The sequence below is a fragment of the Amphibalanus amphitrite genome, unplaced genomic scaffold (genome assembly GCF_019059575.1).
Source record: "Amphibalanus amphitrite isolate SeventyFive unplaced genomic scaffold, NRLGWU_Aamphi_draft 001358F_arrow, whole genome shotgun sequence".
Classification (NCBI taxonomy): domain Eukaryota; kingdom Metazoa; phylum Arthropoda; class Thecostraca; order Balanomorpha; family Balanidae; genus Amphibalanus; species Amphibalanus amphitrite.
In genome coordinates this window covers 122220-176747 of record NW_024882851.1, presented here as the reverse complement: position 1 = coordinate 176747, position 54528 = coordinate 122220, and the positions used below count along the sequence as shown (strand labels likewise).

The window sequence follows — 54528 nt, the reverse complement described above, 5'->3', positions numbered from 1 at the left end:
TTTTTGCGTTTACACGCCAATAACTCAAAAAGTTACCGGCTGATTTTCTTTTTTTTCTTTCGCTATACGAAAGAACATACTTTCGTGAGTATGTATGGTGAATTTCTAGTTAATCCAACAATAAATATGGCAGTTACAAACCTGCTAAGGGTAAGATGTCGCCGGCTGAAGCGGGATCGGCCGACGCGGGAAACTCGGCAATCACAATTTTGCGTTTACGCACTCATAACTCAAGTTGTTACCGGCCGATTTTCAAAATTCTTTGACCATATGATTGTCTGTACATTTCTCAGTCTTCTCGCAAAATTTGACGCGAATCGAATATAATCAGCGGTAAGGAGCGCGGTGTAAAGACGGAACCATCCCGCCCCAGCACAGTCTACAATTCAGGCGGCGCGTAACGGCTAGCGCCGGCCGCCGCCAGTGGCGGATCCAGGGGGGGGGGGGGGCAAAATGGGCATTTGCCCCCCCCAAACGGCATGATTTTAACATTACGCCTATGGACGATGCATGGAAAGAATCGATAAATTGTTATGGTTTGCCCCCCCCCCCCCCCCCAAACCTCTGAGCTGGATCCGCCTCTGGCCGCCGCGACGCCGCGGCGGCAGGATGTTTGACTTTACACCGCTATTAGGTACTCGAAAATTTGTGAACTGACTTTCTTATTTTTTTTGCACGAGAAGAAGATTTGCAATTTAATTCTAGACCGGTAGCCAAAATTTCACATTAATATTATGCTTGCGGCGCGAGTTATTGGCGAAAGACAGGAGGGGTGGGCGAAATCCGCCCCCCCCCCTTCCACTGCGCGTGTTGAAGGAAATTTTATAGGTAAGCACACAATAGGTATAAATACACGCAGCTCAATGAGTTCTTTAAGATGGCCATCCCGTATTTCCTTGGTATTTCCCATATAAATGCGTTTTCACACCTAAAACTGAAAAACTCTTGTTTTGGAAAACATTTAGGTACTAATATAAAAAAATGAAGATTTTCCAAAAAACCGGGACATATATTATAGAGCTCTCATATTAGAACATTAGATGTTCCAAATTTCAACTTTCTATCTTGATTGTTGACCCCCAAATTGTAAAAAAAAAATAGCTCCAACATGGCAGCATTCGATTCCTGGGACAAAGCTCGTCTAGAAAAATCCATTTTTAAGTCAAAAATTAAAAATTGAAAAAATGACTTTTTTATTAGCCCTGACTTGGTGATCTGTAATATAAACAATTTTTATGCTTTCAATACACACCAGGACCAGGACAGTGACTGGGTCACATATAACTTTGACCATCGGATTCGGCGTGAAAAAAAAACATACGTGTGTCGTATGCCCACGTAGCAGAAAGTGACTTACTGTGACCTTTCGTGCCCTGACCTGACCTTGACCCGTGCTTAGTATGAAATGAAGTTACGCAAGGTCAACGATGCAAAAGTGAAACATTGGACCCTGCAAAGTGTGCCTGACATCACGATTTCATGTGCTTGAGGCAGATTCAGAGAACAGCGGCGCCAAAATAACGGATTCCATATTTCCCCGGTGACTTGTAACGGTGAGGTCACGTGACCGACCTGACCTCAGGTGATCCGTAGGAAAAACCTGAGACTAAGTTGTGAAAACTCTGAAGGATAATGTGTCATGCAAATTCATCTCCCTTAGAAAGCTCCTATGGCACAGAAGACACTAGCCGTTTTCATGACGGTCTATCCGGTGAGTGCACCTAATTTGACCAAATCTGCACCTAATCTAAATCTCTTTTACAGCAAATATCTTTATTTTATGCATTTATTTCAGTGTTTTAATCGATGATGCTCTCTGATAATATGGCAAAGCAGGCATATAAGCAATTAGTGCAACCCTAGCTGATAGCTACTATGAGACACACTGAACCTAATTTGACCAAATCTGCACCTAATCTGCACCAAACGTGCACCAGATGTGTACCAGATGGCCGTCGGGAAAACGGCTATTCTAGACTTGCGCGACATTTTAGGACCGTGCAGAGGCTCACTTGTGGCTTGTGAGGTCACAGGCTAGTGATGACCTGACATGACCTGAAAATGTGATTGTTGTCATAGGATTAAGCTTAAATCAAAGGCCAACGCAGGCATACCAAATGCTAAAAGAAAAGTGTATTTCGATAGTTTTCAAACCTTCTGACCTCTGAAACGATTGAATGACGCACAACTTCGTCATACGCAAACAAGTGCCCACCTGTTCACTTGATTACCCTAAGCGCGATTATACTAACACATAAAGTCTGTACAGTCTTAAAGTGCTTAAAAGTGTCTTAAAAGTACCGCGCAAAGTGACGGTGGATGCATCAAGCCTGAGTCCCTGACTGAGGTATGGGCCTGCTATGATTTGAAAGTCACCGAACCAATTGATCTAGGGAATGGACGAGGGTGTGAATTGCTTCGGTGACTCAAATTTAGTAGGCCCTTCCTCGGTCAGGCTTGATGGATCCACCATCACTTTGCGCGGTACTTTTAAGACAGACTGTACAGTGTACACTGTGACACTAACTAAGCCCCAAGCTGATCACTTTTCAAACAATCGAATGACATTGTATATGACAGTCGCTTGGTCAGTCAATCAAAAATACATTCAAGCCTATGCAACCTATATCGATTATTTACGTATAGGTATGGCCACAATTCTACAACAGCTACGAAAAGCCAGGACATGTTTCCAATTATGTACAACGACAGTCTGTCGCCCCGGATTTCTCTCTCGCACATTTTTTGTTTTTCGGCTTGCTCACTGCGGAGTGGCCAGATGAGTTTCATCGCTACGACTTACTCCCGCCATCCACGAGTCCTCTGCATCAGTGGTGTCCTTCTCATGCTGAAGCGCCCTCAGCAGCCCAAGTACGACACAGAGCAGGTCTCCTCCTCTATCCTCGCCTCCCTGGAGCGACTGGAAGGCCAGTCTCATGGACCGGAACAGCAGCGAGAAGCAGAAGCCGAACGGCATCGGCATAGAACCGGGGCTCACGGCCGACGTCACCATACTGTGCAGGAACCCCCACCAGTCCGCGCGACCCTGCAGCGTCTGCTGCACGAAGGTGTCCATCAGCAGACTCTCTGCCATCCGCTCAGTGTGCGACATGGGCACAGGGCTGAAGAGAAGACGCTCGGCAACGAGGGACACCTCCCCACGAAGCCAGTGGGTGACGATTGCCAGGGAGCAGCTCAGGAGATGAACCTTCAGCTGGTGCATGTCGTCGGAGATCTCCGACAGCTCGGCGTCACTGCGCGTGGCCAGGATGTTCATGTCTGGCCAGAAGTAGCAGGGCATGCTCCTCCGGCTGATGGCGTCCTCTAAGTACCTGATGATTTCCATGACAGATTGTTGTGTCCCTTCACGGGACCACAGGGATCTTGGACGCGTTTCACAAAGCCACATCAGCGCCGTCTTCAGGTGGTAGCTCTTGAGGCCGTGAAGACCGAGGATCGCCTTACACGTCTTCAGCAGCGTCAGACAAGCGCGCTGTGACTCAAGCATGCTCCTCAGCAGGATGTACTCGTGTTTGGAGAAGGACACACGCCACTCGTCCCGCTGCGTGGGGCTTCCTGGAAATCCCACAGGCACCAGAAAGATGGGTAGCTGGGACAGCTGGAGGACCAGCTCTGGAGACGGCTGGCCAGAGCGACGAGCACGGGAGACGAACGCTGCGCCCGGCCACACGCCCGTGGCTGTCAGGCATGGAACCAGGTCGGTGCTCTTCGTGTGCTGAATGAAATCAGACACCTGGGTGTTCAGCGCGGGACCCTCTCTCCGCGACTCTCCGGTGGCGTCCAGCCGTGCTCGATAGCCGTCTAGCAGGCTGACGGCATAGTCTGCTCCGAAAGTCAGCTCTTCTTGATGATGGCAGCTCTCTCTTCTCGGGTGCTTCAGACGTACGTAGCCCAGGTTTGATGTTGCTTCAACTCGAAGCTCACAGCTTCCTGGTGATGCTTGACGACCAGCAGCGGCCTTTCCTTCTTCTGGAGGCGTGTCGAGCACAGTGGTGCAATCCAGATGGAACATCGCATCGACGTCCGAGCCGACCTCACTCCACACGCGCACATGCGTACCCTCCCTGACACTGCCGGATAAGTAGATATGCTCGACTTTGATGTCATCTAAACTGGCACACGCACATGGACTCTCCTTCTTCGGTAGCCGGTAAGGCAGTGTCGGCTGAGACTCAGAGGCAAAGGTCAGCTCCAGCAGCTGCTCGTTCTTGGAAACATGTCTGCTGTGTTGTGGGAATCCGGCAATGTACGGTGTGCTCATAAGCACAATAAACAGGTTGGAGGCATCCAGCCCTTCTCCGCGAGAAGTCAACAGGGCACGAGCTTCCTCCTCTTGTTGACGCAGGATCAGCACAGGGTCTTTGTTGCGATCCCATCGGAGTTTTTGGAGGTTGAGGAAATTCTCCATATCGTGTAGTTACAGACGGTTGTCGGCAACGTCAAACAGCCTCGATGGCAAGCGGTGATCCATGACACAAGTCTCAAAGTCTCTTGTTCGTATCACTGCTAACAGCAAAATTACGTAATGATAACATGAGCTAAGCACAGTCCCTTTCGTCTCACTTTACCGGTATGTGGTGACCACGACCGACTGTGCCTGCCTGCAGGACAGCACTGCCGAAACATTTCGTTATCACAACGAGAATGACGTCACACACACTGCAGTCTGCGCAGGCGCTGAATACACAACCAGTGGTGGTGGAAGGGGGGAGGGGTCACAGAGTGTGCAGGTTTGTCCCACACAAACCCGCGCCGGATCAGGGTTCGACATCCCAGTACGGTTTTTCGTAAAAATGTAAAAAAAAAATCGGTGGGCGTTTTCGGCACATCTGTTCATGCACCTTTTCCGCAAAATTTGTGAAAATTTCATACCCATGGATCGTTTAAGCTCAGGTTAGGTCAAAAGTGCCTCAAAGCTTCGTCTGAGCGTCAAAATAATGGTCGCAATCGATTCCTCGGGTCAATATTTAACCTCAGTCGAAGGTTCCAGACCTGTGGCTTCTATACAGGGTGTCCCGAAAGTTTTGCAACATCCGTTTTACCATATGTTTTGTCTCTACCGCTAATATCAACGTTCCACTGGCAACCTTCCGCTTGTCCCGGGTAGACGGCGCGACTGCCCACCCGACCCAGCGGCGGTTATTGCCGCGGGGCACGGCTGACCCGTCTGGGGCGGCCGCCGTCTGACCTTAGGTCAGTCGCAGACATGAAGGTGGCCGGACGGGTAACGCGCAGAGAGGCGGTGCGCTCCCGCGCGATCGGGTTGCTGGAAGGTGGCGTGGCGCAGGGGGTTGTCGCAGAGAAGCTGGGCGTCGATCGGACCACTGTCTACCGGTGGTGGAAACGTTTTCGCGAGGGCAAACCGTTAGCCGACAAGAAACGTTCAGGCCGGCCGCGTGCCGTGTCCAACGTCGCCAGAATCGTCTGTGCCAAAGCTGCTGGCAAGCGTGGCCAAAGCGTCAGGAAATTGGCCACGCGGCTGACGCGAAAGGGTTACCCGGTGTCAAAGTCGGGTGTCCATCGGTTCATGACCCAGTCGAAGCATTTCCGGTCGTACAAAAGATCAAAACAGCCGAAAATGACAAGAAAACAAAAGCTTGCAAGATTGGAATTTTGCAAGAGGGTAAAAAATTGGGGCTTCGATGAGTTCAAGAACGTCATCTGGTCCGACGAGTCCATCTTCGAAATCCAGCACACGCCAAATCGGCAAAACGATCGAGTCTGGGCGAAATCTCGCGACGAAGTGCCCCCGGTTGAAACCATCAAGCACCCCGCGAAACTCATGGTGTGGGGCGGAATGACCGCACAGGGCCTGACTGAACTTCACGTGGTGCTAAAAAACCAGACTGTCAACACCGCATACTACGTGTCCGAGATTCTGGAGGGCTCACTTCTGCCGGCGGTCAACCGTAAGAGCAGCAATGGCGGTGTCACGGAGAAGAAAATCGTCGACCGGAGGTCAGAAGGAATTTTTATGCAAGATGGCGCACCAGCACACACCGCAAAGCGGACACAAGAATGGTGTGCGGAACACCTCCCAGGGTTTTGGGGTAAAGGGGAGTGGCCTGACAACTCCCCCGACCTAAACCCGATAGAGAATGTGTGGGCAATCATGAAGGAGAGCCTCGACCAGCAGGAGCCCGCCACCAACCTGGGTCAGCTCGAGCGCCGGCTGAAGAAGGCCTGGAGAGACATCTCCGCGGACACACTGCGCCGCCTGGTGGCCAGCATGCCATCACGTGTCCAGAAGTGTGCCCGGCTTCGCGGTGACTATGTTGGTTGTTAAATAAAGCGGAAAGGACAACTCTGAAGTGTTTAATTTACAACGTTAAGGATGTTGCAAAACTTTCGGGACACCCTGTAGGTCTGGAACCTTCGGCTGAGGTTAGATATTGAGTATTGACCCAAGGAATCTATTGCGACCATTATTTTGGCGATCGGACGAAGCATTGAGGCTTTTTTGACGCGCCCCGTCCTTTAAGGGACGATTAAGGGATGAAGGAGGGGAGCTAGGGCAAAATAAATGTCATATTCGTGCTCCCCGTCCCCTAATTGACCTAACACCGAGTTATTAAAGCAATATTGAATCCGATGCTGTATTCGTTGCTCTTGCTGGCGCTAACTTCACGGACATCCTTGTCACCCGGAGCAAGGGTCCCCGCCCATCCCGATAGTGTCTGAGCACCGAGCCCCGTCGTGACCCCAGACGTACTTACATAACGTGGTGCACTCCAGAAGTTTTGAGACTTTTTCAGTAGAGGCAGTTGTCTGTTTCAGAGAAGCATGAAACTTCTATGACTCTCGAAATGGAACCTTCCGAGTCCAATGCACCTGCTTTAGCGCTCCTGTCACTGCCTGAAGGCCTGTTGATAGGCCTTCAAAGTGAAGGTGCCCAGGACCTCTGTCACAGCCTCACTGATCTCCTTCACATCCTCCGAAAGACGGCCTCTGAGCTTCCTTGTCAGTCTGGGGAACATCCAGAAGCCAGGGGGCCAGATCAGGACTGTGGGAAGGGTTACGGACGGTTTTGACGCACATCTGTGTCAGATAGTTCGCCTCCATGGTGGACTTGTGGGTGTGCGCTGTCCTGGTGCAGGAACCCCTGGCCACAGTTGAAGAGTTCCGGCCTCTTGCGGCGAAATCTCTTTCTGAACTCCCTCATAACCTTCACGAATCATTCCTTGTTGACTATCTGGCCGTGTAGGGGACCCAGGTTATGAAGTTTTTGCCTTTTTGTTCTAAGTAAGGGACTAATTTGAGCTTCCCAGTGGACCTGCGCTGTCTGTCTTTATTGGGTCTGAAGGAGTCAGTGTGTTTTCATTGGACCTTCTAGTTCTGTCTCTTGGTCTCGTGATGGTAAAAATACATCCAGCTTTCGTCTCAAGTCACTTGAGAGTCAATGTGCTATGTTTCTCGGGCATTTTTGCCAAGCTAATCCCAAAATTTTATTGCACAGCGACCCTCCACGTTGTCTTCACATGAACAACCTGACTGTGCTCTACACTGGTCACAGTGACAAGCCGCGTGCGACTTGCCATGTTCAGGGTGACACTGGACACAGTTGCCGTCTTTTGCAACGTAAAAAACAAAATTACGCAAGTACGTTTATAACAACTGTGGTAAGGACTTGTGAGAACAACAAGTATCTAGCACTGTTCATATGGATTTTACGAGGCCAGTCTCAAAACTTCTGGAGTGGACGACGTACAGCCCACCGCTAAAGTAATGAAGGGCTTTACCAATCTCAACGATTGGCTTTGACTTGCGATTGTTTATGTAATGCGGAGTGACCGAAAAGAAGATGTCAATAGCTAAAATTGCAGCTGCAAGGGTGACGATACATATAAGCTACATTCAAAATTTCATTGTAGTCTGGCTAATCGTTCCTAACCTTCAGAAGCAGAACATACCCATGACTGAAACCCCACATTACTTCTGCTGTGGACTGTACTAGTGGTGTCAATCGGAACTTGAATCTTCGGAATTCCGATTTTGTCCAATGTCCAATTCGGAATTCGGTTGGACAATGGCAGCAGGCTTTGGACAACTTTGGACAATCGCTTGTTACACCTCAACATTTTTAAAAAGTAGTAGTGTTTAACATTGATTGGCTATTAGAAAGCTCAGCTTTCGATATGATTAACACTTTTGAGCTTGTAACGGTACATGAAAAGCAAATTAAATAACAGTGTTGAGTGTAAACTATTACGTAGGTGTCGGACATCTTTGGACAAATAGCTGGCTTGGACATTTTTGGACGGACAATCGACGTAAGCATTGGACATTGGACGGACTTTGGACATACGTTTTCTGAAATTGACACCACTAGACTGTACATACTAGTGGTGTCAATCGGAACTTGAATCTTCGGAATTCCGATTTTGTCCAATGTCCAATTCGGAATTCGGTTGGACAATGGCAGCAGGCTTTGGACAACTTCGGACAATCGCTTGCTACACCTCAACATTTTTAAAAAGTAGTAGTGTTTAACATTGATTGGCTATTAGAAAGCTCAGCTTTCGATATGATTAACACTTTTGAGCTTGTAACAGTACATGAAAAGCAAATTAAATAACAGTGTTGAGTGTAAACTATTACGTAGGTGTCGGACATCTTTGGACAAATAGCTGGCTTGAACATTTTTGGACGGACAATCGACGTAAGCATTGGACATTGGACGGACTTTGGACATACGTTTTCTGAAATTGACACCACTAGTACATACCATAGCAGACCAGCTTAGTCCTAGCCCCCTTATATACGTCACGTGGAGAACAGGCCGAACACGTGACCAGACCCACCTATTTCAGTGCCAGGCACGATCGGGCACCTGGCCCTGGTGTGCTCAGGTGCGGAGAAATGGCTGTGGCGACAGCCTGCAGACTGAGCTGCTTAGCTCAGGTCAAAGTGCAGATGGTTGACATGCGCTGTGATTTTTAACAGTCTCTCAGTTCTTTGTGCATTTGTGCAATTCTTAAGATTTTTTTCCTTCTATGAAAAGGTTTGTGTTAACCCGCGCCCCGCTGGGCTATTTAGCCATACGCGCCATGTTGGGAGGGGGGGGGGGCAGATTCTGCCCCACCCGTCCTAACTTTCGAACCGATGGTCGTAGAAAGACGGGGAAACGGCAATCGAAAGCTCTCAACAAGGCGGATCTTAAGAAACGATTTTTTTTTGTTTAAGTAGGTCAGAGGTTAGGTCAAGGTCAGGTCAATGGTACAAAATGCAACTTTCTACAGTATCGGCCTTGCACCGTAGTTGCCAAAGAATGGACTGAGACTGATTGCCCAAAACGTCTTCTTAGGCTACCAAGACAATATTCGGTGCATACAATATCATGCAAAGGTCAAGGTCAAGGTAAGGTCAGGTCAGGTCACCAAAAACGAAATATACAAAAGGGCATGTGCGACATATGTTTTATGGGTCATTTTATTCATAGAATTCAATAGGCACACTCAATAAGTGATATGGACCACATATGGATGAATTTCAGGTCAAGGCCAGGTCAAGGTCAGGTCAAGTGAGGTTAAATTTTGAAGTTGGTTGTTAAGACCTAAAAAGGTGTCTTATCCAATGCAGTTTTTCACGGCGAATCGAACGGTCTAGAACTTCAAAAAAAAAACTTTTTTTCAAAAAAAATGTGTGTGGTAACGTCATAAAAGATTGAATAACTCCAACATTTTTGAACCGATTCTTCTTAAAAATTGGTATGTAGGTGCACATAGTCACACGCCATTTTAAAGCGAAAATGGCGTGACATGACGTCAATAAAAAGTCATTTTTTAAGTGTTCGGACAGATAACGTTAGCATTTTCAGGTATCATGTCTAATTGATGCATTATAAGGTACTGCATGTTTGATGTTACTGACTTTAACCCGCGCACCGACGGGGGGAGGCACCGCGCGGTTATCCGCCCCCCTGAGGTTTTTCGTAGATAGCGGGAAAACCGCGGCGCGTAGCGCCGCGAAATTTGATACAACTATTCTCCATCAATTTTGCACATGGTGTGCAAGTTAGTACCTCTTAACTTTTAAGGTCAGGTCACCAGGTCACTTTTAATGACCCAACCTCAAATCACTTTTTTGCAACTTTGTCACCGTGCCAGAGCTATAGTAGATATCGGAGGCCTTTGAAAGTCGCAGGATGTTATAAGGTCATTAGTAGCTACAATTCATTTATCTCGGAATTTTGATATCGATGACCTAAGGTCAGGTCAATTTCTTGACCTCCCCATTATAAGTCAATGGGGAAAAATCAACTCCCAGTTTTTAGTGTTTTTACCACTAAAACGGGTCGGAATGGCCCCATATACCATACATGACTTCATATACGATCAACCTTCACTACCTTGAGGTCTGTTTTAATGTTGGGCAGTTGTAAGGTCATGTGACGTCATTAAAGGTCACTAAAGCTAAAGGTTTGTTTGCCAATAACTCCGTACAGGAACATGGTACAGCCGCGCGGATGGTCTCATTGTGTTCAGCTCTTCAAGGCGCATTGAATGATATACATGATGACCACGAGCCACGAGGTCACGTAACCTGAGGTCAACCTTTGACCTTGACCTTTCGAGGTCAACATATAGGGGGGATAGGTCAAAAACGCCCCCTTAAGCGCGAAACCTTCCGACACTCAACCCAACACAGATTACTCAAACCTTAGGGCACCATCATGTAGTTCATTCTTTTTACTACGCTTTGATACCAAGAAAAAACACCTGCGTGTGGTATTTAACCCCCCAAAAAGGTTTTCGCATACCCTTACAAAAGGGCGTTTTGCCCCACACCCTAGGTAATACGCCCACACCCATGTGCAAAGCGCCCCCACCATATCCATCAACAGAATGGCTATGGTGGGGTTCTGCCATGATGTACATGGCAGAACTTGACGTCATTCTGACGTCATTTGAATGACGTCATTTGTGGTCAACCTATCATAGCCTTTGGAATAAAATTTTGTTACAATGTGTAAAATCGATGCCCGGAGGAGTCCTGAAAGTTTTGTGACGATATCTGCAGTCGTTTAGTAAATAGTAAGTATATATATATATATATATATATATATATATATATATATATATATATATATATATATATATATATATATATATATATATATATATATATATATATATATATATATATATATATCAGCAAAAAAGGACAGGGAGAGGCCTTTTCGGCCCGACCTACATGGCGCTACCCTGCACTCTCACCATTGTGCAAACGCCACTTTCAGAAAACTGGGGGCGTCTTGCCCCATGCATTGAGTATTGTATTGTATTGTATTGTATTGAACAATCATGAGCGATCCACATCCTGAAAGTGCGTGGCGATTACTGCTCAGGCGTCTTTCCCCATCCACTCCATTTCCGGTCAACAAAATATTGACAAAAAACGTGCCACTAACGCCGCAGCATAATAAATTCAACAGAATGACAATAAAACGCAGTTTTGAGTGATGTGCACAATAGCAAGTTTTGTGATATAAAGAGGGCATCAAAATATTAGGAATCTTCTGTAAAAACAACAAAAACAACACCCAAAACCAACATCAGCACCTACCCACGCTGCTCCTCAAGACGCAGCACCGGAAATAGAAACCTACGTAAACAAGATGAATGACAGGATAAAACACCTATCCGTCGATAACAAATACGATTTTTTTAGGGGAGGCGTTTAACCCAGGGGTGCGTTTTCCCCCACAGTTACCCTATATCATTCGATGCGGATTGACGAGTGGAGTACGATGATGCCCTAGTTTGTTGCTATCTTGACTAATTCGAAAGTTATTCGAGATAAACTCTCTCCATATCTAGCGCCCCCATTTCGACTTTTTTAGACCCCTGTGACGTCATCTTTGACCTGACCTGAAAATGACCCCATTGTAAAAAATTGTAGACCTTGTCCGTGCGTACCCCATGCCGTTTACCGCTTGTCGCTATCTTGCTTCGTTCTAGAGATCTCAGGGGGAGGGGGGGGGGCGGTCATCCGCCCCCCCGGCTCTAAAGGCCTGGCTACACTATGCGTTTTCTGCGTGCGTTTTTTGCGAGTTTGCGTGATCTGCGTAATATCGTTATAGAAAGAAACGACATTACGTTTTTGTTATATGTTTTTCATATAAACTTTTAATTAATATAAAAGTTTTATTAACTTCTAAATAAATGTTAAAGAAGTTATACTAGTAATAAGTTTTTTCTAGAACGATATTACGCAAGTCACACAACTCGCAAAAAAGGCAGGCAGAAAACGCATAGTGTAGTCAGGCCTTAACCGGCAGGCGGTGGGCCTACCAGCCACCTTCCGCGCGGTGGGGGGGGGGGCACTTTTTTGCCCCCCCGTATCTCCGAAACTACTGGACGGATCCGGAAAATTCAAACGGCGTTCGATAGCCCTGTCAAATTTGACGAGGGAAACCAAATTTCAATGACCTCGGGGTCACCGATGACGTCACAGGTCAGGTCAAAGATAAAATATTTCACCTTTCACGGGGCTTCTAGGGAAAGCGCTATAACACAGAGTAAAACGCATTTTGTCGAAAATCAGCAATAAGGCGTCAGTTGTCTAGTACATATGTTGCTATTAGAAGTCACTGGTCATACCAGGTCAGGTCACAGGTCAGGTCACCAAAGGTCACCAAGGGTCACCACATGAGCCCAACTTTACTAAGGTTATGCGATGCATGTTTTATGGCCAGTTTTTCATTTCCAACTCAATGGTGTTGGTTATAAGACCAACAGGTACGGTTTAGGTCACTTTCTGGTGGTCAGGCCAAGGTCAGGTCAAAAAAGGTCAAATTTCAAAATTGATATTCTTGCATAAAATGGGTATCGATTCGATGCAGCTCGTCACGGGGAGTCTAATGGTGGTCTTTGTTTTGCGCTACGAGGTCTAGAATTGCTAAAATTTGAGTTTGAAAATTTGACGTCATCAATTTTGAACAGTTTTTTTCGCTATAACTTGGCCAAAAAAAGAGGTATCGATCTCAAATTTGGTAGGTAGATAGAAGGTGGTAGGGGCTATCACATATATTCCGGTTTTTTTCGAAATTCAAAAAACTTTTTGGATTTTTTGGCTATTATATTCAAAAAATCTATTTTTTGATTTTTGGGGGTCTAAATCCAAAAAATTCGAAACACCGAAATAGCAGTTTTGTAGCCATTTTAATTCCACACCTTTTATGTCTAAAACATTTTTCTGTATCTCTAAAGCTGTAGGCCTGACAGCTCTTCCCGCGAAACCTTTTTTGGGTCGAAAATGGCAAAAATGACGTCACTCTGACGTCATTAGCGGCCAACCTATCATAGCCTTTGGAAAAATGGTTGGTCACCATGTGCGCTAGCTGCTCCTGGGAGGGTACTGAAAGTTTGGTGACGATCGGCGCAGCGGTTCTCGAGATATATCGAAAAAACTAAAGGGGGGGGGGGCAAAAAATGCCCCCCCCCCCACCGCCTGGAAGGTTAAGTTGGCGCAGTCGGTGCGCGGGTTAAGCGTTCATAAAGTGGATGCTCAACACGGGAGATTGGCAAAGTCCCCAGCGGACCGCACTCTTTAGGATTTGAAGTTTGAGTGGATTTTGCAGATAAGCATGATGCATTCTGCGAAAGTGACAATAGACAAAAAGGTCTCCGAATAGGATGACCGAAAAGAACGTACACAAACGAAGAAGAAATAACTTATTGCAATGTTCAATATTGCTTCGGATATAGATTTGTTGAAGGGTCGTGAGAGTGGTGTCCAAAATACCCACGCTCCTCCATGGAGCACGTATTTCACAGTTTACCATATCATGGCAGCAACAGCCTTCATAACAAAGCGCCGCCAGTAGCTGCGGCAGCAGACTCCGCCTGCAGAGCCTGTAAAATCGCCGAGGTCGGGCGCCGCCGCCGGCGGGCGGTCGTGTGCCCACAAACGCCCGTGCTTGCGTCAGCGGCGCCGCACACACCCAGCTCGGTAATTGAAAGCCACGAACTGAACGGAGAGAGTCGTGCATTACGTTCGTTCATTACTCGTGCCATGCGGCCCTGTCACCACAGTCGGCGGAGCCGCGCCGCGGCCCTCAGCGGTATGAACGATCACGTGGGCAGCGCATGCAGCCGCAGCGAGGGCCGCGGATCGGGACAAATGCAGTGTTAGTCACGGTAACAGCCACATGCAGCTGTTGCGTCGGCCTGCAATTTATAGCTGTTACGGATGCAACAGACATGTGAAAATTTGACAGTGACGCGGATGCTTGATACCAATTACCAGTCATCCCCGGCCCAAAAAAGCAAACGGGTAACGAGAGAACGCAACCAAGCCGATTCAGCTTGGATAACAGACGTGACCTCGCGAATTTTTGCTGGGCGAATGTATGCATTGTGCACTGTTGGACCGGGAAAACGCTCTCTCGTCTCCCGGAGCCAGACGCCTGACGCACGGCGCCCTAACGCTTATCGCTCGCGGCGCCGGCGCGGCGGAAATCCGCCCGCAGTGAGTCAGTCACTCGCCGCTGACCTCGGGGTGACCTCGAACCGCCGCCGGGCCGACGAGGTCGGGACGCCGGCAGTGTGCAGTGCAGGCCGGGACAAGTGCAATATTTGTCATCAACACAATGTTGCAAGAGTCGCGACCGGTACTGGCACCGCCGATATGCTGCGGTTATCTCCGTAAATTGCAGACAGTCTTCGGCAGCTCCTGGGACGACTAATCCCGTGCAGTGTCTGAAGAGTCGAGACCTCAGCAGCGCGGCAGTGGCGATGACGAAATCGCGCCGCGGCGGGACGGACGCGCCCGGCCGAGGTCACGCAGCGGCGTGGGAGGAGAGCCGAGGGCGAGCCGCGGCGAGAACGGGCGAGCCGCGCTCTGCCCGGCGCGGCTGTGGGCTCTCCCCCTGTCGTGCAAGTGTTGAACGGGTGACGGCCGCCGTCCTCTCCCGCCTTCCAGATAACGATAATCTTGGGGCCTGTTCCAGCGCCTCCAGAAGAAATTCTTGACTGGAGGCTCTACCAGAGGTTTTACTGGAGGCGCTGGAACGCAATCTGGAGATTTCTGGAGATTGGCGTCATAGATACCAAAAGAATGACGATTGTTCTCTCTTGAAACGCAAAATTTGTTTTCAATTTTAGTTAAAAAGATAAATAAAATTATAGCAATGTAATTTTCTTTACATTCAAGTTGTAAAATAATCAGTCAAATGTCCTTTGTTTACATTCGTGAATGTCACATGTGCACCATAATTGTAGACCAGAGCCTCCAGAGAAATTTGGACCTCTCAACTCTCTGGAGGCTACTGGAGGTTTCTGGAGCTTTGGCGAGAGCTTTCTGGAGCTTTCTGGAGGCGCTGGAACGCTCTCTGGAGGATTCTAGAGCTTTCTGGAGCTTTCTGGAGGTTTCTGGAGGCGCTGGAACAGGCCCTTAGAGTCAGCACTAGCCGGTATTCTGAGATTATCGGAGCTGCGATAAGCGAGATAACGATCAGGCGCCGGGACCTCACGTCGTTTCAGGCCAAAATCCGCGGTGGACGGTTCTGTCTCCAGCTCGGTGGAGGCTTTAGGTGCTGCTCTGCGACAGACGAGGCGGCGGCGGGCCGCTGAAGGCTGCAGACTGTCTCGGAGGCCGGGATTAGTGCAATATACACGTCGGTATCACTACATTGCACGCATCACGACCGCCGTTCACAGCTGCGGGTGCGAGCCCGCCACCGCCAGCTCCAGCACAGACCGACTCCACCGCACCGCGCCAAGTGACGCTCGTGCACTCACCAGCGCGCGCGCGCCGGCCACGGACAAAGAGGCGTGCGCGAGCGCGCGCGCGCGGACCCCCTCCGGACGCCCCACCGCACAAAGACTGATCCCACTTTCCCGCTTCCCTTTCAAACGCTGCTGCTGGCAGTCTCTGACAGACAAGCCCCGGTCGGTCCCCGCGTCTGACAGCGGCCTCGCGCACCGACCGGAGCGCTCGGACCCGCCACCAGAGACCGTACCGTGCAAGGCTGAACCAATCAGCGCCGGCCGTAGAGGCGGCGTCAGGACGGCCGGCGTCGGACGCACAAAGAGCCAGCGAGGCGCGCCGCCTCGCGCGCCGCCAGGGGGCGCCGCGGCGCGACAAAAACACCCCCGTCCGCCAGGTGGCGCGCTGGCGAGCGCGCGCAAAAACTCCCGCCGGCACCGCCGCGGCCGAGCGAGATGCGGGAAAATTCCACGAACGGGCCCGAGCGCGCGCGAAAGGTGATTCAGCCGTGCGTCGGTGGAGCGATGGCGGCGCTGATCGGAATTCGGCCAGATCCGGTCCGGCTGATCGGCCGATTGGCGGTGGCGTGACGACCGGCCGCGCGCTGCGTGACGCCGTGCTACGGTGCATTTCGCCGCGCCGCGTTGCATCATTCGGCGCGCGCCACGGCTGCACGTCGCGCCACATTCGCCAATCAGGCGCGCCGTAGTCAGCCTTGCAGCGGAATGCTGCACACGGGAAATTGACACAGCCGACCGAGACCGACGCAAACAGGGGTGTGTTTTCTACCGGTGGTGCTATAAAAGGGCCGGTTCACACAGCTGGAACTGTGCACATTCAACACACCCTCGTTCCTGTGCAAAAAGCTAATAACCACGCACGACACACAAGTGACAAATCACACAATGCACATGCACACATTCAGGACAGCGCTATCGCATAAAGCTCTCCAGTCTCCCAAAACCCGCCAGGCCGCCAGCCGTCCCAAAACCGAATTTGAGGTCGCCAAATTTACCAACTGCGGGTCCGGTCCAACCGTGACCCATGGCGCCACTGCAAAGTATGCCTCGGAGACAGCCAGGGCCTCGTCTAAGGAATTTTCACTGGGGGGGCCAGAGCCTGAAGGAGCCAAACCTAGGGTACCCCCAAATCTTGTTTTCTCACCGGATTTAGACCACTTGTTTTTCATCACAGCCCTGACACCATGCTTTTTTTAACTAAAGGAAAAAATAATAGGGCATCCGACCCATGGTGTTGAGCGTTTTTGAGTGGCAGTGCCTTGTCTAAGGAATTTACATGCCGAGCCTTACGAGCCTTATGTCGGGGGCCCACACGCATAGACTGAGCGCTTGACTCTGAGCTCTGCCGAGTTCTGAGGGCTAACACCAGCTTCTGGACCCACGCCGGCCTCTATGGTAGCCCACACTGGCTTTATATGATCCATACCAGGCTTTAAGGATCAAGCTGAGTGGAGACAGTATTTTCCCACTAGGCCCCCCTCAGACGAGTGTAATGCGTACGTATCAACTTGGAGACTGATGGCTTCTCAGGTGGATTCTCCGTAAGTCGTAATCGCCGTGGATCTCCGACACAACCTTAAGGTTGTCAGAGGCTATAAATTAAACAAAAAATGAAGATTTCCCCGTGTAGTAGTGCAATTTGAGGCCCGTTGGGACCCTACAGGCTGGTATTTGGCTGGCATTTGCCCAACGGGACTCCACGCACGCCGACTTCTTTAGATAATCCAGCGACAGACCACCAATCTGCGCCTACGTACGACCACCACGGGATCCTGCTTCATTACGACTAGGAGCTACTCTAGCCGCACACCGGTGACCGTCCAGCCAGAAGCTGGACGCCGCATAGTGAGGACGACGATAGGCAAAAACAAGAGATTGACGCCCCGAGGACAGAAACAACAGATTGATATGTAAAGGAGAATTTTTTGTCGGTAGAGCGTTGGACTCGCGTGGTGAGGGCATGCGTCCCGGTTATAACAGTCCGGGTTCGAAGCGCGAGAGAGTCGCTTGATTTTATGAGCCTCCTGGCGAGTATGGTTGCGGTTGGTGGCAGGCTGTAACCAGTCGAAGTCAGTGAGGGGACCGGCCGTGCGCGGCTGTGTGCATACGTAAAACTTTGGGCTCTAAATTCTGCCATAGATCAGGAATTGCGCGATCGGAGGGTAGAGGGCAGGGCCAACGCAACACAAGATCTGCTTAGCGGGGGCTCTATCCTTGTGAATCCTTCCATTCAAAAGGTTCGGACTAAATTTATAAAAAAGAATATCCGAGACACGGAGTTGGGCGCCTGAAAAGACGAAATGTAACGTATTGCTGAGCGAAAAAAAATGGTTAAGGTCAGGTAAACAAAATAAACACTTGATAACAGGCCTAAGTAATCGGCTAGGTATCAATGTGCTCACATTGCATCCATGTTTCGTTTACACATTTGCTTTTATGTGCACTGACGCCTCGACCTAAAAATTCGTTTGCCTTTTGGCTATTGCCGGCCCCCCCCAGTAGTGACTTTTTGCCCTGACTGGGGGGGCCAGGCCGATGACTGCGGGGGTTTGGCCCCCCCAGTTAACATGTTAGACGAGGCCTTGGAGACAGCACACACGCAGCACGAATTGCCGGGGCGAAACAACGCAAAACACACTGAGAGCGTGGTCGCTAATCGTGCCAATTGCTAATTATGCGGGCTTTGCTTGCTGCGGGCGATGATAATTGATGGAACAAGGCCACGGAGAAGACATGTGGGGAGGAAAAGGACGGTGCCTCGAAATGCCCCGCATTGAATGAACTTTGATTCTAATGCTTTTGATTCTAATGTAGGTATACACACCCAATGCACGCAGCGTATCAGTGAATGCATTTCCTTTATTCCACAAGTATATAGGTAAAAAAGTCGATTAACACATGCAGGTATTGGAAGTGCGCGGCGCGACATGCTTTCTCAACAAATACATGTTTCAACTGCTGGTTATTGATGTATGCAAAATTAGCAAAATAAGCGGCGAGATATTTCCACCATCGCGCCACGAAACCCGTAACGGTCCGGCTGGTCGGCACTGCCGCAATAAGTAATAACTACGGAGAGATGGTCTCGGAAAGACTTCGTGGCATGACACACCGGTCTGAGTATGACGCACGGCCACGTCACGAAGGGGTCACGGATGGGTCACACAGCTAGTGAGTGAACGTACGCGTCACGAGTGATGCATCATAGGTATCACGGCGGGATGCGTGATTATACCTTTAACCTTTCTGGATTTTGAAATGCCTGTAGGCATAGCATGATATGGCATAAGTGTCAGACAACAATCACAGTTGCCTGTATATTATCGTACTTTAAATGGTGAAATGAGTGTTAAAATGTAGTAGAAGATATATAACTGTACCTCTTAAAAAAAGGCGTCCTTTCAAACTTTAAGTTATTTCATCCACGATACCTACATTTGAAAATGCGCAGCTGATGACCAATAAGCGAAAAACGCAGCTCACGACGCATTGAAACGAAACGTCGCACTTATTTCTCGTTCACACTGCACTGGGAGTAGAAACGTGATGAATCGAGTTATCATGCTTCATCTAGACATTTCTATTAATGCTATCGCGCGGCGACGAAGAACAAGTTTTGTGTCCCGCTGTATAGGTAGGCGAACTCGTTTCCCACCGTTAATCGACCCTATAAGCTCCGACAACCTTTGTCTTTTCTATAGTCACCGATATACGAGCTGAGAAAAACCAGAAAAACAACAGAACGCAGATCGGCAGGGAGAAAGAAACATTCAGTCATGGCGCTGAATGATGATGGCGTGCCGTTTCCACAATAGGTGCAACTGTGTGATAAGTGATAAGTGGAGCCAAGCCAAGCCAAGCCAGTGGTTTTCAGTCTAACAGTCAAGACATTCCACCTTGCAACTGAAGTGTCGATTAAGTAATATGTATAGTGCCGCTCTTGTCGAACCGTGTGTCACACAACGCTGTCATTATTCTGAAAATAGGCGTCGATACCAAGCATATGTCGGCCGAACAGAAAGGAAGTTTCCCATATCGCAATACGCCGTGACGGAGGTGATTGCGTCACACACGGACACACGAAGCCGACGCAGCAGTCAACCCTCGCCGCACTGCGGGACTGTGGGCTGTGACGTCACAGTAGCGCTCTATGACGTCACCAGGTGTGTGTTCCGGCGATCGGTTGATGGTCCGCCTGCGGGCCTCTCACTTGGCCGCGGGGCTAATAAGGGTGGAACAAAGGAACACGCCTCAGCGCGGCTTGAGGTCAAGGGAGCTTCGAGGGCTAGCAGAGGGGCCAGAAAGGGAGGATAAATGAAAACAGTACGTTTAAATTAAAAAGTTTTTTTGTATATTAATTATCAATGGTACCCATGATCGTTTTTTTTTTTTAATCTTAATGTATCTTCTAATAAATTTCAGAGAGAGGTAATTTCCGTTGACAAGTAACAAGTGACAAGTCCTAGATCCCAAATAAAGATGTTTTCCATTGGATCGAATCGAGCTTCTGCCAACAGACTCAATCCATCATAAAACCATTGAGCAGAGTCACCTAAGCCATCGGCCCAACATTATGAGAAGCCTCACAAAACCTTGTTTGTCCAGCTCCATGACACTCTGGGCACATTCAGTGGCGTTTCACGGCGGCGCCACGAGCTGAATCGACCCCCTCCCACACTCACGGGGTGTGCGCGTGACAGGGCACTTCTGCTGACTGCTGGCGCTTTAGAGTTCGTTCAGAGACCGTCATGTTACACTGGTGTGACAATCATCAGCAGCCTGGTGCTAACTGCTACCAGCCTGTGTGAGCATGGATTGAATAAGAAACACCTACCTATATTTCTTGTTTCCTCTTATTCCATGTTCAATGTGCCTCTGTTGCCTTGCCGGGGCCCGGGGCCCGGCCCGCCCGGCTGCTGGATAGGGCTTTACCGCTCGTTTGTATACTCGGTCTGCGTCTATGGGATCGTCCAAGCGCCGCATACGGACAAAGAGCTGAATGGGCAGTGGTAGAGGTAGGCACGGGAGCGGGGCGGGGAGGGGGAGGGAGGAGGGCACACTGGCCCAGTCGGGAACAGGGAAGGGTGCGCCAGCCGCGGGGGCCGCGGACGGACGGCCTTGTTCGTCGGTTTGGGCGGGTTCCTGGAACGACCCCTGTCATGAGGGACCCGAGGGCGGAGGGAAGGGGAGGGAGGGAGGGGTTGAAGAGGTGGCAGCTGCCGACCGGCGAGGGGACGCGGCCGACCGAACCCGACCGCCAGCTGTCGCCCCGTGGCGGCTGTGACGTCACAGAGGGACGCACGGGTTGGGGTCGGGTCCTCCAGTGTCGGATCCTCGGGTCCCGGCGTAGTTGAGAGTTCAGTGGAAATGGGCCACAGTAAGCCGCAAACCATACTCGGTCCCTTCTCATTGAGTCGAATGTTTCGAATAATATGCCATACCTGACACGTAAAACCTACCAAATTTTAGTGCTAAATTTGATTTAATGTGCTCTCTAAACCTCAGACAGAGCGAGATCGCCATCCGAGCTAACAGTAAATGCAGTCGATTCTCCAGCAGGAAAATGGCACATGAGAGATTATTTAAAACCGGTTTTCAATGGACCGTTAGCAGGCGCTTTCGCGTCTGTCTGGCCCGAGAACACCTGGCCAAAATCCCAGGGTTTATGAAGCTGTTCTCTGCGAGAAAATCATATGCCTCGGTTGGATTAGATATGCGGGATTGTAGGCAATTGAGCGATGACAGTTACAGCGGCGCAAAAGCAATTGCATGCAGGAAGCGGATGCTTGCATCACGCTAACGCATGCAAAGGAATACCAGTAGGGTTCTTTGAGCGCAACAGGACGACAATGTATCCAACGTACCCATTGACTGGATTTCACACCATTTTCCTATATCGGCAGGGCTCCCTCATTAGTATTAGAAATTAAATCCTGTTAATAATTCATATTACCAATCGCGAAGCCATTTTCAGCCGCACCGACCCAAACATCCGCATCGAATTCCGTGACACGGAGCATCGAGGCGAGCTCACCAGACTGCACACGCACCGTGCACTTTTATCGCCCGACCTGCGTCCCAATTATGCTGTTATCGGACGGATGCAGGGCAACGCCACAGCACGGAACACAGCCACTCTACGAGGCGGTTTTATGGCGGATTCGAATCAGGACATGTGCTGAAAAAGCGACAAAAAACCGGACTCAATCGTGGGCCACCCAATTCAGAGGCCTCCCCGGGTCAGGCCTGACTGACAGCGGCCCAAAAACATGGCCTGCGGATGACAGACAAATTACCTGCTCGTGCGCTCACCCCACAATCGGCCCGTCTCCCATGCTTTCTCCTTGTGATGTCGCTAAGTGCCCGCCATAGAGGCCGTGAGGTAAGCGTTGCGGCCGGCCCGCCTCGTGGACCGTAGCGCTCCAAACGCTACCTCGCCGCCTGAGGCGTAACCCGCGGCGTCGCCGCAGGGCACGAGCGAGCGACCGGCGCTCCTAGACGGTGACGTCATCCTCCCCCGCTGAGCGAGCGTGACGTCAGTGCAAGAGAGAGGGGCGCGACCGGCGCGGCGGAACGGCGGAGCCGCGCCGGAGAGAGGCGACTAGAGAGAGGGGTGGAGTGGAGAGAGGCGACTCAGAGAGGGAGGTGGAGTGGAGAGAGCCGACTCAGAGAGGGAGGTGGAGTGGAGAGAGGGAGGGTCGTCCAGCACCGTCCTCCACCCACCCAGCGGGCTCGATGGGTGTTTCAAGGTGCGCCGCGCTGTTAGAAAGTTTATGAATACGGGATGTTGAGTCGCTTCTGGTAGCTCGTGACTCATTTGAGACTGCCAGCCGAACTTTTACTCGGAAATATTACAACAGATGTCAGCGCAGAAAGCAAGCGCATACAAAATTGCAGTGTTTAATGTATATAAATTTAAAATTAAATGTCTTATAAATTACACTGTATTTGCGAATACCCCGGAGCAATCTATTTTGTCGATTGCAGAAATTGGGCAAATCCGCTCTGCTTGCTCAAAAGTCAATGGCGACAACGAACTGTCATTTGTAACTCCATGCATCTTGAGAAACCGTTCTCACCGTTCCCCAGACCGAGCAATCGCCTCTCTCGGAACGTAGTCGTTTCCTGCGGGCCGGCCGGCGCGGGCGCCCGGCCGGCGACCAGCGTTTGTCCATTGTGGTTGAATGTTACGCATGATCGCAGTCGCCCGGCCGGCCACGCATGGTTGGACTGGGTGTCGGCTTCGCTGGCTAGACTAACGATATCCGGCGCTGGAGGATGACAGTGGGGCAGGAGGGAGTATTGTATTGGTGGCACCCCTGTCCCGAACCAGGTCAGACCGCAGCTGAAGTAAGAAAGGTGGTTACGGATGACTGGCGAAGGACATAGGTCATTTCATATGCCTATGTTAGAAATTCAAACGGCCAATGGCCATGCTGATGCTTTTAAGTGCCGTTTGCAGGAGCATTTGTAGTCCTAAACCATTGACCGACCATGGTCATCATGGGTCATGTCATACTCACCGGGTCACATTCGTGAGTCACGAGACAAATAAATTTAAGACTTCGGTGCAACTTTAAATGACACTTACCTCGCGTTACTTGCAATATTTAATGGCGTTACTTACTTGCTTGCTCCCGACCACACGGCATGGTTCAGACTTCAGTCACATCCTCTCCTGAAGCCACACACTCGGTCCGACCGGCCAGAGGTCAAAGGTGAGTGTCGAAAGGTGTCGGTCACCGGTCACGTGACCGTCAGCGGCTATCTCGGCTGTTTTGCCCGTGTCGGAGAGGCACGCCGAACGACTCTGGCCACGTCACTGGCAGCTTCGCCCGATAAGTGGGAGTCGTGCCGCCGAAAACATCGAGTCATCGAGGTGCATTCGCTCGCCTCGGAACCTACATAGATGACGAAACAGCTGTGGGCGGCTGTGACGCACATAACCGTTCCGACACAGAACAGTCACACGCCAGTTCTGGGAAAGGCCGATGATGGGAACAGGTGTGAATGTTCTGCTGTGGCGATGGCGGTAATAGATGGGTGGGGTGGGCTCATTTTGTGAAAGGTAGATGATACTGAACTGTGGCGATGAAACTGAAGCTCAAAAAGGTAATTTCATCCGCACTTTCTCTGAGTCATGCTTTTATAAAGAAGCTAAATATCAGGGCATTCTTAGCTGTATAATTTAAAATTCAATGGCTATTGAGCTAATGCCTAAGCCAATAATACACGGCTTCAAAGTTCAAACCATAACTATTCACACAGGCACCCCGGCGCGGTGAGGCAAACAGACTCACTCTGAGCACCACGGGAGAGTCGGTCAGAGTCGCCAGCCATGACTCACCGAGCGCCGAGTCGATTCTGCGAGTCATCACAAACCGGAGTCTGAGTCATCGTCTGAAGACTCGCCCCGGCAACTGGTCGGTCGGATGAAGCCATGAGCTGAACAGCTGTCGCGTCGAGCAGTCATGGGTGGACAGTGGACAGCTGTTTTGCCGGGCGGTAGTCAACAGTAGACCAATCGACATCCAGATGTGTCTTATCTGCCACCAGCCAAACCATCGGCAAACTCCTGAGTTAAGACCACACGATGGAGTCTTCCAGACGTTAGCAGGGTGTGTCTCGCCGATGCCGGCGTCAGCCCACCCCCCGCCGCTTGCGATGCACTCAGCGAGTCGCCGATACTGCAGAGCGCGAATGGAGCCGGGCGGCGACCGGCCGACGGTGGTGACGTCATCAGGCACAGAGGGCTGAGTCACCGCCGACGCCCTCGCAGATGTATTGTGCGGGCGTGGGTTGGTGCTGGGGTGGTGAAGGGGGGAGGGGGGCTAAAGGTGGTACGACACTTCGACATGCTTAGGTAGTCTAGACCTAGCTTGCAGTGGCCGTCTAAAACTTTTTTCCTCAGCCTCGAAACAATCGTGTGAGGTAATAACGAGTAGGTAAGTAGGCAAATTCATTTCTAACTTATGTATTGGTATGATAATATAAACTAGAGGAGTACGAATGTCATTAGAGCAATCCTGAGTGACCATGAATAAGAGTGGCCGTGATGGGCACCTACTGCGCCCAGTCGCATCGGTCCCGCCCCTGAAAATTCGGACAGCCTAAAGGACCGGACGCAGCACTGCGGCCAGCATACCATCAGCACACTAACCAGTGAGCCGGAACCGGCCTCACCCCCCCCCCCCCTCACCTCCCGACCCCAGGTAAACCTATACCTTCCACCCGGCCGAGAACCGCGAAAACAACCCGGCCGACCGACCGACCGGCCGGCGGTTTCAAATGCTGCGTCCCCTCCCCGCTCAGGGTCCTTCCATTACCACCGGTGACCCTCCCCCTCCCCGTCCCACAGAGTGCCCGGCACACACAGTCACAGCACCTGCCGTTACCGCGGCTCCGACCGAACAAAGCCAGCCTGTGCAAATACGGCGACAGGGGCCCTGGAACGTTCCGTCAGTACCCACGTGAAGTCTGTAACTTGGTCTGTAAATGTTACGACCACTGTTTGACTGTTTTGTGGTCGGAGGCCTCTCTTCAGCTTAGTTTTGTACTGCATGACAATTGAGCATTCGAGGAGAACGGATGCCTCATCAGATTATCTAATTAGCCGTAGAGATAAGGATGGTCTCATGATTCACATTAATTATTTATAGACATTCGTATCAAGGACCACAGAGATTCATTTGGTCATTAATTTCACAACGGCCTTCAAACCATGCAGTATGCTGAATGACCCACGATTCACCATACACGCGGATCAACAGGTGACACTTTATTGACATATGAACGACGCATTTGTTTTATTCAGAAGTTACTGCACCTCCGTCTAGATCTATTTAGCTGCCTAGGCGAATCTAATTAGCTGCCATATCGTGCAATCGTAACAATAAACGTCATTAATTTCACACTTCACCGGTTCGACCCTAAAGAGCTAAATTCTGCCTTCCAAATAGTTGCGTAACAAATTCCATCGCCTCAACCAGTTCGTTAGTGTCTGTAAAAAGTCGTCTCCAAATAGGTACGCCTCGCATGCATGTGGCACTTCACAAGCTTCCAAACGCTATCTGCCGGCACGCTGGAAGAACTACTCTCAGCAGGAGACACTATACCGAACACTAGAGCACTACCAGAGACACTGTAGTGCGACGGGCGACCCCAGACGCACTAAAGAACGCCGTACTAGTGGGAACACTATTCCTATCAGACTTCTACCCAATACAGGCCGATGGAGAAAGATGATAGAACTTGATGACAGAGCTACAGCGAACACGATTACGTCAATTGTCTAAGGCGTGGTTGTTGGAACGTCGCTCATTGACAGCGAGACTCCACATGATTGAAGCAACAGCTCACATCTCTGCTTGTCACTCGGCGTCACAAAACACACATACGAGGACAAGTCTTATTGTCAATGTTACAGGCCACACAGGTCCACCATATTCCACCGCACGCTATTCCAGAAAACACTGGAACCGGGTCAGTGCACCCAAGAAGGTACTTTTTGGAGAACAAGTTGCCTTAATTGTTCGCAAAAAATGCTTTTTCTTCTTCAGTTCGTGAACGTTTATGTGATGGGAATACCTATTGATTTTGTACAATTTTCTGAGATTCTTCTCTTGGCACTATAAAATTCTAAATCGTTCTGATGCCATTCCTCAAGTTCCACCCGGCCCTCACCGCCAATGGTTCCCCGTCTGGCAGTTTTGGGGATATCTGGCGCGATGCAAGCGACAGGAAGGCAGCCTTAGAAGTATTGCAGACCCGCGGGGTGGGTCACTTTGTAATCTGATGGAAATGGAGTGACGCTAGTGATCGAGCCCAACAGGCAACAAGCGCACACACTCTTACACTCACGGTGAAATAAGGCAATTGAACACACAGACAGACATGCAACAGTTCACGATGTGAACAGAAAACTGTTCAAGTCTTACAATTAAACACATAGTGTGGGATGAAAATAAAAGTGTAACATAACGTGTAAATATGTGTGAGATAAGCAAGTGTCGCGTGCGTGCGTACAATAGATCACACTGCGGGAACGGAGGCGGTCGTACGAGCAGGACGGAAAGGTACATCACTTATCCACGCAACCGAACAGGGCGAAACGACGGAACACGCGGAAGCATTGACACCATACAAACTCAGAAATTACAGGTCAGATCCATAGCAGACCGAGCTTTAGAGGCGGTATACCGGCCGTGTGATTGAGTCCATCATCTTATAGATCGAGGCCTTGATCGACGTAATACGACTGTGCATTCTTCAGATCTCGAGCCAATCTCTCACTAATCTTACAACAGTCACTTAAAGCAAGCTTTGTTCTTTGCTTATTGTAACCACGATCGACAACACTAACCGCACCAATCAATATGCACTTCATAAAGTGTTCTTCACGCCACACTCATGCTACCACTTCTCCATTTTTCTCCAACGTCCCTCTCACTCTTCCATAAACGCAGAAGCATCAACCTTCCCAAACCAATCCCAAACGTCTCTCTCGCGAACGTAGTCCTCAGGTGACTCTTGACGAAGACCCCCTAAGCGTCCTCGAAGCGACCCTAGATGAAGAACTCCTTCATCTTCTCCACGTGGTGGCCGGTGCGTCCCTGTGTAACAGCGTCATCCGCGTCCTCGGCGCCGTCAGCACCCGAGTCCTCGCGCGTCAGGTAGTCGCCCTTGTGGCGGTTGGCGTAGCGCGCGATGAGGACACCCATGATGATCAGGGCGATCAGAACGACAGCCAGCACTCCTGTAAGAGGAAGGGGCGCGGAGGTGAGTGTTCGGGTGTGAAGACTGAAGAGTCACGGTATAATGGAAACGAAAGGCATTGTGAATTGGTGACGAGAAATGAAGTTCCCACATTGAGATTTCCAATGCAGGTGCTAAAATGATAATGATAGCAAATAAATAAACGGTTTAGTTATAACAGAATGAGATAATGTTTTTACTCTCATCTTTCAGGCTCTATAAAGTTACTCCCATACGAATGTGGAATAAACGGGATTTTCTTCAACGCATATCTACAGGGTGGGGCAGCATAATCGGGAATGCTTTTTGGGCTCTGATCATGAGTAGGCATGGCATTATTTTTATAAATTATATTATGGCAATGAAACGCCCAAAAGTTGTGCATCATCTGACATGACTACATCCATGAGCATGCAACTTCCTGGAAAAGAGCAGCAAAATAGTTCGACGGTGCTCCAAGTGCTTTGCGCGCGCCCATAGACACTAATGTTAAACAAGTAAAACAAGAACATTTTGTTTAAAACCCTGCAATTCCACGTAAAGGTTGCTGGGCAGGTCAACGTGTTATCACGGACGATAAGGATTGTGTGGGGATACTTAGGACAACAGGTTAACGTAATCGTCGTAAAATAACTCTTAGCAGAGGACATACAAGATGACTCACTTGAATATAAGGAAGAAGCACTTGAGCATATTAAAAAGAAACAATGTTCAAAACTTCAGCGACAAAAAATCTTATCACCGACTGGAATACGATAAAAAAGAATGGCATGCCATATAGGGGATTGTATCGAGAATATTCCAGCGGTCATGCAAAGTAAACATCCTGTTGGGGTGATGGACCTATGGGTGGTCTTCAAGGGAGGTGCACGTGGTGCACCCTACTTCATCGAGCCCGGATAAAATGAGCACCTCTGGTAAATACAACCGCACTCTGGCAGACTCACGTGGAGCCGTCGGAAGAGAGGATCACTGACGGTCCAAATCACGTCTTACGAGGACTCTGTCCGTGCTGGTACTGCAGTGAGGACGACATGTTATTGTGTAGGGCACCTCCACCTGAGATGAACCAAAAACTTCTGGTCCTTCAACTCCGCCGATTTAAATCCGACCAAATTCTTTACATGGAGCGTTTTTTGGTAGAAGTTTAATGAACAACTTATCATCAGTAAAAACAGTCTTCAGTGCAAGGTACGAAGCTGATGGGCGATCATGGACAAGCAGGAGGTTGCACGTGCATGCGCGTGCTTTTGGACCCGCCTTGAGAAGGTCATCGACGCCGAGGGCGGTCAAATAGGATGAGGGATAGGTAAAAGGTGACCGATTGATAGGATGTTGCTAAAATAGTGCTTGGAGCTATATTTTTAGATTCATGACCAAATAATCCCGTTTGATATTTATTCCCGATTATGCTGCCCCACCCTGTAATTCAAGACCCTCATCTCTCCGTCCCCAATCTCATCTCCCATCCCACTCCACACCTCCTTCCCTCCCCCTCTCCCCTCACCCCCGAGCACGGCGGCGTTGATGTCGTTGTAGAGCGAGCTGACGATGTCCTCGTCGACCTCAGGTGGCGGCCGGGTCTCGGTCTGTTCCTCCGGGTGACGCACCGGCTCGATACCGCAGTAATCCTCGTGGATCGTCGCTGTCGACGGGCGACGGGAGAGGGAGCGTGAGGGGGAGACAAGATGCGTGTCCTACCGCCTCGGTCAGAATTCGTGGGTCGTCGCTGTACAGGGACCCGCAGTTGCTACTGTACAGCGACCCTGAGTAAATTGTCCCAGCACCCTCACAGGGAACAACGATAAGCTGTCAGAGGGTACTCACAGGAAACCTCAGCTGCTCTTGTACAGGGACCAGCAGTCGATATCAATGTTATCGGTTGTTACTGGACAGGACAGACGGTTAGACTTGGGGTTCGTGTACAGTAGCAACTGCTGGTCCCCGTACCCATATGAGAGGGTGAGGGAGGAAGGGACGGGTGTCTAAAATCGTTGGGATTGGTGATTGTCATTGTCGATAGCGGAGGGGAAGAGCGGAGGCGGGCAGGGGGATAAACATGTGTCTAAAATCGTCGGAATTCATGACCTACCACAGCTATCGACAGGGGGAGGAGGCAGGCAGATAGGTGTCAAAGATCGCTGGATTTCGTGAATTACCACTGTCGACAGGAGAGGGTCTGTGAGGGAACGGACGGGGACGGGAGGCTGTCAGGATGCGTCGAGGTTCGACTGTCGCGGAGATTAGATGCCAAACATGTCAGGCACACGGCGGGGGTCCATACGAACTGAGCGGCAGCGGCCCTAGTGGTGAAAGATGAGACGACACAGGGGGTATACAAAGGTCCACGGAAGTCTGTTCCGCATACCGGGGGAGCCAGACCGGCGCTCGGGTGTCGGGTGGCGGTCCATGTGTGTGGTGGAGCGTTGGAATGAGGACTGAAAACTGAGGACCGAAAAATTATTTATTTATTTGTGGAAAATAAGCTATACATACTACATAGTGCAACTTTCTTTCATCTTTACTAATTACAGTGATTCCTACATTACCTGTAATAACGCGCACTGCGCATAAGCTGAGGCGACTCCTATTCCACCTTGTTAACTTTTACTTCGCGTTCCCGAATGACTCACTATTCCCACTCTCCCTTCTCCCACCCCTCCCTTCATTATCCCATTGTCCCACCTTCTCGGTCACAAGGGGTCACCTCTCACCACTCTACCTTCTCCCCATCCTCTCACCTGTGTTTCCCCACACATTAGACGGTCGATTCTCCTGGAACATGAGCTTCAACGGGTACAGATCATCGAACTCCACTCGACTGATGCAGCCAACGAAACCCTCCAGCATCGATTCGTTCTTGCCGATGTACATGTACTGAATGTTGTCGAATTGTACGTCGGCAGAGGGGTTCACGTAGAAAGTCTCGCTGTACGGTGGGTAGTCATCCACCTGGGAACGGACAGATAACACAGTCAGATGTCGGAAAAGGGAACAGAATATATAACACGAAAATCTATAATCATTGAGCAGATACTTCCTTTGTTTGATCGCGGCATCTTCAAAAAACTAGCCCGATAACCACACTTTACGGTGACGGGTCAACCATAGTTTCCAAACTGCGGGGACGAGTTGGGACAATGACCCTTCTTATCAATTATCAGCCCACGTTTGATGAATGTCAACTGCCTCTCCAAATGGGGACGCATGTTAATTCATCTTCGCTCGATCAACACATATAACAAAAACATCCACATTCCATACACAATACATTCGACATACCATAGCCTATTGGAATAGCCGCGGAGCCGCTTCCTCAACTTACATAATACATTCATTCTTTGTCTTTCACCAGAGTTCCACCGTGCTACCGCACCTCATTAGCAATCAGGGTCGTCTGTCCCACATCAGGGAAAACACTCGGCAGTGTTGACATCAGCTAATCACGACATGCTAAACAATCGATCTCCCATTCCAATGAGCCGGGCGCGATCAATATAAGCTTATGGCGGGTTCGTACGACCGGGCATAAGGTCTCTTATGTAGACCCCACACAATCGTTGGTAAATGAGCTCAGACTCGCCTGTATCTGTAGAGTTGCCCCGCCGTTGAGTCGACGGATGTGAACGTCGTGGAACTGACCCTCGTTGAAGATCTTGTCCGGGTAGACCACGTCGCGTCGTTCGAAACCAAAGTCGAACACGACTCGAATGTGACCTGGGGGAGGGTGAAGAGCAAGGGTGAATAGGTGGGAATAACACTGGTGACACGCCAGTATTGTCGGCATGTGATTTGAACAAGTGTTCTCACTGGAAGGGCAACTATCCATTGAGTTGTCTGTCCAGTGTGTATGGGATTTCGTAAGCTCAACATATCTTTTACTTCGATTTGCATTTAGGGCTTATGCAATGAACTGAATAAGGGAATGTCACGTTACGCTATAGGAAACCAATCGACAATGAAAGCATCGCATAAGCAATCGACAGTGAAAGCACCACATATGCACGAAGTTAGCACTGGACGTGTCCCAGGTCTTATGTAAGCTGCGGATCGAATTCAGACCACGCGATCGGCGCCACCCGCGGCCTGGTTGGTTGTCGCAGGGCGGGCTGGGCAAGGTGTCACATGTCCGCTATACTCAGTGTCAGTTGACACCCCGGTTCGGTGCTAAATGACATCATCGGCTGACGGTGGGCGACACGGCTCTCATAGCTCGGATGACATGCATTACGATTACTTCATAATAGCGAGTTTCATTCGTGAATGACAGGCGAAACGGAGGATAGCTTCCGCATGCGTGGTGCAAACAAATGTTTTGCAAAGTTGTATTCTGAGATTGAGCTTGAACAAACTTACCCACACAGTTATACGCTATAGCATCTGCCCCATTGATTCTTTCAGCACGAGTTTCCACGTGAAATCATCCAAGCAATGACAGCCAGTACCAACTAATAACATACAGCTTCAATGTCCCACCCCACCGCACTCCCCCCTTCCTCCCCGCCATCCGTTCCTTACCGCTGTTGGAGACCATGATGGTCATGTACTCCTTGGTGATGTTGGAAACCAGGCCGAGCAGGAAGCCCGACGGACTGGTAGTCGTGAAGCCGACGCGGATGTACTCGGCGATGGTGGACTTGTAGCTGCCCTCCAGCTCGTACTTGATCATGTAGCTGCGCGTCATACTCACGCCGATCTCTGAAAACGAGGGCCCAGGTAAGAACTGTGATATTGACAGGAATCCAATTTTCAGCGTAAGCGAAAATATTTAGTTAACAAAGAAGCCGAGCGAAGCCTCAGGCGATTCCTTGGTACACCAGGGTGGGCACTATGCCAGCAGCTGCAACACAACAAGGAAAACCGACCCTCCCTCGGTCACGTACCGTCTGCGCAGATGGGCCCCTTGAAGGCCGTCCAGCGGCAGTTGCACTCGTAGTCCGAGTAGCCCTCAATGCAGGTGCCGTTGTTCAGACACGGGGAGCTGGCGCACTTGCCCTGACAGCCCACAGAGACGCCGTACAGCGGGCCAAGGTAGATGTTTCGGTGGTGCACTGTGGACCACATTCCCCGCTCCACGAGGTACTTGAGGTTCTGCAGCTGCCCGTTGACCAGGAAGGCGCGCATGCAGCCCACGAAGCCGTTCCGGTACTGGGTGGTGGCACCTGGCAGGGTGAAGCGAGGGGAGACATCGTAAGGTAGGTTGTGACGTAGTTCCAAAGGATCAAGAAGCAGGTCTCACGGTTCTGCCACGCTTATCGGGCCGCCATCACCAACTCCCGCATGGTCTAGTGGCTAGGATACACGGCTCTCACCCGTGAGGCCCGGGTTCGATTCCCGGTGCGGGAACACATTTTCTCGCCTTAAATTTCTCTCGCCTTACAGCCCACGAACACTGGAGCGGAGCCATTAGCTAACGCACTCAACCTTCAGCGTTCAAAAAATGGCTGAGATCATAATTCAACTATTACACACCAAAGACAATTTATTGTCCCAGCAATCACCATTGCCATTGACCAATGACCAATGACCAATGACCATCCTTAGACCCCAACCGGCCATCCCCACACTCACCGACTACCAGTTTCGAAGTCAGTCTCATGGAGCGCACGGGTCCGCGTGGCTCGGACACCTCCTTCCGGAGCGAGTTGTCCACCAGGAGGCGGCCCTGTTTGCGGTTCCTCTCCACCAGCACCGAGTGCCAGGTGTCGTCATTGAGGCGGCTGCTGACCTCGACCGTGGCGCTGAGAGGTACCGAGCCGGCCCGGTACTCCAGCTGAATCGCGTTTCCTCCTGAAGCGGGAAGTTGATGGGCGTCAGAAGGGTCCATGGATGTGTGATGATTGTGTCATTTTGACCTCGGATGAGGGCTAGCAGCAAGGTATGAGAACCGCGAATGAAGGTGAGAGGCAGGAGAGGCATGTCAAATACACAAGATATTGACGTCAAACTGGCAATGTTCCGCGGACCCCAATTTCCGGCAAGATGTGCGGCAGGCCATCGTTCATCTCCCGCATGGTCTAGTGGCTAGGATACACGGCTCTCACCCGTGAGGCCCGGGTTCGATTCCCGGTGCGGGAACACCTTTTCTCCCACAGACAACCCTACACAAACATCTCGAAACGCTACCATTTAACACATATCTGACGCAATTCGCCCCCTACCCCCATACGCCACACGCCGAAAATCGCTCCCTACCTTTCATGGAGACCTTGAGGTAATCTCCGTTGTCTCCCTCGATGTGGAAGAACGTTCCCGACTCCTTGGTGGTGCGGAACTCGAAGTAGACGTCGCCGCTGTAGCCCATTTCGAAGGGAGGCAGGTCGATGGTGGCATCCGCCAGCCGGAACGTCACCGTGTTGTCGAAGATGGCTGCCGGAGGAAGAGGCGGCTTCAGATACGAGCAACTCGGAAGGGATGACACAAGCCAATCATGCGCTTTGAATCTAATGACTAAAAAAAAAACGCTCCCATGGATTAGTTTCATCATGTGAGTCTAAGGTCTTACGGCTTTCAGAGCACACGCCGTCTGAAAGTGTCGAGCGGAAGGCTTCGGTTAGGAACTTGGCTGCCCTCGGGAAGTTGCGGGAAGTTGCGCCGGGGTACGTGAATCAGCTCACATTCACCAAACACATCGAAAAAGTGACGAAAAGGATGGCACAACGCCGACGCTGCCAGACGGCGCTGGCGGGTCGCTCGTACGGCAGCGACAGGTCCACATTGAAGACGGCAAACACCGGCTACATCCGCAGGCCGCAGTGTGGCCGACCACTGAGCGGCGGTCTACTCCTCTCACGCTACACTCTCGCCGCGGGCCAGCCTCGAGGCGGAGCAGCACAAATGCGCCCGGGTGATCACCGGTTGCATCCGCCTCACGAAAGCCGACGCGCTCAGCACCGAAACTGGCCTCCCCGCTAGCGGTGAGGAAAAGAACTCGCAACCAGAGAACGGGGACGTTTCGCCCGACTTCCCCCCCCCCCCCCGACGATCCTGCCCCAAAGTCCTGGCAGAGCGACGAGCCCGACCACGGCTGAAGCACAGGGCACATGAAGTGTGGCAACAAGCCTGCACCCAATCAAGGACTCAAGCTCAGCCTCCCTCAGATGAAGCCACAGCACTGCCCTTCAAACCGCGTTTCCGGCGGGTCGGCCAGTGGTAGGCCGATGAGGCGGGCCTGACAGAACTCACTCGAGAACCGCTGGTGCCGGTTCCAGAGCGGCCGTCATGGACTTCGAAGGTTGCGCCGGCCAATGGCCGAGACTCAGCTGCACAACAGCCGTCCAAACACTTAACAGTCAAAGACCCAAAAACCATGGCCGTAACTGACTCAGAGCTGAAGCAGCCTCACTCCTTTGGCATCAGACAATGCCAGCGGTGAATGCTGATTTATCTTCGGCCGGGGTTCAATATACGAGTAGGGTGGTCACTGGTTTACACCGTGTCCAGGCGGAACGACTGCTGCATCGTTGACCTGGTCGGTAGCAGCTCGACGGCCAGTGGCGCAACAGACAGCTGTTGCCGGTATCCCGGGGCAGCACCTTGGAGGGCATCCATCATACCACACCAGGGTCTCCACCTCCGTCCCTCTTGGCCTGCCGTCCTGACAAGCCACGCCCGTGCGGCCGGGGCGCTCTTCGATACACACACAACTACAACACTTGGCAGCCCGCCGTGCGGAAGCCACCCGTCGATGATCCACTGGACAAGACGCCAGGAAGCCACTCGGGCCTTTCTCTTGCCGATCCGCAACAGATCTAGGGAACAACAGCAACAGAACCAAGAACAAGACATCCCCATTCCCCAACATATGGACCGACCGACCGACCGACTGGAGCGCGGGAGTTTCTTCCCGAAGCACCGGAGTCTCTTCCCCGGTGCATTTTCCCAAGACAAGTGCAAACCCTGGCGAGCTCAGTCTCCCCGGAACTGCGGAAGGAGGATGAGGACGGTTGGCTCAGCTTCCTCTTCGCAATCGCTGTTCTGGATGGGCCACTCATCAATTTTATCTACATTTTACTACAAGACCAGATGACTTGACGACGCTCCCTCTGTCCTGGTAACAGTCCGCATTCGGACTCTACCAACATCGCTGCCCCGAATCTTATGGTGCCCTTGTGGCTGACGCTCTGGCACGACCATCTCTTAGGAGGCGGTTCGCGTCGGCGCGGCTTAGCCATGACTAGCTACGCCTGCTACCTCTGTGCCGACCGAGGTTGACAACGTTGGCGAGGGGTGAGGCTGTTGGTTTTGCTGCGAGCCCCCTGCCCCTGCCCTGCCCATCACCGCCGTGGCAAACTTCCCTAACCGAAGCGCCACATCACACCTGCCTTGACCCTTCCCACTGGGTCACCGAACCACGGCAACTACCGTACACAGGCTCTCCACAGTGTCTGGGCACCCCAATCTGGCTTTCCTCCGCTAAGGGGCTTCAAGATCGAGTACCGGCGGTACCCTACGGTATGCTGCGCTACAACCCTGAGAGCTGGGGGTCTGTGGCCTGCCTGGCGTTCCGCGGATTGCAGCTGCACCAACTATCCAGCCGTTCACCCGAGGAGCTTAGTCCATCGACCGTCGGGGACCAGCGCAAGGCCATAGCCGTCTTCCAGCAGTCCCGCCGGCATGAGGTACTTCGGCCTTTTAGAGGGTGGGCGACAGGAACTTGGCCGCCCGGTTTAGGAGGAACCCCCTAGCGAGACGCCCTTACGAGGGCGTCTCGGTAGGGTAGATTGCCTGGCCGTCCGGTTTAGGAGGAACCCCATAACGAGACGCCCTTACGAGGGTAGATTGGACAGCTGGATCAAGTCCTCCACTTAATAGTGTAGGCTTCTTGAACACAGTATACCAAGCATCCGACACCATCCTTGACAAACAAAACCATCAAGCAACGCCCGAGATAGTTTGATCACACGTATTTCATTGACAAAATGCTTTCAAGTGCATGCAGCCCACGAATCCGTTCTGGTACACTCGGGGGCAGATTGATGTTCCACCACTCCCTACCCATCGGGCTCCCATGGATCAGCAGTGGCTGCTGCCAGTGTTGCCTGCCCTCAGCACTGCTCAGCACTGCCTGCCAATGCCAGTGCTGCCAGTCCTGCCACTGACAGCAGCCAGTGCGGGAGCCATGGGAGCCCGATGGGTAGGGAGTAGTGGAACATCAATCTGCCCCCGAGTGTACTAGGTGGTGCCAGCTGGCAGGATGAAGCGCAGGGGGACATCGTAAGGTAAGTATACTCTGTTCCGTTTCAAGCTTGCAGCCGAAGTGCCCTGCTGAAAGCAGTTCGTGATTTCTGTATATACAGCTCTTACATTTTAAGACGCAAATTCTTGAGCGGAGGAGCGCTGCCGAAGAAACTCCGACTGCAAGCTTGATATGGAACAGACTAGTGACATAGTCCCAAAGGTGCAAGAAACAGGTTTCACGAGTCTATCAGGCTTCTCGGACCGCCCCCCACATCTCCCGCATGGTCTAGTGGCTAGGATACACGGCTCTCACCCGTGAGGCCCGGGTTCGATTCCCGGTGCGGGAACACGTTTTGACCTGTCTGCCAACCTCCCTCCATTCATCCTGCATTGCACCGACCCACTTGCGCCACATTTTCTTCCAAAGTTGAACCTGTAGTTCAATTAATATCATGGCAGACATAAGGGCCTATTATGGAGTCACATTTTCCCGCCAAGCTCAAATACTTCAAACCCAAAAGATAGCCAGAGACTAGGTCTCCTCTCCCTGCTTACCATCTCCCTCGCAGATGAGGCTGCCGACGCGGTAGATGCCGCGCTTCTCGTCTCCGGGGGAACCGGTGTCCCCAAATCGCAGCTGGCGCACCGGCAGATCCTGTTTGAACATCAGGTCACCGCCGTCGGACGTCTCCAGCTCCAGACCTGACAGGTGACAGCGGCCGTCAGGTTAGCGCCTAGAGGTTGTCAGGTCATAGCAGGTCAGGTCACAGCAGGTCAGGGCATGACAGGTCAGGTCAGGAGTAATATTGGACGGTGGATAAGGTCAGGGGCAATGGAAAGTCGGTATAAGCCTGGTAGATCATATGGCGGAGCCCGGGAGAGGGTGTTAGGGGAAAGGCTGGTCAGTGCACGTGGTCAGGGTAGGAAAGAGAGACAGCGAAAAACAAGCCTATCGGTATGCAGTATTCACCTCTGAAACAGTGGAGGATGTTCCGCCGTCAACCTTTTCAAACAGATCAATCAAAATCTCAAACAGCGAACCTACTCTCCCACCCCACATCCCGCTCTCGACCCCTCGTCTGTCTCCCAGTCATCCCCCGCTCACCGGCGTCGCAGTTGCAGTCCTTGGTGCGGTCGATGCAGGTGCCCTGTATGCCGCAGGCGCACTTCCGGCTGCCGGGCTGAGAGCCGCCCCAGTAGTCCATGATCTCATTGTTGCGGGACACCCACCACGAGAACGGCTCGAACGGTTCCTCGGGCCGGACGGGAGTGTTGAGCAGCCGCGACCGGCGGCACGCGTAAAACAGCTCTTGTTTGCACGTCAGAGAGCCGTTGATGAGCCTCTCAATCTGTAGAGGGGCCAGCGGAGGGGGTATGTTAGAGGATATACTTGCTACGCTAGATACATACGCTTAATGTAACGCTTCCTCTTCAGGATGGAAACCACGACACTGTATAACAACATGGCGAACCTACTCACCCAGGCGTTGCCTTACTTCTCCGAGCCCCACTTCTCACAACAACGATGCCACTGTGGCTCATCACGCACCTGTTTCATGTTGGCCTCGTATTTGAAGTCCTGCACGTAGCTGCCGCGCCGCTCAAAGCCGTCCACCAGCTGATCACCGGGCACGTTGTGCTCCAGATGAGTCTCCACCTGATGGAACAGTCACAGTCATAGATACAGTCACATTCACAGTCACAAGTGACGATCACACACAGTCGAGAGCAACTTATCGTCAGTTAAATTAAAACAGCCACGGTCATAGCGATAAGCGAGGTATATCTGAACGGCAAACTGTCACATAAAACACAACACACGCCAAGACAGCCCCAGCCTCACTAAGTACCGGGCTTCTCGCCCGCCCTTCTAGTCCTGGGTCTGATACAAAATCAACCACTGAATGTCAAGAGCCAGGGTTTAGAGGTAGGCTCTCTCCTCGCACCCTGTGTAACCCAGTGCCACATCTCCAACTATGTGACCCCAGCCACGCGGTACTAACCTGTCCCTCGGGGGTGAGGACACAGGTGACGGGGAAGGCGGCCAGCGGTCCCGAGCCGTCCACATCCAGCTGAATCAGCTCCCGCCGCCCGCCGCGGCTGATCATAAAGTGCTGTGCGCATGATATCGGGTTCGTGGCTGCGGGCAGAATCACAGAGCAGGGGAGGAAGGGGTTAGAGAGTCAGGTAATCTGCTACGTCATAATGTCAAGTGATGCTGGCCACGATAAACATGATCAATTTAAAGCCACTGTCCCTATGGAAGGTCATCATCGTCCAGCGCACTGGACGATCATAGCATTGCAAAACAAGCAACTATCAAATATGGGCGAAGCTTATCAAATACAAATATTTCACATAACATTATCATGATTTGCGTCCATGACATGATTGACATGTTTCAAACATAGAACAGACAAAATTCATATCATTTAACGCACCCAACAGATCCTACTTCCACGCCAGCCTACTGGTCAACATCTTTATCATTAGCCCACACACTGAAGGGAGGGAACCCCTGATCAATCATCAACGGCCTCAACCCGCATCCCCGACCGCCAAATTTAAAACACCCTCGCAAATAAGCTCCTACTACTCACTGGTACGGCAGACGGATCCCGCATAGCCAGTCTTGCGGCAGTCGCAGAAGAACTCGCGCGAGTTCTGCGTGCAGACACCCTCGTGCTCGCACGGGTTCGGGTTGCATCGGTCCTCCATTTGGCATCCGTCGATCACAATGTATCGCTCGTTGAATTTGTTCTGAAACAGTCGACGGGGGGAGGGGGCGGTCAAGAAGGGGAGATAGAAGTGTTGGATCGGATGGCCGAAGGGAGACATCTACTGCAGTTGCATCGGGTTGCTTGGCGTGTTTGGGTAAGTTCCACAGCTGATACCCAGTAGCATAATGCAAATGCCTGGTTTTCTTCACTACCTTGACTGCATCATTGACGTTCCCTAGCTAATGAGCAAAAACCTGGGGCCTGAGCGAGACGAGTATGATTCAGCTAGGCCTGGTTTGCTTTGCTGCAAAGCATAAACACACCAAATAACAGCGCGATATGCAAGCCTGAACAAAGCCGCGCTTCTATAGCAACTACAACAGGCTGCAGCGGATTGAGTAGAGTCTCTGTGTCCCAACGGCCAGCAGGTGCCCTTTACCGTACCTGCGGCCCCAGATTAAGAGGGCTCTGGTTGTTGCCTCCTGCCGCCAAGCTGCGCATACAGCCCAGGTAGCCAGGGTTCTCAATACCGGGCAGTCCGCCTGAGAAGGAGAGAGGTGTATGCCGTATGGTTACTCATAGGGCACGCATTTTGGTTGAGAGGTTAGTCGGATGGTACATTGTTGACTACCCCTACAAGACAGTTGTGATGAATAAAAAAAGATACGCCCAATTAAGCATTGCAGCCGCGAAGAGTAGACGCTGTTTCGGCACGTTACGTGACCTTTGTGCAGACAACATGGAACAAGTCATCAATCAGCGATTTGCCTAACTACATCGTCAATAATGATGCATAAATGCAGCGAGACATACAGCTCATTGGCCGACAGCTAAACGAGCATTCTGTCCATAGCAACCAGACAGACACGCATCACAACACATCACTGGACAAAAACTACACCATCCAGTCTATAATGGAGCCAGAGCACGCACATCATGACCTATAACAAATCGGTGTACCACCAATGCTAAACAATATCCACTAGCCACAACGGTATGCTACCGGAGGCACGTCAATTGAATGACCCTCCCCACACACCAATCATGATATAACTGTCTCTATGCATATTCCCCGACAATTACAGCCACCTGCACATCTTTTTTCTCGTCTCACTCAAACCGCTGCTGATTCGCGGACACTCGCCTATCTCATCTCAAATCTGCTCACCCCACATATCGACAAGCAAACTGACTATCCAGGCATCCCTCCCAACCTTCCCACACCCAGTCTTTGAGCAGCCCGCTCTCTTCCTACGTCCTCTCCCCCACCTTCTACCCACCTGCGAACAGGTAGTCCACTCCGGTTGAGAACGTCATCAGCCTCTGTGTGTACATGGGGTACCCGTCTATGACGGTGACAGCACTGTTCTCAGCCAGCGCGACGGTTGCCGAGTGCCAGCGGCCGTCGTTGTAGGTCGCCTCGAATGGATCGAGGACCACAGAGTCGATCTCGCGGGTGGAGATCTCCACCTTGAACCGGCCGTCCTCCAGGAAGATCTGTCCGAGGGGAGGTGAGATGGTTAGCGTGTGAACAGAACGAGGAGTTCGGTGCCTGACAGCCGACGTGTACTCAAACGAAGGTGGCCAGAAAGTTAGTTACGATAAAACGGAAATGGTTCCAGCGCAGACATGTCACGATTGATGACTATAAAGAGGCGTTTCCGTAGTCCAGTTTAGCAGATGAGAGAGCATCAAAAGTTACTCACGAGACTCCCGGCCTTCTCAATTTCAATATGCAAACCCCTATTGACGGATTCCATCATCAAAACTTGACCCAAAGTAGACATCGGGCCAGATACTATAAAATGTATCCACTGGCAGCTGCCACTGGACATTCTCACCTTGACATAACCTCGTGTGAGGAAATTGTGGTAGGCCAACATGCCGTCCTCCTCGTAAGTCCGGAACTCGAACGAAATGTTGAGCGTCGTCTGACCCTCGTTGCCTGTGACCTTGACGAACGCCGTTCGATCCAGGAAGGTCATTGGTACCGTGTGCACCGCCTGTGAAGAGGACAGGTTAGTACCGTGCGCAGAGTGCAACTTCAGCTGGATCAGTCACGTATGCAGCGCCCGAGGGAAAAGCACAGTTCATACACATCGTGTCGATAAATCGTCATTCTGCACCGTTGCCGTAATAACTACCCGTCACGTGATCGTCACAAGATCACATCTGTTTATTCTTTTCTGATCAATTCTTTTATCTTTTTAGTCCTTGTGAAAGAAAGAACCACGCTTACGGCAGTTATCGATCCCAGGATTTTCCCGATAACACACACCCTATATTTCATTACAACCCTCACATTCAAACTGCCATCCAGACCAGACCCTTCCTCTACCACCCGTTCACTGACCGGGCAGTTGAACTCTCCGCCGTGGTTGGTGTAGTCGCGGTGCCGCTCGCGCACCTCCCCGATGAAGTTGGTACTGTTCACGTACAGGTTCTCGATGCAGCCGCTGAAGTTGCTCGGACTGACGATGCCCTTCTGGATGTACGGCACGCCGCCCAGGTAGAACTGTGGGGCGTGGAGAGGAGGTCGGCACAGGTCAGTCAGTGGTTGAGACCGGCGAGGCCGCGGTGATATTTATGAAGTGGCAGATTCAGACATGACGAGAGTTAATTAATTCTAATGCACCTCAGCCCGAAAAGTTTCTAATGTGATAGCGTACAAAGTTCATAAGAAACATCAAGAGACCATTTCGAACTAAATAACGGCATTTACACCGTAGAAAACAACAAAAACCGGCAAAAGTCATACACCTCGCGTCCAGCCTCTCAAGTCCTCCAATCCCCTCTAAGTCCCTGTCCATTGCCTGTCCCATTCCCCTCCCTTACCTTGGCGTTGAGGTCGAGCTTGCGGAAGACGCCGTTGACCTCCCGGGCGACCTCCACTCTATCGACGCTGAGGTTTACCATGCGTTCGGTTCTCTCAACCTTGACATCGTGCCACAGATGGTCGTCGAGCAGGGAACCCACAGAGAGGGTGGTCATCTGACGCGAGCCTGGGGAGAGAGGAGGTCGGTGAAAGGTGGTGTGGTAGAAAAATTAATAGATAGAAACAGAGTGTGAGGTACGGTAAGGTATGGGCAAAGATGAGACGGAAGGCAGGCCGGAGACTTTTGAATAAAAACGTGGTAAGACGCGATGCGATAAGTGAGACGTGACGTGATAGGATAAATCACAGGGCATAGGTACGAGCCAAAACAAATAAACTACTAGCCTGGGTTGTCCTATACGTCCAAGCATCATGAAAGCTGTGAAGGTACGAGAGAAAAGACCATAACACTATTAAATACCATAGGCTGTACGAGTGAAACGCCTCGAACAAAGAGTTCACTCGATAAGTGCGGGATGAATGGTATTTCCCGCTGCGCGACGTTAGAGCGAACCAGGAACAGGAAACTCGGGTCGGGCACATATTTGGGGAGGGCTACCAACTGCGTAGTAGGGCAGTGTACCGCGAATAATGTAATGCCCGGCGCCTGCTTAATACGGCACATCACGTAACGGCGCACGCTACCACCAAGGTAAAACTACAAAGGGTTCTAAGACTTCTTCAAAGTTCAAGCGACGTTGCTTCGAACTTTGCAATATCAAACATGGATTGCGACGTTGCGTGCTTCACATCAAACCTATTCAGAGTTCAAAGTTCTTATCGGCTTAAAATCCAGCCCTGACTCTCCTACCCTCCCTCATGACCCTCCCTCCACCCCATCATCCCCGTCATCCCTCCGTACCGAGGTCAATGTCCAGTCGCAGCTTGTTCTCCACCAGCTGGATGGCGAAGATGTCCCCCTGCGCGCCGTGGCTGTACATGAGCACGCCGTTCGGATGGGCCGTCCGGAACCTGAGGGGGTTACAGTGGAGGTCAGATGTGGACGTGTGGAATACGCACTACTCCTCGGGGTGAGCCACTGGGAAGGGTGAATTTAAAATGAGTGGAGAAAGATGACGTGACGAGGCTGCAAAAGAATGTTCACTTTCAGGCGACTATGCAGGCTAATATCTGACTGAGTTCATCGGGCAGTAGCACCATTCATAAAGCGCGACAAAGGACCCATGTACATCGAAACTGGCCAATTCCCGGAATACTAACCTGAAGTTGAACCGATCGTAGAGCGAATGGACCTGGTTCCGAACCAGGCTCTTCTCGACGAACGCACTGCCATTGAAGGACATCGTGATACCCGCTGAAAAAAGACCAAAGGACACTTTAGTCAGCATGTCGGGTCTGTTGTCGGCGCTTAACAGACCAACTAAGACATGGACCACGCCCCCACGCATCGGAATCTCAAAACGTGTTTCACTTTGCAGAAACAAATTGAGCATAACTTTGCATATAGATAACAATCTCCATTCCCTGGAGACATACGTCACGAAGGAGCACGATACGAAAATTCGATTACGTTAGTGCCAATCTACCTATATTCTCGGTGACCGTTACATCCAAATTTACGCAGCAAATGAGATAATCTGATCTCACACACATCCCACCACCCAAAACAAAATTCCACAAATCTCCAGCAACTGCTTACAAAAGGCGCATCCGTAGAGCTCCAGGCGCAGCGACATGCGGTCCTGCCATCTGGTGGGCCGAATTCGAACGAACTGCGCCACGATCGGTGTCTCGAAGCGGTTCTCCACAACGTCGTCTCCATTCACGTTGCCATTGAACTCCTGCAATGGCGTTACATCAGTGCTGGAGCGGTGGTTTGTGGTTTAGATCGGTACTTGCTTTACGTGAAATATGCTTCTTTGCATTTTAGCATCCAGCAATAAACACAATAAAATTGAAAATTGACTAGAACTTATGAATGTTTATTTTTAGCATTTTCATTGCTACAAATCGATTATAAATGGAGCGAAGCAAAAAGTTTCAATAAAAAAATATAACACAATTAGGCAAAAGTAGAGAAAAACACGTCAACCATTCACAGAAAAACGACCAATTTAATTATCAATGTATCACACAAACCAAGGAAACCAACAAACACAAACGTAACTGTCCACGAAAGCGTGCACATTATGCCACCGTTGTGGCGTGTGACTGTTATCTATCTATCTTCAAAGCTGTTTGACATTCGTCACAGACAATAACCAAACAGCCGACTGCAAACGACAAATGAAACAAGCGCACAACACGAAAGAAAACGAGCGGCCCAGCAGTGGGCTGAGCCGTGAATGGGCAGCGTGCTCGTATGTGGATCAATAGCAGGCTTGACTCTCCACCTGGACAACAACAGAAAAACACGGGGTGAACGAAACTGAAACAGCCCGCCCGCGCTACTCCAGTCCTCGCTGCGTGGAGGTCTGTAAAACAAAGCACGAGAAAACACCCAACATGCTGATCAACGTGTAATAGAAGCGGACCGACGGGCGACGACACGACATAAACATCCACATAGCATCACGGTGTACCGACATTAGGACCGCGTGTAGCAACCAATGAACAACAAAACCAAACCAAATCGAAACCAAAGCTTTCAGCCACGTCAAACCAACAAAACACCAAGCCGACAGGTCACCGGGCGTAGCCCTCCTGTGACCGGTGACCACAAACATCCACACATTGCCCCTGACCTCTGCCTGGCCAATTTCAGTACGGTACGGTCGAAAGGCGCGACCATCCAGAGAGTGTTCGACGCCGAATCTCTTGACGTAGTTGTTGGAGCGGGGATAACCCTGGGTGGCCACACGGGTGATGCGAAAGGTGTCCCCCAGGTCCACGGTGAAGTACTGCTTGTTGTTGGACATGCTGGGCATCCACGCTCTATCACCTGGTGAGTTGTAAGGACACCAAGCGAGTCAGACGAGGTTGGAGGAATTCGCTAGGAAGGTTTGTTTGTTTTGTTGGGTTAGGCCCTTTCGGTCCAATTAGACCATTTCAGAGCCGGGAGGATGATAGGATATGGGGGGAGACATTGGTCTGGGCAGGCACCCTAGTGAGTCACCGGGGCTGAGTCCGTCCAGAGGACAGGCCACCCAGCCCCAAGGTACTCACTGCACCCGGCTACGGGGTGCGCTCCCTCGGGAGCAGCGGTGCCGCTCCAAGGGAGCAGCCCGCATGGGATAAAGTTGCCTGTCCAGCCCGGAGGGGTTTGCGGCGTGGAGAAGGATTTCTGTATCCTGAGGATAGAAGCACGGAACGGTGCTAGGAAGGTAAAGGGAATTGAATATGAGGCTCCTGAGGATAAGGATCGATACTGTTACGCTATTGATGCTGTTACGCTATGTTCTAAAATGTCATCAAAAGGTCATCTGTAATTAAGGAATTTTGTCAGCTAACATCATAACCGACGGTGTTCCAAAGTGGCCATAATCGGCTATTCGAACAGAAGTCCGGGCTGCAAATGGGCGATAAAATGGAACGACGAGGGAATCCTATCAGGGTTATTATACTATGACAGGAATGGCGGCGTCGGGCGTGGGCCAGGGCGCCGTCATAGGTGGGGTGCGGTGGGGTGGGGGGGTGGGGGGTGGGGGGGGGGGAGGGGGCTGACTGAGTGGAGCTGCCGGCAGTTCGGTCTGACAACAGCAGAAAAGTCGGCGGCGTAACGCTTTTTCCATTGCTGAAATGTCCACGGGAACGCAGCCCAGTCTGACGCGCAGAAAGGCTGCGAGCAGCGACTGCGCGGCGCCGAAATTACAATGGTCGAGAATGCCTGTGGAGTGTAAAGCCCGGACCAAAGTCCAAAATACTGAACCGTGCAAACTCTGGGCATGCGGAAATGAACGGTGACCTCACCTTCGGGTGAACACTGAAAGCGTGCGGCTGGTCAGCGATGAGACTGGGAGTTGGAAAACGACCAACACAGTAACGCACAAACGCAGCCTTACCATTGTCAGGGCATCTGCTTGGAGGACCATGGTCCATGAATGACGCCGGAAAAGGTGAACGAACACGACCTGTTTCGTTACGTAATACGAGTACCTGACACCTGTAGCTCCCATTGAATCATATTCTTGGTTTGGTCGGAAGAGACGCATCTGCTGTCAGCTCAAGTGGAACCCCCACTACCCAATCGACCTAAACTAAAAACTAATCTTTATCAGTTTCAACTATCTTACGCGGTTCCACGAGATCCTCACTTGAACACGCCTTCCAGTCGGTTCTGAGCGTTTTGATCAGTTACGGCCCACATCCTCACTTATCACTCGACACAGACGAGAGAGATGCACACATCACCTGAAAAAGCATGCAAAACGACGTCGTCATATGAACGAGCTCCTCTCGTTCGGTCCGTCATCCTCCGTGCTCCGTGTCCACTGTCCAGTGTCGCTTACCCATGCGCCGCCGTGCGGGCCGCGGTAGTCCATGAAGTCTCTGCCGTTGAAGCCGTACGCGAGGCTATACTGCCTCACCCACTGTTCCGAGGCGCTGCGACCCTGGGTCTCGATCCGCGTGATCCGATACACGTCGTTCAGGTCGACGGTCAGACTCTGGCCGACGTTCGAGATGCGAGCCGTCCACGCGCCGTCGCCTGGGCGAGGAGATGGGCAAGTACACAGCGCGTGCAGGGGACGGTGGAAACACCCACGGCACATGCAGGGCCGACGACAGACAGACACACAACACACACAACATTTACAGCGTGCAAGGGTGAACACGGTGAGCATGAGGATGGAACAGGCACGGCGAAAGTGGAAACGAGTCGGTTTGTTGTCGGCTCTGAGATAGGTAAGTCAGGGGAAAGAGCCTTTGTAATGTTGATCGCTCTCAGTTTTCTGATGAAAGCTACTCACGTGTTAGGCAGTGTTTGAATTAAAGTAGCTAAATAAACATTGGCTACGGGCTACGGCTTCGTACCTTTTCCACCTTCACCGGCAAGTCACGGCAAGGTAAACAAACGAACGTTCAACCATCAAAAGATAAACGGCAAACTGCAACGATCGCAGAACAAAATTCAAAGAACTGCAAACTGAAATTGGCATGCCACCAGCAGAAACTCGGCAAATATTACACAGAACACCCATCAGGTATGCATGGGGCGAGCGTAAGTTCGCAAAACAAACATTGCACCAGTGACCGTGCAATCCACTCGGAACCTGACCCAGAATACAAACAGTGACTCGTGCTCGTGGCAATACAATTGAACCCAGAGTCATTGAATTATGGAAGCACCATGCGCACAGTGCAAAGGCACAGAGCTTGTGCCAGTGATCATGGTAAAATATGTAATTATAACAGTCATGGATTACTGCATTACACGAGTCTTTGGCATGGAGTGGTCTATGTAACAGTTATCGGCAACTGATAAAATGGCTGGATGAAATGGAACAGAATATGAATTGGATACCAATATTTATCTTATAATAATTTGAAAGATCAGGATATACATATTATGGAGTGAACTAAAAGATTAATTTAAACGATAAATAAAATAAAAGCAAAAATGCGTGTACACATGCAGCACACATACGTAACGATCAAAACGCCCTTCTCGACAGACGGCGGGAGAGGAAAACCGGTTGGTGGCATTAGCAGAACTGGATAGAGGACTAACGATCACACATATGGTAAAACACGGGATTACGGCGAGCCCCGGCCTGTGAGAGATGCGTGAGGCGAGGTCCGAGGGACGCCCAGACATAAGACCTTCGCTTTGTAGTAGGTATGCTCGATGTTAAGTTACCACACTTATAACGCATCTCTGGCGACCCTCCATGACGTCAGGTCTCTAGTTAAATAATTATTATGAAGTTAAAACAATAATCAAATCGGTCTACTTAGAAAGAGGAAACTAACCATTCAAAAGTTTCATTTTATCATCACTTTCCAAGAAGGCCTGACATCCACCTTTTTTGCAAACCCTTCTACCGCTAAAATGTCCGAGCTACCCCATGGAGTGCATGGGGCCCATCCCTAGCGCCCGATCCAGCGCTGTCGGCGGACCGTTCAGAGTCCATCTCGGACCGTCCGCCGTGCCTGGTACGCGCTCCGTCCAGTCGGTACCGGGCCGCCCCGGTGCCAATTAGAGCGGGCTGTGACAGCTCGCCCGACGGCCGGCGCGGCCAGCCCCGGCGCGGCGCGTGCTAATCAATAGTGCTGCCGGAGCCCGCGTCACCCGACCTATGACCCGACGGACGACGGTGCGGAGACAGCACCGGTGTCCACCGGGACCGGGGATACCGGAGGGGCGCTGAGTAGGGCGGGGGAGTCCCGCTGGGTATGCACTCACTGAGGTCAGGGATTGGAGACTAACAGACGTCAGCACATTGCTATGGGCTTTGGAAGTTTGGAAAATATCTGTCAGTAGTCATCGTGGGATGCCTGATTAAATTAGCTAGCAATGGCATATCAGAACACTTAAAACCAGTAAAACGCCTTTTGGGGCGACCAACGGAGCGAGCGAGAGGATGGGCCTTGCACGTGCGAAATTACGAGGGGGTACCTCCAACTAACTTGTGCACTGCACCCTACTAACCGGTCTTTAGTGATGTGCCAAATTTCAGCGCAATCGGCCTAGCCGTTCTCGAGATCTGGAAGCGGCACACTGCACGTGCGCACGTGCAAGCGGGGTCCAAACTGACTTTTGCACGGCACCCTACTAACTGGTCCCCAACCGTGTACCAAATTTGAGCGCAATCGGCCCAGCCGTTCTCGAGATCTGGGAGCGCCCCCTGCACGTGCGCACGTGCTGTAGCACCCCAACCTTAACACATGCAGATGAATTATCTGATGGAGACCTAACTGTGTACCAAGTTTCAATTCAATCGGCCCAACCGTTGTGCCGTTATTGAGGTTGCAATTTTGGGGGTTCTTAAAAAATGTCCAACTTTACCACGCGCCACGTGCGCTGGTTGCCAAGAACGCATGGTGCCCATCACACCACAGAACTTTTACGTCCAAGTGACATTCAGTAAAGAAGACCGCTTGTCAATCGGATGTCCCGTTCCTAAGATATTAGCTTTTGAAGAGCGTCCCCACGGCCGGCCGGCCGGCCGGCCGCTCATACTCAGGATTTTCCCTTAATTCAGTATGAGACTCCGCTCGCTTCGCTCGCTCCGTAATTAGCTGATAATTGCTAAAGGAAGTAAAACAAACGAATGCCTGAAATGGTTAAGTATTTCTGCATTTCAAAGCAGGTTATGTAACACCATTTGCCTGTTCATAAAGTGTCATTATTTTGATGAAATTTTGAAGGCAGCGATTATAATCACACCTATCATGAAACCTAAATGGCTAGTTGGTCTTGTGTGTTGTGCCACACTAAACACTTAACATAAGGAGATCATGTATTTATTCTTAGACAGAGGAAAGTCATAGGCAAATTCAGGGGACCTCCAGATGATAATTACTCACCATTCAGTCTGGCATACTTGGCTTCCTTGCCTCTGAGCTCTGAGGTCGCTGAAAGCTCAGCTCCCTCCATCAGAGGGTTATTGCACAAATCTGAAACAAATCATACCACATGAGCTACAAAATATTGGTGAATGAATGAGGGGCACAGAACAGAGTTTTAATGATTTCACAATCCACAAACTAGTGAGGCTCACTTTAAAAAAGTTGTTACAACAAATAATTGTGAAATATTGATAAGTGTCTCTTATGAAGTCAGTCAGGCTCCCAGGCTACATTTAGCACAACAATAGCAAATCTGACAAAGTTTGGTAGGCATTTACATGGCCAAAGCAGTTTCAGCTCACATGAATCTTGGGCAGCCAAGCCAATATTGTGACTTCAAAATGCTTACATGGGATTAAGAATACCTGATTTCATATTTCAAAGTGAAATATCAGCTCAAGGCACTGTTTATCATGTTAATCATAAATTTATATACACCAAATATGTACCATGAATAAATTGTACCAATTTAGCCTAATTCAACTTCCAATTTAGTTGTTATTAACTCAAAATGTCTTAAACTTCTCAGCCAAACACAAAACCAAATGTGTGCAACTGCACCTGTGTTCTGCATTTTCACAACTCCGTAATCTGCAGGAGTATGAGCACATACAACAAAAAAGGCTGGACACTACACTCAACACATCTGGCTGCATTTCAACTACTCAGCAGTGAGAGACTTCGCAGCCAAAGCACAAGGAAACTGATCCTTAGCAAGTACAGCCATAGACACAGCACCAGTCAGACATACCTACTTACTTATACTTAAATATATAAACTACAGAATTCTGAAGGACCACTTTGCCTCACTCAAGGTGAAGGCTCCAGTCATATACAGCTTGTTGCAGTGCAGTGGCCTGACTCAGTTTGAGTTGTTAGCATGATTTGCATATTTCAAATGTGCCCAGTGTCCCATATCAGGGATTGTGGCACAAAACATTGTGGTAACCAGCAGATAAGAGCGGCAGCCGGCAATGTCATATTCTAAAGGTATCAGTATACCACCCTTAGCCATCACACTTTGACTTCTATGTCAACATCTTACATCTACCACCGATACAGGGTGGGTTACCTGTGAACTACATAGGTATGTCCTTCATATCTACATGATACTTATTGAACTTGAACTGGTTGTTATTGTCCGACCAAAATTACGTAAGTTGAAACAGTACCTAATATATACACTACCTACTCACCTGAATGACATCCATTGATGATGATAATCAGGAGAAATGATGCTAGAGGCTGCCTAAACATTGTAAGAAACATAACAATAAGGCAGAGCAATAGCCTGTTCTCTATTCAAAAGTTATTTGTGGCCCTGTGCATCAGCAAGATGAAGACATCTTGAACAAAATCTCCGTTGCAAGGGATCATTCAAGGCCAACGTCGTCTGTAAACTTGATTTCAGGCACCAATCAATTCAAAACCCCAGCAACAACCAAACTTGAACTCTGATCTTCAGGAACTTCTTGGCGCCAGGCGATGCAATAAATGCCGAACGAAATTCCTCGAAAAATGATTCAACTGGGGGTCGAGCAGCGCTTCGATTCCAACGGAAACCACAACAATCACTGCACTGCGCTTCGACGCAATAGGGCGCAGAATTGCAACTGCCAGCAGGCGGGCGCGGCTCTATCGCCAAAGGCGTTTGACAAAACTGAAGCAGGAGGGACATTATATAGAAAACAAGACTACTAATTCAAAGACGTTGGGTAACTATTTGTTTAGAGGGGAAATCTGCTATTTTTGAGGGAAGATGAATGCTCAACGAATGTATTTCTTTTAATAACAATAACATTTCATGTCTCCTACTTGTCTGATGTTTCAGACAAGTAGAAGCTGAAGCATAAAATGTTTCCAAATCAGGGGAAAATCCTGCAAAATGGACAGACGAAAATATCCCAGATGCCGCTAGTAGTCAGGAGCTGCATGCAAAGTTATAGATGACGCCACAAGACGGCTGTGTTCATTCAGGGAATGGGTGCTCCTTTGCCCGATGGACGTTCGCTGGGTGAGCACTGAGCAGGGAAGGAAATGAATGTAAGTGTTTATAAGGATTGGGCTTGGGCAATGGGAAAATTACAAAATGCTTGAAATATTAGTAGACAGATGTGAGCAAGGGTGATTTTCTCGACCATGCAGATTGCAGAGATTCACTTATTAGGTACATCATATGTCAGTGACCTTACCCGATCCGAAAAATGTGGTTGGTGTCTCAAGACCCAGCTTGAATTAAAGGACAGGTGTGCTTACTTTCAGCCCTCTATCGGGAGCGTGCTCCAAGCAATTACGAAAAAACTTAAGCGGGGGCACCCCCCCCCCTCCCTCAGCCGGTAAGGGTTAACCTACATATGTCTTTATTGGTGAAACTAAGTAATAGAAACACCATTACCTTAATTACCCAGCTGACCGCGGATCTGACATGGCGCCTCGACCCTGAGCAGTGAACGCCCATCATTGGCCTATCGTTGACGTCATAATTGCCGAACAGCCAGTGTCCGGGGCTGCCATATACGCCGCAGTTCACTCCTCCGGCACTCCTCGTCGCACCGTTTAGACGTAACGATCGTCCCCTGGCGCTGCTGAGGCATTACACCTCTCAGTCAGGGCAGATTTGAGATTTGATGGCTCGTTTTAGTTTGATGAATCGCTGCGGGACAGCCTCTGCTCGATTGATGGTGATGCCGTTATCTTGCGCCTGCAACGAATACCAATCGAGGAGTGGCGTGCGCACTGCGCAGTCTTGGCATTCAATTTAGATGGGGGACGGTGACGTGTTTTGGTCTGCTAACCGGCGCGTGTTTGGCTGCTGCGGTAGACTTGTATCGAAGATAAGTCCATCGCGGCACTGTTGCAGCGTGAAAAATCTACCAGCATATGCGACAGGTCGTTTGTAAGAAGCCCGAAACTAATCAATAGATAAGCGTAACAGACAGCAAATTAACTGTGCTGTGATGTGAACTCTGCTCTGTGAGCTTTGCTGTGCTGTACTGAAGCTGTGCTGTGAGCTGTGGCTACTGCGCTGGGCTATGTGCTGTGAACTGAGAGAGAATTTTACAGAGAGGGTCAATTTCAAGTTTTTCCGTCCTCAAACTCCGATATTCCTCAGTAAGGCAATCCTGTAGGAAACCTGCAATTGGACACGATTCTCTTGACACCTGTCAGCTGATTTCTTACAAAAAGTTGCATAAATGATAAAAAACCTGTTGTAACCCGTTATTTTCAGCTGGCAATCTCATTACATTCATTCAAGAAAATTAAAACTCGTCACATTAGCTTAATCGCCAAGTTAACCCCCGCACCGTCCTTTTATGGTCATCACAATATTCGCTGACACGTGTTGATTAATTCAGTTATCTCAGCGCGGCGCGTGAAAATCCCAGGCACCATTTTTACGCCTTACTACGTAACAATTTTAACGCTGTCACCGTCATATACCTACCTACCCACGTGCGCCAGAATATTTCACTCCGGAAGCTCAATGCCTCGCCTCAGCTCTGTTCCGCCCCAGTTAAGACTCAGCCATTGCAGTCTGTGCACAGCAGGGCAGGCTTGAGCGGCTCATGTTATCCAGCCTGACACGTCATATACGTACGAATTAATACGGCGCAGATTGGACGTATATCGATCGACCTGCGTCAGACCCGGCACTCTGTGCTAGTCGCTGCGTGGAAATTACAGTGTATCTGTGACGGTAAGATCAGGCGCAGCTGGGGCTATAATTCTGACTGGTGACGGGGCTCGGACATACAGCTGTATGCACGATCTGCTATTTGAAAAACATATAATCGCGCAGGGTTGATCAAGTTAGATCCTAATGCTAGTTTTGTTTGCAGTTCTTTTATTACCCTACTATGCATTTCAGACCCCATGAGACCCTAATTTTTGGCGATAATTTATTTACTTTTTGTCCAATTTGCTTCAAATTTTCACGATGCACATTTCAGCTCAAGCGCCAATTTTCGTCAATATGGTCTCTTAACAAAATATCAAATTTTAGGGTACTTGTCGTTGCCTCGTAATGTTAAAATCGGCTCCGTAAATCCGTCAGTGGAGTAGAGGCTATCCGTGCGTAGGTGTGACGTCACAAACACGTGACCATTAAGCTCCGCCCTCCCGGCGGACGGGGTAGTGACCTTGGCCGGTCAGTCGGCTGCGTGGAGCGGGCGGGGCAGTGCTGTCGCACCGGGGCGGGTCGCGGACCGCAGCTGCCGTGCAGTTGTCGTTGCAGCCGTAACTTCATCGAATGAGCTAAATAGCGCGCATAAGTAACGCACCAGCTGAAGCCCTCGACTAATTATATTTATCACAAATGTACGTACACCTTGTTCAGTCACAAAAATATATATTTCCACACAAGATTCGGGGCTTGTGAAAAACGCGCATAAAAGACGCTGTTGATTTCAGATGATTGCGTAAGATTATGTATCGCGTCAGACTACGTCAAAATTGCAAAACAGAATCACCATTAACAGGATGCAATTTATGTGTTTCATATATGAAATTTGATTAGCAATGTATGCCGGCGTGATCGATTTATATCATCCCGGTGCAACTAGGCATTGAACACCTTCAGGACCAGGGGCGGATCCAGAAAATCTCCAAGGGAGGGGCCATTAGAAACCAGGAGGCCCCCCCATAATCCCACCTGTTGGAGGCCCCATCTTCCCACTTGTTGGCCCCCCCCCCCCAAAAAAAAACTGCGTCTATTGAGCTTATCTAGCTGTTCAGGCAACATCTCAACATCTGTGCAGGCTTGGAGGCCCTCTATGCA

The 54528-nt window shown here is 50.5% G+C and overlaps 1 protein-coding gene and 3 non-coding genes across 4 annotated transcripts; 3 read left to right on the top strand and 1 right to left on the bottom strand.

Moving 5' to 3' along the window:
* Positions 1–25515: 25515 nt before the first annotated feature.
* On the bottom strand, positions 25516–51365 carry LOC122372414 (neurexin-4-like). The gene is made up of 24 exons (XM_043349565.1): positions 50948–51365; positions 49710–49799; positions 46691–46887; positions 43942–44083; positions 43503–43596; positions 43144–43253; positions 42242–42408; positions 41760–41921; positions 41248–41409; positions 40687–40903; positions 39851–39948; positions 39287–39446; positions 38690–38826; positions 38236–38343; positions 37792–38035; positions 37242–37388; positions 33702–33875; positions 33078–33296; positions 32390–32668; positions 32025–32204; positions 31090–31223; positions 30248–30458; positions 29014–29151; positions 25516–27507 (listed from the first exon to the last, which is right to left on the bottom strand). Exons 1-24 carry the CDS (start codon positions 51018–51020, stop codon positions 27317–27319), a joined length of 3834 nt encoding a protein of 1277 aa, XP_043205500.1. The 5' UTR covers positions 51021–51365; the 3' UTR covers positions 25516–27316.
* On the top strand, positions 32781–32852 carry Trnae-cuc. Its single transcript has one exon. It is a non-coding gene; the product is annotated as a tRNA-Glu (tRNA).
* On the top strand, positions 33513–33584 carry Trnae-cuc. Its single transcript has one exon. It is a non-coding gene; the product is annotated as a tRNA-Glu (tRNA).
* Trnae-cuc lies at positions 36962–37033 on the top strand. Its single transcript has one exon. It is a non-coding gene; the product is annotated as a tRNA-Glu (tRNA).
* Positions 51366–54528: the final 3163 nt, after the last annotated feature.

Excerpts from the sequence above, each read along its gene's own strand:
- LOC122372414 (XM_043349565.1), bottom strand. The coding sequence starts at position 51,020 with ATGTTTCTTACAATGTTTAGGCAGCCTCTAGCATCATTTCTCCTGATT. Across the intron at positions 37,389-37,791 it reads GGACTGCAACTGCGACGCCG|GTCTGGAGCTGGAGACGTCC; the intron begins GTGAGCGGGGGA and ends GTCACCTGTCAG. Across the intron at positions 29,152-30,247 it reads TAATGTGTGGGGAAACACAG|CGACGATCCACGAGGATTAC; the intron begins GTGAGAGGATGG and ends GCCCGTCGACAG.